This window comes from Sprattus sprattus, assembly GCF_963457725.1.
Source record: "Sprattus sprattus genome assembly, chromosome: 8".
In the NCBI taxonomy this organism is placed as follows: Eukaryota; Metazoa; Chordata; class Actinopteri; order Clupeiformes; family Clupeidae; genus Sprattus; species Sprattus sprattus.
Window position 1 is genome coordinate 1111391 of NC_137927.1, and position 68365 is coordinate 1179755.

Below are 68365 nucleotides of genomic sequence, written 5' to 3' on the forward strand. Positions count from 1 at the left end.
AAAAACACATCACACTTAAACACTCAGAGAGTGCAGGAAATATAAAATCAACGAATATTCTAGATTGTCACGATTGGAATTCCTTTTCTTTTGTTCAGTGTATTATGGTGGCGTAAGTAAACTATTTATCCCCGACTATAATTAACCTATGGCCTTTACCCATCGGTATCTCTTGAATAGGTTTTATTGACATTCTTGTGATGAGTAGCGCACAATTAAAAATGTGCTAGGGTGAATCACAAACTCTCATTATAGTTCAACTTCGTTATGAGTATGGTTTCTCAATCTTTTGTCTTGGATGCATTAGCTGTTTTCCCCCTGTATGGGCTTCATAGAACAGTGGATATTGATGGAGGAGTTGTGGAGTTGAGTACACAGTGTCTGGCTAATGCATGCCCTCCGAGCGACTCCAATCCACCCCATTCAATGAATGCCTTGGTTATGGTGCTTGAGTGCTTTTGAGGCGTGTGTGCTTTTGTTGGCTGACTGCCTTTTGTTTATGGCGATTAAGAGTGGGTTGGAATTACTAATGCTCCCTCCATCCTGTGTCTAAAACTGAGGGAGAAAAACAGCAATCCTCACCAAGCCAAAGACCTTATACCATACAGAGGAGAGGATAAGACCTGGGTCAAGTGTCCACGGTTCAAATACTTTTTTTGCCCCTCATAATCGCCTGAAACGTACCACACCTTAGTCATTTACAAGTCTGTGCAGTGTACAGAAGGCTAGTCCTCAAGTCTTACCTAAACAAATATTTGAACAAGATTTTGTCAAACTGAAACACAACTGGAGGAAAAGAGGGAGACAAAAAAAACAACACAAACAAATCAGTTACTGCCCCCAGTGCCACTTTAGACTTAATTTTATTTTTACTTTAACTCTCTTTATTTGAACTGAAATTCTGTTGTTCATGCTGAAACCCAAGTGCAGGAAACCAAAGACAAATAAATGTTTCAACTAGTGCTAATAATAATGTGAGAGAATGACTATTGTGTTACAGAACCTTGGAGAGACAAACACAGTGGAGGTGGTTGGTTACGGAGCAGGGCCCTACCGAACACACACACACACACACCTCAAGGAAAGCTTGAGAGCCACCTTTTTAGATGGTCAAACCTTAATCGGAGCTCACAGGACTTTCCGCTCCTGTTCAACATGGTCAGCTACCAAAGTACGGAAAATCACTTCACTAAAGACTGGATGCTTGTAACCTTGCTTATACTTCTTTAACATTTATTTATTTGGCAGGTACACTACAGTTATATGTATGTTATTAATCAGGTGCACTTCAGTTATAAGTATGTTATTAATCTGTGGGCCATCTGGAACTTTGGTGACTCCTGTTACAAAAGCAATTCAGTTGAATTCCCTTTAAAAGCAAGAAAAAAATACAATTCAGGACACCTGTGTAACTCTTGTCTGTTTGCGTGCAGATTTTGATCGTTGTCTTGGGCTATAGAGAATGGCATGGCTCTCCCCTCTGATCACACCCTTGCATTGTCATGGAAACCTTTTCAACATATGCCTCTCTTTTTCATCCTAAGAGGTCATGTGTCTGATGTATGTGTGCAGGCATCTTCAAAGATCCCTCCCCGTCTGTCCTCCATATATGCTGCTTGGCAGACTAATCTCTGAATGGGGCATTATATTGCTCTGGAGTAAGAGATATGAAAGTGGAACATGATGACGGTGAACAAGGAGGGCTTCAAACGGTTTCCATTCTCTGAACTGAAGACCCTGTTCCTTACCTGACCAACAGGTCTGGTTGCTTTGTGTTTTATAAGACCAAAGAATCTATGAGGGCGAGCAACATTCTAGCAACATTCTATTGAGGATGTTTAGACTATTATAGTTTTGGGGATGTACAACATATTTTATAACATATTGAGATCCCCAGTTTTTAAATTAATTATTTTATTATGGAAAACAAATCAACTGGTAAACGTTAGTAGAAAAAACAACAGATATGGATTCAGTCATTAGAATGTATGAGTTACAATGAGGCTTGCAGAATGAAACTACATGAAATGCCTGTGCCTCCAAAAACTGAGACTAAAAAGATATTCTTATAACAAACCTCTACAATACATATATGGCATCAAGAAAATACTTATATACATACATAAATTGCAAACAGTTTTGGTAATGGACATTGTAACCAGCCAAGGTTTACCACTGCAAATAAATTAGTACTATACACAAAGTAGACAAAACCTGAACTAACAGCCCTTTTACCAAGACATAAAGGCAGATAATTAAATCAACAATAAAGAATGTAATCTTAATTAGCGGTATTACACAGGGGTAAGCTGTATTACATTGAGACACACATCATAACTTCATCAGCGGTCTACAGAACTGATTATGGCCAGTCAAAGCCAATGTCTTTTCACTCTAGCCATGGAGCATTGCAATTCAGGTTCAGCCCATATTGTCCCTTAATGACATTACTGGCATATTGTACTGACTGAATATTGTGCAACAGAAGCAAGCCAAGCCTCTTGGTGGAACTGGGTCAATATTTGTTCATGCACAAAAAAGACTCTTTGTGTCTAAAGAATAATTCTAATTATATTCTGACAGTAAGCTGGAGTGTATCCATCAAACATCAAAATAGTTTCATCATATGGATTAAATGCAGTGATATATAATGTTATTACATGTTGTAACGTATTATAACAGATCTTGGGGTAGTGGTTGGCATTACATGTAAAACTGAGTTGACAGGACAATTAAGTGCTACCGTTTGCCAATGGTGAAGTTCAAGTCATTTGCGTAACTTCTTTAGTGCCTTTAATGCTAGATAAGTGCATCCTGTGAACATGCTGGAGCCTTATGCTGTCTTTGACCAGTAAGAGGAAAGGCACTGTTGGAAATATTACAAGAGCATGTATGCCCAGATGCACATCACCAGAGGGAGGGAAAGGGGTCCTATCACGCAATAAGAGCACTCAGGACCCAGGCCCTCCCTATTCACTACATACAGTACTGTGCAAAAGTTTTAGGCGTGAAAAAATGCTATGAACTAAGAATGCTTTGAAAAATGTAAACAATAAATGTTTATTTTTTATCAATTTACATGGTAAGACTGAGCACAGCAACAAGACACAACGTAGTTATACTGCATCAGCAGGGTCTCTCCGAGACAAAGATTTCAAAGCAGACAGGGGTTTCAAAATGTGCAGTTCAAGCTCTTTTGAAGAAGACGTTGAGGATCGTAGACGCAGTGGTCAGCCAAGGAAACTTAATGCAGCTGATGAAAAACACATCAAGCTTATTTACCTTCGAAATCGGAAGATTTCAAGCAGTGGCATCAGCTCAGAACTGGCAGAAACCAGTGGTACCCAGGTACAGATATTTACTGTCCGGGGAAGTCTGGCCAGAAGTGGTCTTCATGGAAGAGTTGCAGCCAAAAAGCTCTACCCCGACAAGGAAACAAGGCCAAGTGACTGAACTTAGCACGAAAACATAGAAACTGGGGTGCAGAAACATGGCAGAAGGTGCTCTGGACTGATGAGTCAAAATTAGAAATATTTGGCTGTAGAAGAAGGCAGTTTGTTCGCCGAAGGGCTGGAGAGAGGTACAATAATGAGAGTCTGCAGGCAGCAGTGAAGCATGGTAGAGGTTCCTTTCCAGTTTGGGGCTGCATTTCTGCAAGTGGAGTTTGAGATTTGGTCAGGATGAATGGTGTCCTCAATGCTGAGAAATTCAGGCAGATACTAATCCATCATGCAATACCATCAGGGAGGCGTATGATTGGCACCAAATGTATTCTGCAGCAGGAACATAACCCCAAACATACAGCCAATGTCATTAACAACTATCTTCAGCTTAAAGAAGAACAGAAAGTCCTGCAAGTGATGGTATGACCCCCACAGAGCCCTGATCTCTACATCATCGAGTCTGTCTGGGTTTACATGAAGAGACAGAAGAATTTTAGGAAGCCTACATCCACAGAAGGTCTGTGGTTAGTTCTCCAAGATGTTTGGAACAATTTACCAGCCGAGTTCCTTCAAAAACTGTGCGCAAGTGTATTTGGAAGAATTGATGCTATTTTGAAGGCAAAGGGTGGTCACACCAAATATTGATTTAATTTAGAATTTTCTTCTGTTCCTTCACTGCATTTTGTTAATTTATGAAGAATTGATGAAAATAAACTGTTAGCACTTCCATTTTTGAAAGCATTCTTAGTTTACAGCATTTTTTCACACCTGCCTAAAACTTTTGCACAGTACTGTACATACAGGATGTACATAACCTACCAAGTGATTGGCAGGAGAGACACAGAGCTGTTTATAGGAAACAAAGACATGTCAAAATGATCTGTAAGAACAAACATTTTTGCATTCACATGGGGAACAGGTAACAGGTGGCGGATGAGGAGGAGGAAGAGGATGATGAGGAGGAGGAGCAAAAAAATTGCGAGTGGCGGATAAAGAGATGGAGCATTTGTATCCTTCTCTGCCATTTTGTTTAGAATCTTTCTGAGTTAAAAACACTGACTGAATGGTTGCTATGAAGACCCCCCCCCCCCCCCCACCTCCGTCCTGCCCTCTGCCCCCTTACTTTCCTCCTTCGCCACTCTTAGTTCATCAGCGCCATGGTTCTCTCATGCTGGCCACCGCACACGCCAGAGAAGAACTCCAGCGCAAGGCGCACGTGGACGGGCACGAACACGTAGGAGGTGTAGATCACCATGGCGACCATGGTGAAGAGCACGGTGTTGAAGATGGACTTCTCCCAGGGCTCCAGCACGTAGATGCCGGTGATGAGCAGGTACTGGTAGTAGAGCCAGCCCAGGTACTCTCGCATGTTCTTCGTGTCCATCCCTGACCTGAGCCACTGAGGCAGGCACACACTCTCAGGTAGGCACTCTCAGGTACACACTCTCAGGGACTCGTGCCAAAAGGAGTAGGAGAAGGAGGAGGAGGTGGTGATGTTGGTGGGGAGGGGAACTCTGGGAGTAATGGAGGCGTTACGGGCACAGGCAACAAACACAGACACACAACAGAAACACAATGGACAAAACAAGCAAGCGAACAAACACACAAACACAACCATAGAGAGAACGAGAGACAGAACAAACATAAAGGACAAACACACAAACACAACCATAGAGAGAACGAGAGACAGAACAAACACACAAACACAACCATAGAGAGAACGAGAGACAGAACAAACACACAAACACAACCATAGAGAGAACGAGAGACGGAACAAACACACAAACACAACCATAGAGAGAACGAGAGACAGAACAAACATAAAGGACAAACCACACATAACTTATTATGTCAAGTAAAAAGGAAGCCTTAAAGCAGCTGATACTGATGACATTCACAGCATACTATTTAATCCATCTCATGACTGATTACTGTCACCTTTCTCTGCATTCTTCCCCCTTCTTAATGTTTTCATGCATCACATTCGATTGAGAGGGAACTGTCAGCATAGATTTGTTTTAAAATAAAAAAGGACACGGCTACAAGGTCAAATGTGACCCAATAGAGAGAGGAAAGAAATACAATGCTGTAAACTTTACAAAGCCAGTATAGTCTGAAAACATATTTTCTCATAACACACCTTTGAATAACAACAATGGGTGGCTACAGATGTTTAAAAGTTGGGTTAAAAAACGAGCATTCTGTTAATGACTCTGTAGCAGTGGCGGCTCCTGAAAAAATTCTCAGGGGGGGCAATTTTTTTTTTTATGATTAAGGCGACCTATTCAGTAGGTACATTAAGTTATCCGATTTACTCATGCAGCAATACCTTTTTTTCCACTATTGGCAGCAACCAACAGTAATATCTCCCCTCTTTCTACATAGCTAGAGTAGCAAGATACAAGTGGAACGCTATGGAAGAAAGTTACATTCAGGAGCCTTCATAAGCAAACATGATGTGGCTCTGTCAAGCTAAAAAGGCACCGGATGCCAAAAAGAGCCCGGGTGACGTAATGTTGACTTTCGAACGCCTCTTGAGTGACAGTTTCTATGCCAACGTTAGCATTACGTAATCCGTTCACCACGTAGGCCGGGCGCTTATTGGCTTTAAGTCTCAGAGTCGTTCGAAAGCCATCAGCTACTATTTAGTCGCTTAATATTGTGCCTTAACGGACACTACGCACCCGGACACTTTTTAGCTATCAGTCAGAGAGTCTCAAGAGTTGTTCGAAAGCCATCAGGTACTTTTTACACGCTTAATATTGGGTGCCGGTCTTTTGTAAGTAAGCACACATCAACAGGTTTCGCGCTAGCATCTATATTGCTAATAGCAATTCCTCCTTTTGTGCGACAATATTAAGCGATTAAAACGTAGCTGATGGCTTTCGAACTACTCTTGAGACTCTCTGACTGATAGCCAAAAAGTGTCGGGGTACATAGTATCCGTTTAGGCACAATATTAAGTGAATAAAAAGTTTTAGCTACACCTGCCTGCTGGTAACCTGTAAGTTAGCAATGTCCGCTAGCATGTCAAAGCTAGCAAGCCCCCGTTGTTCTTTAGTAAAATGTTGTGCAAACAATGCCCTGTTTTGTTCAAATTTAATTGTGGGTGCCGTCAGATATGTTTTAAAATCACAACACATTAAGGACTTTCTTAATTTAAGCACAACAACAGATGAATAGCTTCAAGCTAACAAGATAGCTCGTTACACTAGCACGAGCTAGCTAATGAAATGTGCTTACTTTGATACTATAACCAACTAGCTAATCAACCACTTTCCTACCAAAGTCAAACATCAAGCACATGGTTGTTTTGGTTGGTTTATTGTAGGTCAAATACAAGCAAGCTGGTCTCAGGTAGCAAAGTACAATGCAAGATGCTCTGAAGTAAATCGCGTTAGGGTGACGTATTGGCGTTGGCATAGCAACTGTCACTCAAGAGTCGTTCGAAAGTTAACATTACATCACCCGGGCTCTTTTAGGCATCCGGTGCCTTTTTAGCTTGACAGCTCCACATTAAATTATCCCACTTTTTCGTTATCCACACGTCTCAAATGTTGTATGTTGTAACATAGCTGAACAGGACACATGATATGTCCACTAACAACATAAAGAAGGGGGCAACATACGTCAAAACCAACGATATTTATTGACTGAAAGTATTGGCTTACAAAAGCAAAATAAGTCATCACATAAAAAATTATTCAAAGATAGTTCACACTGTGAAACCTATGAAAAGTGACAGTGGTAAATAGAAATACAGACCGCGTTAGCCACTTCACGACCGCGATTTTCTTTTGTTCCAATTTCCCTCCCTTTGTAGAAAACTGTTGAATGGATACTTTTGGTCTAGGAAGTCCTAATTGTTTTTTTGGTCAATTTATCTTCATTATTACGCTGACTAAAAAGAAGTTTCTGTCAAAGAGCGGATGGAATTGTTGTGCTGAACAGGTGCCATCTTGACATGCCTTTGTCGAAGCTGTGTGACGTCCTCATTGGCTTTTACCATAGCCTTTTGCGTCGCTTACTTATGACTAGACTTGGAGGGGCGAGCCCTCCCGGAAGCCATAGAGAATGCATTGAGAGCTCTGTTTTGTGAAAAAAACGCATTTAACATGGGAGTCAATGGGAGAGGTCTGGGGCGATTTTCATTTCGTCCCAGATCGCCCTGAAGGGGCGGGGCCATTTGAATCTTGACTCTAGGCTGACTGAATGACTGTTACCTGATTCGACAATGACATACAGAGGCAGATAAGACGGTCTAGTGGTAGAATCCGACAGAAAAAATATATGAAATTTACATTTACATGTAGTCGTGCAATTGAATTTATACATCAGGATTTTTTTTTTTATTATAATTTTTTTTTTTTTTTTTTCCCTTCTTCTTTTTCCCATAGGCAGTGCGTCGCCCAATCGCCCTTATGGACGAGCCGCCACTGCTCTGTAGGTGGTATTACAGATTCCAGTTAAGACAACAGGTACCGGTTGCAGGTGAAAAACACACACACAGAGACCCGCGCAGACAGACGTGCACACACACACACACACACACACAAACACACACACACACACACACACAGATGCGTACAATTAGAATTGTGTTTATAAGAGATTGGATCTCAAGGGTAATTAAGCATAAAGCTCAGCAGATCGGTGCACAAGGCAAAGGGTGCAATCAAATATCTAACATTGATGTGGGCTCCCCAGGAGGGGGGAGAAGTGCACCCTACTCCTCAGACAACACATACAAACTCAAACTCTTTCTCTCTCTCACTCACTCAAACACACACACACACACACACACACACAGAGAGATACAGTCTGAGAATCATTTCAGATGATCTAGTTTTAAACTTTCAAAGAAAACTAAAAACAAAACTCTGCCTAGTAATTGTGTATCTGCATGAAAATGATTGTATCTGCATGAAAATAATTGTACATTTGTGTATGTACAAAACAAACTCCTTGTGAGTGCATTCCGACTTTAGGTTCCACCAAAACAAATAATATATTAACAGTTTGTGTTTTAACTGCCCTTTTATGGAGACATACATGCTGCCGCACAAAAATAAAATGGCAGCTTTTGTATGAGGGGAAGCTAAAGGGAAAAATATAAGTTGGCTTATTAGTCTGGTCAGACAATGTGTTGAAGAATAACAGATCTATCTGTGTGTAACAGTAAAGATTTTGTTTCTGTCACTTGCACCCTTTATGTGCTATTTTATCATACTGATATGACCTTCAAGGGGTTCAAGTGACCTCTGGAGGATGTTGAACTCCGTTCGGAGGATTAGAGCCATGCATGAAGTGTTTCGATCCATGCTGCTGCGCTAAGGAGTCCCAACTTGTTGTCATTTGTGCCAGGCTATAGGCTAGGTGCACGAAATACTCAGTGTGGGCTGTTTGTTTCCTGTTTAGCCAGGTGTATTTGAACCTGCCGCTATTCTGAATGTAATTAGTGTCTACACGTCCTTCTTTATCGTAACGCTGATTCACTAGGTACAACACCCAACCAGGTCCGTGTAGACGTTAATTACATTCAGAATAGCGGCAGGTTCAAATACACCTGGCTAAACAGGAAACAAACAGCCCACACTGAGTATTTCGTGCACCTAGCCTATTCAAGTGACGAACTGGACCCACGTCTCTTACCCTTCTTTTGAAAGCGACACAACGCAGACGAATTCAAGGGGGTTACATAGGCAATGTCTGTTTCACTCAGAATATCTCCTCAGATTTCGTTCTAAACGCACAATAAACGGATGCATGGGCTACTTATTTTTTGCTTTCTTATGAAGCCATGGTTTCCATTTTCAAAGCTGTATTTGTTTATTCATCTTGGCTCTAGATTTGTGTTTATTGAATATAAATCAGACATCCATTCAGGCTGATATGGGGTGGATATGGACTCTTAGTTACCAAAGACCAGGTTAATCCCCTTTGACTGACGTCCAGTTCCCTTAAAACAGGTGCCATGCAAAACAAAGTCATGCTTAACAACCACGAGGGGTAACAATAGAGGGAGCGCTAGGGTTTCATATATTAGTGCATGCACATGTTCCTGTATCGGAAAAAAAAATATTCAAAAACCCCATTAATGATCCATGTGTTCTGATGCAGAGTGTCTTGATTGTTTCTAGTCACCACCCAAGGCATTTCAAAAGTTTAAATTATCCTTGAGAGTCATGTCCAGCCGATTATTTATTACAAACAAAAACAACATATTTCAGAAGTGACAGGTGTGTAGACAATGTATGAAGTCTTGTTTGACTCTCAGCAGGAACATATCTTACAGTATTTTCCCATTTGTTTTGTACAGTCGCAAAATGGCAACAAAGTTGACGACGACCTATTATCCCGCATTGATTTAAAATGCCGTTGGAAATAAAGCTCAACAAGAAAAAGAATTTACACCGAACGTCGCAAAATCAAAATTCTACTATTTGTATCAGGCTGGTTTGTACACGCAGTATTACAACAGTATCTTATACACTTCAATACTCTGTATATGTGCCATTTTTGCTACAAAGCTAATTTAAATACCCTTTTTGGGCAGGGACTTGAGTTTTCCGAAATCCGGGATCCTGGATGACACCAAAATCAATATTAAGTAACGTGTACCAGCGCTTGCGGGATAATAGGTCGGGCTACGATAAAATTATTTAGTCTTCAGTGACACCTAGGGGGAAGGGCTACAGATACCAGATGTCAGTGTGACATCTGTGAGGAGGGCTAATCCCAATGAGATGCAAATGAGCACAACTGTCTTCCCTTTGTCCCAGGTGAGGTGATTCAGACAATCTTAGGTGCTATGCACACGAAGTCTAGGGCCTCCGAATCGGATTTACTTTTCACACCAATCGAATCTTTTAATTTCGTAAATACGGAGGCTGGCAACGAGAGATTTGCGTAAACACGGAGGCAGCAGATTGTGGTGAACCGACTGTAGTACATACCTCACGCCTGTGGGTGGCGCTTTAGCGCTTTATTTACACAACTGAAAAAACGTGAAAAACCTAGAAGAAGGGACTTCACAGGACGAGGATAAACACATTACACAAGACATTCAAGCTCCAATTAACAACATTACATTATGATAGTTGATATCAGTGGTCAGACTAAAGGATATGCGAAAATGAATTCTTTTTTCTATTGATAATAAAGAGTTTGGAACAGTAACATGACATGTCTGTCATCCCATTTCCCATGATGCATTGCTCCGAGCATTGTACATACATTTATGAATAAAAAAGCAAATTAAATCGCTGGCCAATTTATATTTGTGGTCATGAAAGTTATGTTACGTCTGAATAGGAAGAATTAGATCAAGATAGGGGGCTAATTAAAAATCAGAAGACTGGGTTAATGTTAGTGAATTCGAGGCCCACCACGAGTGAGATTTTGAGGGAGAACAAGTTATATATATGTTGGTTGGAGATGGCGAAAAGATCACGTGGGGCAGTGACGTCATCAGGTTGCGTGAAACCGTGCAGACGAACACCAGCCCCCGTACCGATTCAAATCTACTCACTTTCTACCCCGGACTGCGATCGTTGCGGAAACAGGGTGCGGATAGAGAGTGTTCGTATGTATGATAGGGCTATCGGTATTATGAACAGATCGGATGCAAACAAACTAGACTTCGTGTGCACGACGCCTTAGAGGTGCCTTTTCTCAACCAAAGCTTTTCAGAGGTGTATACATTCAAATGATCACAACTTATACAAATATTACCAGATTTACATGAGTGAGACATCATTGGATAGCTTTACACTTAGCTACACTTTCAGAATCTGTGAATAACTCAAAATGTCTCAAAACGACTTGTGGCTGGTTTAGCCATGCCTGGTCACATATGTACGCATGCACAAATAATTCCTTTAATACATAAAAATGAAACACAAACCAATTTACACACACAATAAAATACATAAAAACACACAAACACACTGACAACCATGACTCATTCTGTGCCAAAACCTACTGAACAGTTCGGCGGTCATATTTTGTAACGCTTTGCGTTACGTCTAGTTTTGTTATGGATACAAATATGAAAATGTTCACTGTGACTCCTGTAAGAATTTACAGAACATTATGTTTTACTTATATTGTTATGACAAGAACAGAAGTGGAGAAATGTATTAATAAACGAAAAGTTTACTGCGAAATGGTTGAACGATACAACATTCCAAAATACACCAACCCAAATAACAACAGATATGTTGTGCACTGCAATGTGTGGTTAGAACTACAATTATGAACTTCAAGACGGCAAAGGGAGATGGTTTCAAGCTCAAATCAATTTGGAATGTGTTCCGCCCACATGTTTTCATATTGTGTTTAGTGTAAAACCAACAGTCTAGTTCTGGCGCCTACGTTCTGTGGCACGCAAACAAAGTATGGAGAAATGATTCTTAAAACCATCAAACTGTATTCGAAGCCTTGACTTGAAAGTAAAGGCTATTTTACAGGGCTCTACCAAACGTAGCCTAAAATTCGTCACGTTTCTAACAAGTCTCTTATAGATTTCTTCACAAGACGTGACATTCCTGTGTTGATTTCACTGCATTTACGCGTCTTCTGACTAATTAAACCGTGTACTAGCTGAGGTTGGCTATAGTATAAGAGGCACGGCATCAAAACCTTTTCCCACTTGTTTCATTAAAGTTAACAGAGACAGGAGAGACATTTTAAGTGAGCGATTTCACTCGACTGAAAGACCATGGAGGAGTTGGCCCGAGAGAGTATCCGAAGCATCAGCATACTGTCTAAACCTTCACGCGGGTCAGATGTCCCTCGCCTCGGCTCCTTTGGAGCCATTTTCATCATGTTAAAGTCTGCGCTAGGCGCTGGATTACTCAACTTTCCATGGGCTTTCGAGAAAGCAGGGGGAGTGAATGTTGCCATAAGCGTCGAAATGGTAAGACTGCAAAGTCCACATTGGTAATGCTTTGTCCATAGGCTACATTTTTAACGTCAGGCACCTGCCCAATATGTGATATTCAAAGTTGAATTCTAACTGCTATGCAATCTGCAGTGTAAAACTGTAATAAACTGTGATAAAACTGCTGTAAGTTACGTTAACTAAATGTAACCACTTATCTAAAAGGTTTTCACAAACTCTCCTTTGTATGTTGCTTTGGATAAAAACGTCTGCTAAATGACTAAATGTAAATATCAAAGTTGAATTCTAACTGCAATGCAATCTGCAGTGTAAAACTGTGATAAACTGTGATAAAACTGTTGTAAGTTACGTTAACTAAATGTAATCACTTATCTAAAAGGTTTTCACAAACTCTCCTTTGTATGTTGCTTTGGATAAAAAACGTCTGCTTAATGACTAAATGTAAATATAAATGTTGAATTCTAACTGCAATGCAATCTGCAGTGTAAAACTGTGATAAAACTGCTGTAAGTTACGTTAACTAAATGTAATCACTTATCTAAAAGGTTTTCACAAACTCCTTTGTATGTTGCTTTGGATAAAAACGTCTGCTAAATGACTAAATGTAAATATAAATGTTTTAATGTGACATATATTTGATCACAAACCAAAATTAGTCTCATACAAATGAGATTTCATAACTGGCTTGAACCGTAAGTCTAAATATGCCCGCCTTCGAGCTGGAGATCACCTCCACCCGGCCCGTCGTGCATGCTGCACATCAACAGCAACTGCCAGCAACACAGCGGGAGTCTGCCCAGTGCTATGTTCCGTTTCCATACCTCCATGAGTATACTTATACGCAGTACACAGTACACACTTACTAGGTACGCATATTCTCAGCAGGTGAGTGTTGTTCCAAATCTAATACTCTGTGGTGCACTTACCGGAAATTAACTACAGTCCCGGGTGGGGGGATAGCCAGCTGCTTAGCATAACTGCCATTCAGAACCAATGGTAATGCTACCAAGCTAGGCTAGCTAGGTATGCTAACTGCCCGTATACATAGTTAAAAACCACCAAAATACTCATGTCACTGGCTTTAATTTGAGAATGACATGTTAGTAGTACATTTAATATCAGTACAGTTGTTTAATTACTGCTGATATTGACATTTACGGTCTGTAGCCTTGTGGTCTTCTGACTCTGCTATCGTAGCCATCGTAGCCATTATGTCCGCCATTGATTTCGAAATAAAACGCAAAGCTCTGCCTGGCTCCGTCTCTTCCGCTACGTAGACAAGATGGCGGCCGTTGAGAATGGAAAGTGTACCCTGGTTCCACACTCAGCTTTTTGTCCGTTATGAGTACACATACGGGTCCTTTGGGTATACTTCTTTTCGCCCAATCAAAATCGGAACACCCTACATACTCAAACTAAGGATGGTAGGTACGGAGGGTATGGAAAACGGAACAGAGCCCTGGTCTCTGAGACATTGGAATTAAGGGCGTAGGTTTGCATAGGGTTGGTAGGGACTAGTCACGACCAAAGTTTGGGAAAGAAAAAAAAGTCCCTACCAATATTTTGTTAATTTGAGAAAAAAACATTTTGCACAATATATTTGCAAACTCATTCGTATTATTATCAATACAATGTTCGTCGCCCAGAAGAGTTATAAATACATTTCTAAGTTTTCCAATGCGCCCTCGAGCCTGTGAGACAAGATGCTGTCATTTAATTGGCTGAAGTGGCAGAGTCAGAAACACTCTGTGAATCCTGAAAGAGTGCTGCTAGTAGTCTGATACGGTAAGCTACTAAATACGCCAGGAAATAATAACGCTTCATATCAGTATTTCGTTAGGTCTCAGCATTGATATTTTGACACTTTTATGGTCTGTAGACCTGGGCATCTCTTTTCGAGACCTAAAAAATGCGTCCGGCCGGGATTCTGAAAACGTCCGGGATTTTGCCTTAATAACAATCTAGTCACTTTTTGGAAAGTGTATCTCCCTTCTTCCGCGAGCTCTGACTGTAGAGAACTGTCATTGGTGGACCGCTTTCCCAGTGTTGTCAGATAGGATAATCATCCTCCAAATATGATCATTTTGAGTCTCTGATAAGATACGCCATTTCCAATCTGGCAAAACTAAGTACCTTGCAGCATCCACTAGTTGCATCGTTTACAAAAGTACATGACATCCAAAAATTCCTTTGCGGGAGAGGAGTCGAAGTGTCTCTTTTTCATAAACTCATATCTGGTCACCCTATAAACTGGTAGGCCTATATGATCCCTAGGATAGTAATAAAACTATCTCCGTTCCCTGTAATGTCTCGACCAATGTCAGCATTCAACTAAGCATGGTTAGTGTCTATTGAATTGATGAATTGTTGTGCAGGAAAAACAGCAGCCTGAAGCTACAGATGTAGAGCAGGGTGATGACAAATCAGCATAAGGGGTTCAGATGAGACGTTGAATTGTCCATTTTGGTAAAGATTGTATTTAAATGCTGTTTTTTAAAGGGATGTTTAGACAATTTTACCCATGAATGTAATCAATCACACTGGCTATTTTGAGAATACATGTTAAACTTGAAGGTAGTAAAAAGGTGCAATAAATTGGGATGCCCAAATGTATGCAGCATATAATTCATGAATACATTATTTCATTGCACTGCAATCCAGATGATGTAGGCTTAGGGCAGCTCCATAAAACCTGAACCAATTACATATTACAAATGAATTTCAGAACAAACAAATGCACTGCATGTACTTCTCATTGGGTAATTTTGTTCATTAAGGCAATATTTTGAAATGCAAAGTACACAAATGTTAATATATTCTAATAAAGTTTGCCTGTTAAATATAACATCAACTATATTTTTTTATTTATGTTGGGGGTGGGGGGGTCTGCCGGGCAGTGTCCCTACCAATGCTGAGACCAAACCTACGCCCTTGATTGGAAGACTTCGATGGAGCAGCGGATGGAGCAGTCAAATAGGCGCCTATGCTTACAGTAATTAACTGAATGTAGAGTAGCCTAGTAGGCCTACCCTATACTGTATATATACAGTATAGGGTATATACAGTATAGGGTAGGCCTACTAGGCTACTCTACATTCAGTTAATTAGGCTACTGTAAGCATAGGCGCCTATTTGACTTTCCCCGTTGGATGCGTTTTACATATTAAGTGGTATCAGATTTAAACTTAGACATCCGACCAAAATAATTTTATTTCATGTATGAAGTAGCCTAGGTTTCATAGACAGGAGAATGAAGTGTGCGCTCAGCCTGCATTTACAAAAAATCCTTCTAACAGACAGGGTTTGTGCGGTGTGGCCGTGTTTATTTGTGCGATAAGCGATTTGAACAATCACACAATTAGCTTTTATTTCTCTGATTTACGGCTTTGTTCTCTGACACTTTCAATCTCAGCCCGTTTCTTACAGGGTAAGTAGGCCTACCTGTTAGGTAAAGTGTAAGGAGAAATAAGTAAGAAGGACAAGTAAAAGAGAGAAAAGTAAGACTAGATAAGTAGAAAGTAAAGGGTATGATTAGTGGGTAAATTGCAAACATTTAGCAAATAAGGAGTGTATAACTATATGATTTCAAATTCATTGTAATTCTAAACATAATTGTAACTTGTAAAAATGACTAGCAAAGGACATCCTGATAATGACATGGTCACCTGCTTTCATTATAGGCAGTGTAACAGGTAATGATTGTAGAAGTATTAGAAGTAATTTACAAACATTTTACAAATAAGTAAAGTATAGATGTTATTTTTAAAAGTAGGCCTAATTATATGTTTCTTAAAATAACTCTGGCAATTATTACAACTTAAAGTGAAATAACAGGGTAAGTAACTGTAAAGTACAGTGTAAGAAAAAACAAGTGCCGCCGTCTCGCTGTCTCCTGTCAGTTTGAACAGGACATGCGCAAATTCAGCGATTTTAAATATATAAATGCTCACAATGATTGGAATCATGCAGAAAATACATTTATAGCACAGATGAGTAGAAAAATATTAATATTTATTTTATCGTTATTTGTTTTTTATTTGCGTTGCTTTGCGTCTGGTCTGTCTGATCACAAAATTCATAGTTTACCCACCTCTAATTTTACCACAACAGCCCTGCCATAAACATAAAGTAAGCTTACACAAAAAGACAAGGTAATGTTGAAGTGTTAAACTCAGTTAGCCAGTTCATCATATTTAGGCAAGGCAAGGCAAGGCAAGGCAAATTTATTTATATAGCACATTTCGTACATTATGCAATTCAATGTGCTTTACAGAAACAAACAGTAATAGAATTTAAATTGAAACACAAAAAAATACGGAAAAAATCGGGGTTTAGACGTTATGAAAAAAAAATGAAAGGTAAAAACAAACACAGTTACTAACAATAAATCAAAATAAACCGAGTTGATTCGTAATTAACTGAATTAATGACTGATTAAGAATAAAAACATTCACAGAAGTGCGGGCCATCACACCGAGGCAGCCATACCAGGCGCCATCACCATGACAACCTTTACAGAAACAAACAGTAATAGAATTTAAATTGAAACACAGTCAAAGAAACTTAAATAAAAAAACTATAATTATGACATAAAAAGTAAAAATAATTCACGTAGGCCCATGGTGATGATGTGGCCTTCTCCGCTGCTCCATCGAAGTCTTCCAATGTCTCAGAGACCAGGGCAGACTCCCGCTGTGTTGCTGGCAGTTGCTGTTGATGTGCAGCATGCATGCCGAGCCGGGTGGAGGTGATCTCCAGCTCGAAGGCGGGCATATTTAGACTTACGGTTCAAGCCAGTTATGAAATCTCATTTGTATGTGACTCATTTTGGTTTGTGATCAAATATATGTCACATCGCAACATTTATATTTACATTTAGTCATTTAGCAGACATTTTTATCCAAAGCAACATACAAAGGAGAGTTTGTGAAAACCTTTTAGATAAGTGATTACATTTAGTTAACGTAACTTACAGCACGGTAGGCCAGCTGTTATAAGCTGATATAATGACCCCTTGAAAAAAAAAAAAAAGCAGATATCGAGATTTTCATACATATCGGTGCATTTAAAACTAGCATCAGCAGACATTTCAAACTTTCAAATCAAATGCATATTGTGACAAATTGATTTGGGTTGATGGCGAATATGTGGTGTGATTTGAAGTGTAAGCATTTACTGAGATTGCTAACAAATTCTAGCTGTGTCTGAACATTATTAACATTAACAACGAGTTTTTAATGTGATAATTTTGGTTGTAATTTAGTGTACACTTTATTATTAAAGTGATTAAGTATGTTTTAAGTCCACCGAGACTTCATAGCTACACTCAACATCCGTCTCCTTCACAAAACACAAGTGGTAATAAATAAAGCATGCCATAAATGCATGATAAAGCACACCATTCCACATGGTAGTAGTGAAGAAGGTTAAACACTGTATATCCTCATGGATAAAGCATGCCATTCCACATGGTAGTAGTGAAGAGGGGTTAACACTGTATATCCTCATGGATAAAGCATGCCATTCCACATGGTAGTAGTGAAGAGGGGTTAACACTGTATATCCTCATGGATAAAGCATGCCATTCCACATGGTAGTAGTGAAGAGGGGTTAACACTGTATATCCTCATGGATAAAGCATGCCATTCCACATGGTAGTAGTGAAGAGGGGTTAACACTGTATATCCTCATGGATAAAGCATGCCATTCCACATGGTAGTAGTGAAGAGGGGTTAACACTGTATATCCTCATGGATAAAGCATGCCATTCCACATGGTAGTAGTGAAGAGGGTCCTGAGGGAAATATTGTGGTCCTGTGGGGAATATTGTGGTCCTGTGGGGAATATAGTGGTCCTGTGGGGAATATTATGGTCCTGTGGGGAATATTTTGGTCCCGTGGGGAATTGCCTTCAAAGCTCTGCGAGTTTTTTTCCTTTGAATTGGCCTGGTGTTAAATCTAAATTCATGGGCAAGTAGGCAGTCCAGTTTACACCCCTCCATAGTTTGACCTTCCTTTGGACTAGCTTTAGCAGGCTACACAATTTGGGTCACTACAGTGAAATTCAAAAAAGTTTCATTCTGATTGGTTGAAAAGTTTAATTTTTTATGTTTTTATGTTGGTGTTACCAAATTTCCCTTAACAACAAAACAATAACATAAATTCTGATTGGCAAAGCAGTTTTCTCAGTTTTAAGTCTCATTTGATGGTGGGTTAGATATCACAGAGTAGCCTAATGTCAGCCAGGCAATAACCTGAAAGAAATTTTTACTGAATAAATACACATCTTCATCTTCTTAAATTTCAGAGTAGGCCTTGCCTCCCTTGCCTCCTCTGAAGAGCTGCCGCTGAGATACAATTTTTAAAAGAAGTTGTCTGTGCTAGTATAAGTTGCAGTTCTTAAGCTATAGTTGCCAAATTACTTCTTATGCATTTGCCCACCAAGGTGACGAGCCCTGGGGCTCAATTGTTAAAGATCATAGTCTTGATACGCTCCGACATTACTGGTTCTTTTATCTGTCCTTTTGGTTTAATTTAATATCATGATGCAGCATGGCAGACCTATCAAGAAAACTGTGCACAAGCACACTACACAGACCTTTCAGCACTGCTGAAACTGTGGAAAATGTTGAAAACCGTGGGGAATTGTGAAAATGTTAATAATAATAATAATAATAATAATAACAATTATAATAATGATAATAATAATAATAACAATAATAATAACAATAATAGTAATGATGATCAAACTCAAGAAGAACAATAGTGTTTACGCCAGCAAATTTAGCAAATGGAGGCAATTGACATTGAGCCAATTAAGAGACATTGAGTAGTTGAAAGCCATCTATTCAAATTTGTCAAAGGTGTTCCATACTCTCCTCTATCCCTAAGAAGGAGATAAGAGGAAAAAAAAAAATCTCAGGATGACTGGAAGTAAACTGAATAACATTCCTGATAAAAAATATCAGGAAAATCATACCTTTGGGCTCTCTGAGATTCCATCCACTAACTCGGAAGCCTAACTCTAACCCTAACCCTAGTTATTTAAACAGGTTATTTAGATTCAAACAAACAATCAGAAAAGATTGAATGTCTGATCTGTATTCTGGGATTGCAGATGGAAAGCACCCTTGTGAGCCTGACTGAAATTTTTTTTTAAATGAGTTGTGATGGACTCATTGAAGTGAATCTATGGTATCATTTTCAAATGCACTCTTATGACACTTTTCGTTTTTCAACCCTAGGTTTCCTTGGTGTTCTTGATTAGTGGCCTGGTGATCCTGGGATATGCCTCATCAGTAAGTAGGCAAAACACTTACCAGGATGTGGTGCGTGACGTGTGTGGTCCCAGGATTGGCCAGCTGTGCGAGGTCTGCTTCGTCTTCAACCTTTTCATGATCTCGGTGGCCTTTCTGGTGGTGGTGCAGGATCAGCTTGAGAAATGTGAGTGTTATTTTTGTCTCTACATTTTTGTATTATTATTTAATATGCTAGCCTCAATTGTCTCTGTTCAAGACATGAGTGCTATACTTTAAGGTAGTCTACTATTCTGGCAAAATATTGCAAAATATTTAAGCATAACAGCCAATCCAAATACACCACTCCCTCCCGTACTCCTGAATCAAAGTGTGGATTGGCTGGAATTGTTTAGAGATATAAGTTACATTAGTTCATATCTTAAACAGTCATGGGGAATTCCAGTGCCACACTGTGGTGTCTTAATATGGCGCGTTGAAGGGGTCAATCATGAGACCGCATGGAGCCATTCATCTAATCCAGGGGTCTCAAACCCCAGCCCACGGGCCAGATCTGACCCGCCAAGCTATTTCATCCGGCCCGTGGGCTCCTCACAATGTTTCAAAAGTTCGATTGGATTGAATGGACCACCCCAACTATACCGCTGCCATTGGCAACAGGATTTGTGCTTCATTTTCACATCTTTCATTTCATTCCGCAAGTAATTCAGTTATTTGACGTAATGGAAACATAATTGAAGTTCTATTTGCGTGAAGATCTACTTTTTCTTAGCGGAAGTCAAGTGATAGCAACAAAATAATTTAAAATAAGTATTTTGTAGCAATGTCTTCTGTCGTTTTCATAAGTAACCAAAAAGTAAGCGGGAAAATGTATCAAGCTCTGTGTCAAAGGCAAACGTTTCAGTGCGTATTCTGTGTTTCTGGACGGGAGTACTGACAAATGATAATGCGCAGCTCGTGATTTATTTTCGTGGTGTTAACAACCAGTTTGAAGTGACAGAGGACTTTGTGTAATAAAAAAAGGCACAGCTAAAATTGTATTTGAGCAACTGTGTGATGTAATTGAGAATGCTGGTTTGTCATGGAAGTCGCTCCGAGTACTTATAAAACACGGTGCACCATCAATGATCAGCATATCAGTAAACAGTATTTGTAATCACTGTAGATTAAAAGATGCTGTATTTTGGCAAACAAATTAAATTATATACTTGAAATATATATATTATAAATGGGTCAAAGACGTGACGCTAATTTTTTTGTGAACATGAGGATAAAATACATTTAAAAGTGTTAACATTTGAGAATAATCTATCAAATCACTTTAAAACACTATTTTCTTTAAGACCAAATTCTAAAAGTTCTAGTGTTATCCATTTTGGTGAGAATATTAGGAAAATAATGGTAAAATTGTCAATGTGGTGTAACCATAAAATGTAGTACCAAGTAATAGAACATGCTAAAAAAATTGTGAAACTCTCTTCAAAATAGCCTCTGATATACTTTGGCATAATCTTACACTTGCACTTTTTAAAACGTAATAATAGTTATGTAACATCATTGTTCGGAATATTTAAATTAATATGGGGAATCATGTCTGCCAATCAACCTCTTGAAATGTCAAGTGGTGTAACCGCATTTTAGGAGCCATTTTGTAAATATTGTGCCAGAAGATCATGTCACAGAGAAGACCCCTGAAGAACCCAACTGCTACATGTCAAGGTTAGTACTCTCTCTAAAATGTGACATAATTAAGCGTTTTTCAGCCATGGTCAGGTGACATGTCAAGTGGTATGACCTCAGTAAAAATATAAATAAACCATAATAATCAAAGTGATAATATTAAATGTAAAATATGTTTTTTAAATATTCACACCAATGTTAAGTGTTGACATAGTCATCCTAAATAATGCCTGCAGATATTGGTTTTAAATTGAAATGTCAAATGGTGTAACCGGTTACACCATTTGACATCTTCCTGTTTGAGGCCGATTTGATCAATTTAGGGCTAAAAGCTTTATTTGTGATCCTGATTATACAATTTCTTATAGTTGAAAAAGTGACTCCTACTGTTCAATATTAACAGCAGGTTTAAATGTGATTTTTTTTTTCCCATGAAGTTTATTGATGGATACATTTTTTTGTATGTTTAGTTGTATTTATTTATTTATTTAATGAATTATTTATTTATTTGTTCATTCATTCATACATTTAAATTTACATTTCTATAATATATTGTATGTAAGTAGACAGAATTTTGATATAGGTCTGGACATAATGTAAATGCAAACAATAAGCTTTCTATTCTCTTGTCCCCTAACAGATGCAACTTTCAACCAAAGAAAAAGTGGCTTGCCATAGGCTGGTATGCCTCATATCTGGTAGGCATTCAGTCAATGGCCTGGCCAAAAGACAGGAAAGGTAGTACAGACATGCTGAACCTGACTCTTTCACTAAATCCGTCAGCGGATGACGGCCCTCCTCAGAGTATTTAACTGATCAGTTTGGTCCTGTTTGGTCCTGTTTCTTCATTGTTTTGGTTAATGTTTTTAATGTAATATGAAAAATAACATGAGAATATATTTAAACATCTAATTCATTTTACCTTGGCGACTACTTATTTGTTTTTCTGTGTCAATTGCTTGATCTTTGGCTGTAGAAGCAGAATGGTCATTTGGTGTAACCGATTAATGTCAATTGGCGTAACCAGTATTTTTCACAAAAATCTCATATTGTACAAAAAAGTTAATATGGATGATACTTAAGTATTCCACTACACTGTTATAATGTGTTTTAAAACCATTTTTATCCAAATGGCCATGGAATATGCAGAAAACTTTAATGTTTACAACATAATGTCTTGCTCAGTACAATAAAACATCAATTTAATCTGAATTTTCTAAATAGATATAATACAAAAAATGTCATGTGATATTTGAAAATCAATTACTTGTTTTCATGACTACACGTACATAAAATCTAGGAGGATGAAATATAAAATACTTGTACTTGTGTAAAGAGTGTCTTGCATTGCCCAGGAATTGAAACTCAGGTCAGCTACCTTTATATTCAACAATACTTGTACCACTGATCACACATGGTAAATTTGCCACACTCAAAAGTGGTATCTACAGTATTGTGATAGGCAAGCCAACAGTACAGATAGGCAAGCCAACAAATCTGGCACCCCAAGGACAAGACTAGACGCTCTTTTGGACGGTAATTTGAGTTTGAGACCCCTGATCGAACCTGAGCAGATCTCATACTGCTACTGATTGGCCGGCTCAGGTATATTAACTGATAAGCTGATACATATTTTGTAAAGAAACATTTAAACTCAAAAAATCTTTGATGGGGGAGAATGGAAAATAATCTTATCAAATGTGGATCCCTCCCTGGTCTTATTTGTGGCAGTTTAGGGGTCCTTGATATACTAGAGTTTGAGCTGTGCTAAATAATATTTGAACATGGCAATTACAGTGCTATTTTTTTTAAGTGTATGCACTTAAACTGACATAAACATATAATAAAAGCTGGTTTACACAATGAAACAAATGGCACTAACACAAAAGACAGGGTCTGGAAGAGTTTCCGCCTTTGATGAAATAGACGCAAGCTCTTTTCAAGCATTGCAGGTGGCCCTGTGGTCATATTTTCGAGTCTTCAACAACAACCGGTTCTCGATTCCCATTCCTAATAAGGGCACAGGAGGAGGAACAATGGGGAGATTGGGGAGTAGCTTAGGCTTTCTTTCACGTACATATTTTATTATCCAAGTGAAATGTACGTGCAAGTAAGCCTAAGGTACTGTACAGCGAGAGACTTACAATGATAGGACTTTGAATAGCCTCAAATAAAATAACTAATTAAACAGATGATGTTTAAAACTGGAACAGACAGCACTAGGTAAATCATTCCACCACCGAAGTACCATGAACGAAAATAGTCTTGACTGATGTCTAAGAAGGCAAAAACAACTGACTCTCATCAGAGGAAGTGGTTGAATGTTTGAACAATGCTGAATTATGGATTAGAAATAAGTTGGTGCTGATCCAGTGGATGGATGAGAATTGTCTATATAAATATTCATTGGAAGTGCATACAACAGAATGTCCAGCTCATACACAAAGTGTCAAGCCAGAGTCAGGGATTGAATCCAGGCTGCTGGATTGTTGAACTAGTGTGTATCATGCTGAGCAAAGGTACGATCCAAGTGCAGATCTTTGGAAAATGTCTTGTCAAAAACACAGAAGATTCAGACGATAACAGAAGGTAGAGAATATCCCCAAAACACAGACCATCCAAAAAAGAACAAAACATATCTCTTGGACCAAACAGGGCAGATAAGCCAGGTGATTTCAAGCTCCAGCAGAATGAATGTGTGTGTGTGTGTGTGTGTGTGTGTGTGTGTGTGTGTGTGTGTGTGTGTGTGTGTGTGTGTGTGTGTGTGTGTCTAGAGGCCAAACCATGTCCTAACTCATTAAAAAAGCTACCAAGTTGTACTGGTGGGCTTTTTAATTCAAGATAACATTGGGAGACTCAAGACAACTTTAGAAGACTAGAAATCTTGAGCGTGGATAATGTGGAACTAGTAAAGCAAAAAAAATGTGATAGCAGTTTACACTAATACATCTGTGTTTGTGTTTATGTGTGTTTGTGTGTGTGTGTAATTGTACATTTCTGTTGCCAGTGTGTGTATCACTATACGAGACAATAACAGGCTTGACTGAAGCAGAGATGCCACACTATTGGTACAGTGACCATCGCTTTGTCCTCTTCATCATGTGTCTCGTCATCATCTTGCCCCTTTCCATCTCTAAAGAGATCGGCATCCAGAAGTACACCAGGTGGGCACGCTACATACATTCACTAGAATTCTGTTTTTAGAATAACATTTTAACTTACAATTTAATAATCTATGATTTTTTTTTATTTATGCATGTTTGTGGAAAGTGGTTGTGTGTAAAATATCCACGTACGCCACCCTAGAAATTTCACCCAAGGAAATATTTTGCTCAAACCAAACCAAAACCAACCTCAATAACCCAAAAAGGCATTCAGGTTGATTATACTAAGAAGCAGGAGATGTGGTTCCATCCATTAATGATATTTTATTAAGAAAAACAAACAGAAGATGTGTTGCAGACCAGCTAGGGGAAGGGAGGTACTCCACGAGAAAGAGGAAGGGAGGTACTCCCAGAGGAAGGGGAATGGAGGTACTCTAAAAGAAAGGGAGGTTCTCCAAGAGGAAGAGGAATGGAGGTACTCCAAGAGAAAGGGGAAGGGAGGTACTCCAAGAGAAAGAGGATGGGAGGTACTCCAAGAGAAAGGGGAATGGAGGTACTCCAAGAGAAAGGGGAAGGGAGGTACTCCGAGAGAAAGGGGAAGGGAGGTACTCCAAGAGGAAGGGGAAGGGAGGTACTCCGAGAGAAAGGGTAAGGGAGGTACTCCAAGAGAAAGGGGAAGGGAGGTACTCCAAGAGAAAGGGGAAGGGAGGTACTCCGAGAGAAAGGGGAAGGGAGGTACTCCAAGAGAAAGGGGAAGGGAGGTACTCCAAGAGGAAGGGGAATGGAGGTACTCCAAGAGAAAGGGGAAGGGAGGTACTCCGAGAGAAAGGGGAAGGGAGGTACTCCAAGAGAGAACTCCATGGAGAACTTTCCATGGTTGAAATGAGATCCACAAGGTTAATGCAAAAGTCCTCACTCCACATTTTACTCCACATTTTCCGCAACAGCCATGAGGTTGTGACTCACTCCTTCTTCGTGAACCTGCCTTCATTCTGCAGTTAATCGCTGTGGGCGTGATCAAACACACAGGCAGAATATGCTTAACTACAAGCACACAAAACAGGACTTAAGCGTAAATGGGAGAATATAGCTCTAAGTTATTAAGGAAGCAAGGCACTTGAAACCTGTATAGAGCAGACAGAGAGACAACACACATCCATTCTGCCACATATGTTTTGGTTTGGAGTCATGGAAATGCTATGATGCTATGGTGTTAAATCTAAATACATATATGACTGTAACAAATACATTGTATGTACTGCTATTATATATTCTTTTTAATGCGCTTGCTCACTATGTCATCACAATGTGTTGTAGTGTATTAGGGACATTAGCAGCAACATACCTCTCTGTGGCTATCATAGTGAAGTACTACATGAAGGATGAGCACACTGCGGACCTTACTCCTGAGCACAGTCAAGGGTAAATATGTGTGTATGTTTGATGCTCAAAGGAAATACAAAGGTTCCCACTTACTCTCTCTGACCCCATGTCTCTCTTTTCTTCTGTTATAAGGTTGGAATCATGGGCTTCAATGTTCAGTGTCGTTCCTACCATCTGCTTTGGTTTTCAGGTTGGTCAAACTGAATTAACAGTTTTATATGCATGTTTTTCCGAAGTTGTTCACTCACAACTGAAATGCCAACTGTGATTGTCATGCTAAATGACACATGTTCACTTATGTTTCCCTTATCAGTCTTTGCATACAACTTATTATAAAATCACGTGTACGCACATTACCACATTTTGTGTACAGAGATTTTTTGTCAGACTTAAGCACATTGTATGCCCAATTCTCTTCATAAATCTGGCCATGAGTCAGTTAAGTGTTAGGTCATGAAGTCATCACAAACGTGCTTAGCATCCACCCCCACAATGATCATTATATGGGTTGAGACACACCTTAAATCGTGGGCAGCCGTGGCACACTGGTTAAGGTTTCAGGCCGGAAACCGTAGGGTGGCCGGTTCGATCCCCGACCAGTAGGAAAAATGTGGGTGGGGAAGTGGTAGACCACTGCTCTCCCATGCACACATCCACGGCTGAAGTGCCCTTGAGCAAGGCACCTAACCCTGATCACTGCTCCCCGGGCGCTGCCAATTGTAGCTCACTGCTCCGGGTTAGTGTGTAACCTCACTTCACTGTGAGTGTGTGTCACTGGATGGGTTAAATGCAGAGGTGAATTTCAGAGTGTGTGTCTACACCACCTCTGCCATAGAGAGGACTTTCACTTTCACAAATCAGTCAGATTAGCATGTACATCTTCCAGGGAAATTACTGTGGATGAATTTTTAAATCTCTTTTGCACATCCTGCAGTTAATCAGGGGAATCAGCTGCCCCCTGTTTGTGGGCCACCTCAGTTTTGTGCAATAAGGTGAAGGAAAAATGATACATGGACACTTATTTCAGAGATCACGCACTCATCCAGGCCATTGCGACACACACAAGTCTCATTGTGGAGTCTCAATTAATCTATCTATTGATTGAATAGAAAAAAAAATGTATTATTAAAACTGATCTCTCATATAGTTGGCATGGTCGCTACGTGGACAGTTCACTTACAGTTAACAGTATTTGGTCTGCACAAGGATCACTGTTCAGTAACAGTTAATAGTATTAGGTCTGCACAATGATCAATGTTCAGTAACAGTTAACAGTATTTGGTCTGCACAAGGATCAATGCGGGCTCAAGAAATCCTGTCCACAGTTTATACAAAGACAGTTTAGCCTAATTGCTTTACTGTTAGTCCCGCTTGGTATGATCAATTGGCAAATTACAAATATTTTGCGGTCTTATCTTGAATACTTATTTATTCGTTATTATAGAATTATTTGTGAGGCTGTGGACATTTTGCAGACAACTGATAAATTATCACCCAGGTTTATTTTTTCCAACAAGCACTAAATAAAGATGCTTGAGCGGTGGGAGGAAGAGATTTTCCTTGTTTACAGCTTATTTCTCCATTTGTCATTTTTATTGCGAAAACATAGTGGTGATATCATGCCAGTACATTTACCCTCCAATAAACATTCATACATGAAGTTTGCAAATAAGGGGCCGAACACACTTGGTTTAAAAACGGGACGCTAGCAAATGCGTTGATTCTTATGGTACGGCGCGCCTTGCGTGTGCGCCTCTTCTCCGCCACGCGTTGCGTCTTTCTAGCGTTTTTTAGGTGCGCTTAAAAGTTGAACTATCCTCAACTTTCCAGCGCAAGGCAGGGAGGCGCACCGCTCATCAATGTCACACTCGGCCCAGGCAGCCAATCAGATCAAGCAACAGGCGGGCTTAACTACTTTACCACTTCTTTTCGGTTTTGATGCTGATAGATGTGGTATGACCGGTATTTAAGAAACGAAAACAGCGATGGCAAATATAGATAAAACCTTAATTTAAGCGCTATTTAACTACGAGGAACTATACAATTCGAAACCAAAAATGATCCAAACACCAATAGTTTTTGTTACGTTTCATCGCCTGGTTGCGCACGCAGCCCCGCTTCACAGGTGCACCAGGCTGTTTTGGCCGCCGCACTTTGCCAAGGCGTTTTTGAAGCGTCTTCACCTGTAGAAAGGCCCTATGACTTCCAATTTCCAAATATCTTCTCCTTGTGTCTCTGAAAACGTGTCAGTCGTTTCCCTAAAACCAAAACTGATGTTGACCATGTAAACAGAACAACTAATGAAGGGGTGGGTGTAAACAGATGTTGACCATGTAAACAGAACAACCAATGAAGGGGTGGGTGTAAACAGATGTAGACCATGTAAACAGAACAACTAATGAAGGGGTGGGTGTTTTAGCTGTCCTACTTGTCCTGTGACTGTAACAAGTGCATACCTTGTCTATAAATGCAGAGAAGCTGCATAGGCTCCCATTAAGTTTATACCTTTTCTTATTGGGGGCTAAGCACAGAGGCTGCGTTGGCAACCATTAGGTTTCTAGTTTCCTTTATTATAACGCATTCTGTTTTCTCTTTTTCTTGTGGCTAGTCTGTCTATGTCAGCACCTTATGGTACATTTTGAAATTCGGCTCATCATCTTATCAAGTTTACTTGCAACAATACAAGTCATAATTAATATACTCCTTAGCCACACGCTAGTTAGCTCATGTTAGCACATATTAGCCATGTTGTCATAGATACTACCAAACATTTACGTAGCTTTTTAAGCTACCATTAGCTAGTTAGCTTCCTAGGTTAACCAAACTATTCAATTATGAAATCTTTAGCTGAAGTAGGGATATATCCAAGATGGCGCCTCGTACGACCACCATGGTGTGTTGGTGCTCTCTTCTGTGTTTATTTTCAGAATCAGAATCAGAATCAGAATCAGCTTTTATTGGCCAAGTTAGTTTGCACAAATAAGGAATTTGTCTTGGTGCAGTGGCTCTCAGGTGTGCTTACACATATTACACAAATATACATCACAACACAAAACAATACAACAGTGCAAAACAATACAGCAGTGCAAAACAATACAATACAACAGTGCAATGGTCAACAAGTCTTAAAAAATATATACAAACAATAGTGCAAAGTGGAGAGTCCAGGAAGAGCAGGAATAAATAAAATACAATATGGTATGAGTATGACGGTTATATAGGAAGGGTGGAATAAATAGATATTTATTGTCATTGTCATTGTTGGTGATTTAAATATTCATGTTGACAACCCCTCCTGTCAGTTTGCAGCAGATTTTCTGAGTTTGCTTGAGTGTCTTGGCCTGCAGCAGCATGTTGAGATTCCTACTCACACCAAGGGGCACACTCTGGACTTGGTTATCACTGACTCTGCTCCCATTAGTAACCTACAGGTGTATGATATTGGTGTGTCCGACCACAAGGTGGTCTTAATGGCCTTGACTTTTAAGCTGCCTACTATTAGACCTAAGCGTCAAATGTCTTTCCGGAACTGGTAAAGCATTGACTCAGCCACCATGACCATAGATCTCCAGCTCATCACCTGCCCACCCTCTGCATCAGTGGATGAATTAGTAGAGCTCTATAATACATCCTTGAGCTGTGTTTTTGATCTCCATGCCCCTGTCAAGACACGTGAGGTCAATTTCTCACGCTCTGCTCCTTGGTTCACACATGAGCTGCGGAAAATAAAAACAGCTGGGCGTGTCCTGGAATGACGCTACAGACACTCTGGGCTGACTGTGCATAAACTGGCCTTCCGTGAACATCAAAGGGCCTACTCCAACTCACTTAAAGATGCTCGCTCACAGTTCTATTCCAACTTAATTAATAAAAACCCTGGCAACTCTAAACAGCTTTTTACCACCATAAATCATCTCCTGAAGCCACAACCATCCTCTTCAACTGAGGCTACAGAGGAGCAATGCAACAGCTTCATTGACTTTTTCAGATCCAAGGTCAACAACATTCGCTCTCAGATGTCAAGCTCCCCAGCTCTACTTCCCTATGACACCAACACCTCATCTGCGAGTGTGCTGTCTCCTCTACATCTTGCTGAGGTTGGGGAGAGCCATGTTGAAGAAATCCTCAGAAAAATGAGATTGTGTACCTGTGCCCTGGACCCCATTCCCACTGCTCTGCTCAAGTTTCACATCCCCCCTCTCAGTCCTTTCATCACCAAAGTCGTTAACCTTTCCCTTCAGTCTGGCTGTGTCCCACCTGCTCTCAAGGTTGCTGTCATCCGTCCCCTTCTTAAGAAGCCCACCCTGGACCCGGAGGTTCTAGCCAACTACAGGCCTATCTCAAACCTTGCCTTCCTGTCCAAGGTGTTAGAGAAGGTAGTTACTTCTCAACTTCAGGACCACCTCAAACACAACAACTTGTTTGAAAAATTTCAATCAGGATTTCGTTCAGCCCACAGCACTGAAACAGCTTTGCTCAGGGTGACAAATGACCTGCAGATGACAGCCGATGCAGGATCACCCTCACTCCTCATCCTCCTGGACCTGACTGCTGCATTTGACACAGTGGACCACACTATCCTGCTAGAGCGCCTCCACACCACCATTGGACTATCAGACTCTGCACTCAAGTGGTTTCAGTCCTACCTTTCTGGCAGAACTGAATATGTCTCACTGGGAAGTTGCAAGTCCAGACAGCTCCCTGTCTCCTGTGGTGTTCCGCAAGGGTCGGTCCTCGGCCCCATCCTCTTCATTATGTACATGCTCCCCCTCGGACGCGTCATCAGCAGACATGGGATGTCTTTCCACTGTTATGCTGATGACACACAGCTTTATATCAAAACTGCCCCAAGCCCCACTGTAGCCATGTCATCTCTCAACGCCTGTCTTGGGGAGATAAAGGAATGGATGAGCAACAACTTTCTTCAGCTTAATAGTAGCAAAACTGAAGCCCTTCTTGTTGGTACCCCACACCAGGTTCAGTCATCCTCCTTGACTCATCTCACCTTCGACAGCCAGGTCATCCCCCTCTCCTCCACAGTCACTAATCTCGGAGTTAGGTTTGACTCTCACCTGAACTTTAATGATCATATAAAACACCTGTGCAAAACCTCTTTTTATCATCTAAGAAACATCTCCAAACTCCGCCCCACTTTAACCCTATCAGATGCAGAGAAGCTTGTCCACGCCTTTATCTCCTCAAGACTGGACTATTGTAATTCACTCTTCTATGGGATCACTGGCAAGAACATCCAGAAGCTGCAATACATCCAAAACAGCGCTGCCAGGATTCTGATGAAGGTCCGGAAATATGAGCACATAACACCATTATTACACTCACTACACTGGCTCCCTGTCTCTTTCCGGATAGACTACAAAGTCCTTATAATCACCCATACATGCATTAATGGACATGCACCTCCCTACCTGCAAGAATTAATTAATCCCCAAACCTCCACCTGCACCCTCAGGTCTTCAAACAGCTCGCTCCTCCGCGTCCCCAAAACCAAGCGTCGCACCATGGGCGACCGGGCCTTTTGCTCGGCAGCGCCATATCTATGGAACAGCCTCCCTGACCACCTAAGGGCAACGCAGACGCTGGATTCCTTTAAAGCTGGACTTAAGACTTTTTTATTCAGGAAGGCATTTCTGGCCTTGTGTTGAATCTTTTCTGTTATGCTTATGTTAATATTTAAATTTGTTTTTCATTTTATTGTATTATTATAGTTATTTTCTAATATGTAGGCACTCTGAGATTCCTTTGAATGAAAAGTGCGTTAAAAATAAAATTAATTATTATTATTATTATTAGATATGGTTGCAGGGGTAATTGTACAATGAGTTATTTATTTATTTATTTCAGTGCTAGCAGGGTTAGCTGTTCAGGAGAGAGACAGCAAGAGGGAAGAAACTGTTTTTGTTTCTGGAGGTTTTGGCGAACAGAGATCTGTAGCGCCTACCAGAGGGGAGGAGTTGGAACATCTTGTGTCCAGGGTGAGAGGGGTCTGCAGTTATTTTTCCTGCGCGCTTCTTGACTCTGGATGTGAACAGGTCTTGAATGGTGGGCAGGTTGGCACCAATGATCCTTTCTGCAGTCCTGACAGTCCGTTGAAGTCTGTTCTTGTCCAGTTTGGTTGCAGATCCAAACCATACAGTGATGGATGTGCAAAGAACAGACTCAATGACCGCTGTGTAGAAAAGGATCAACAGCTCCTGAGGCAGGTTGTACTTCCTAAGCTGGCGCAGGAAGTACATCCTCTGCTGGGCCTTCTTGATGATGGTGGTGATGTTGAGTTCCCACTTCAGGTCTCGGGAGATTGTGGATCCCAGGAACTTGAAGGATTCAACAGCCAACACAGTACTGTTGAGTAAGGTGAGGGGGGGCAGTGCTGGGGGGCTCCTCCTGAAGTCCACTGTCATCTCCACAGTCTTAAGCGTGTTAAGCTCCAAATTGTTGCGACCGCACCACAGGGCCAGCTGTTCAACCTCCTGTCTATATGCAGACTCATCATCATCACGGATGAGGCCGATGACTGATGTGTCGTCTGCAAATTTGAGGAGTTTAACAGACGGGTCACCTGAGGTGCAGTCGTTGGTGTAGAGGGAGAAGAGCAGTGGGGAGAGCACGCATCCCTGAGGTGCACCAGTGCTGACTGACCGGGTGCTGGATGTTGTTTCACCCAGCTTCACTTGCTGCTTCCTGTCTATCAGGAAGTTTGTGATCCACTGACAGGTGGAGGCGGGCACAGTGAGCTGGGTGAGTTTGGTGAGGAGGACTTCTGGGATGATGGTGTTGAACGCTGAGCTGAAGTCCACAAACAGCCACAAACAGCATTCTTGCATAGGTCCCTGGGGAGTCGAGGTGTTGAAGGTTGAAGGTGTTTTCAGTCTTTAATTCTGTTTATTGCGACTCATATCAGATTATTTTCACGAGGGACGAGCTACTTAGCATCGGGGACTCAACACCATCTGATTTATGTCCAAACCTTCTCGCCTCTTCCGTGGTTTTATTAGACTTATTAATCAAAGGCGGAACCCCCTTGTCAATGCTGTGAGATGGAGCGGGGAGGAAAACACGCTGAAGCCCTGGTGCGCTTTAGGGAGAGAGGATTACGCTCGCCTCTACAGAGTATACTCTTCTCCAACGTCCGCTCACTATGCAACAAAATGGATGAACTGTGCCTTCTCATCAGGACAAATTGGGACTTCTCTTTCTTCTGTTTTGTGTTTTACGAAATCTTAGCTGACTGAATCTACGTACACCGGACTCGGCCACACAGCTGACTGGCTTTCAGCTGTTAAGTGAGGACCGCGATTCGATTCTTTCACGCAAAGCAAAAGACGGAGGGATTTGTGTCTACATAAAACATGGCTGGTGCAGCTACGTGAAAGTGATTTTACAATCCTGTTGTACTGATTTTGAATCATTTTTCATCACCTGCAGACCGTTTTACTCTCCCTGTGAATTTACTTCTCTTATATATTCTAGAGGGAGTTTACATCCCGACGCAAGCTGATGTGTGCGAGGCTCAACGTCAACTGACCAGATATTAGAAGTGGAAAAAAGGAGAGAGAATACGAACTCTCCTGTTATTGTCATTGGAGACTTAAATAAGGACAACCTAACTCAAGAACTCCCCAAATACAAAAAGTTAGTCAATTGCCTGACCAGGGAAGACAATTCATTGGACCACTGCTTCAGCACCATTAACAGGAATTATCATGCAGTTTCATGTGCTACTCTGGGTCTATCAGACCACGCTCCTATTGATCTGATCCCGGCATACAGAAAGAAACTTAAACTTTCTAATTCTGCTGTGCAGAGATCTAAAAATGGAGCAGCAGAGAAGCTGTGGAGGAACTGCTTGACAATTCTAGAACTGCTTCAAGCAGTCTGGACGAATATACAGAGGCTGTGACGTCATACATCAGCTTCTGTGAGGACAGATGTATTCCAACATGGGCCAGGGTGAGATACAACAACGACAAGCCCCTTGTTTCACAGCAAGACTCAAAAAGCTTTGTTTGGAGAAGGAGACTAAATACTGGCTAAATACTCATTTGGCGAAGCCCTGCCCTAGGCCTGCCCCTGTCCAGTCACGTGAGATACATTTTTCACGCTCCCCTCCCTGGTTCACACATGAGCTGCAGAAAATAAAAACAACTGGGTGTGTCCTGGAACGACCATGTAGCCCCTCTGGGCTCACTGTCCATTAACTGTCTTTCCCTGAGCATCAAAGGACCTACTCCAACTCCTTTAAAGATGTTGCTCACAGTTCTATTCCAGCTTAATCAATAAAAACCCTGGAAACTCTAAACAGCTTTTATCCACCATAAACCTCCTGAAGCCACAACCATCCTCTTCAACTGAGGCTACAGAGGAGTAATGCAACAGTTCGGGGTCGACCCTCTGCCCCATACTCTTCATTATTTACATGCTCCCCCTCAGTCTTGTCATCAGCAGAGAGAGGATATATAACTGTTATGCTGACAACACAAGCCCCGAGCCGCTCTGCAGCCATGCCATGCCTGACCGAATAAAACACCTGTTCAAAACCTCCTCTTATCATCTCAAAAACATCTCCAAACTCCGCCCCACTTTAACCCTGTCAGATGCAGAGAAGCTCGTTCTCCTCAAGACTGGACTACTGTAATTCACTCTTCACTGGGATCACTGGCAAGAACATACAGAAGCTGCAATATATTCAAAACAGTACTGCCAGGATCCTGATGAGGGCCCAGAAATATGTAAGGGAAGCGGAGGGGTGTTGCTTCAACCTGAAGGGGCTTATTTTCCCGATAATGACCGGCGTTCTATACATTATCCCGCTTTTTATACGGCTACTTGCCAAAACAAAAAAATAACTTAACACAGTGTGTCCTTTTTAAAATGTAAGATGTTTAATACGTAGTGTTAAAAAGCAGAGAAATAGTTCGCCAAAGACGTTGAACTTTAAAGACGTTGAACACAGCTGCTAAACCGTCCGCTGAAACTCCATTGATAAGTTACCGGAGTGCTACGAAAGATATGAATCAGAGGCAAAAAGGCCACTTTCCTTTACAGCGGTCATTATTGCATAGCAACAGTCAGTTATCAGTTAATAACTGACCGCAGAACGTTGGGAAGCCCCATTCAAGTGAATGAAGCATTCTACAGCATTAAGAAGAGCCGTGTAGTAAGAGCACATAACACCCATTCAACACTCACTACACTGGCTCCCTGTCTCATCAAGGATTGACTACAAAGGCCTACTATTCACCCATAAATGCATAAATGGACATGCACCTACACAAACGCATTACTCCACACCTCCACCCGCACCCTCAGATCTTAAAACAGCTTGCTCCTCCGGGTTCCCAACACCAAGCTCACACCATGGCCGACCGGGCCTTTTGCTCCGCTAGGCCTTTTAACTTTGTGTTAAATCACTGAACAGAAACACAAAAGAAATAGCTGACATTCACACATCATTCTATAATGCTTATATGTTAAACAAGTTTTTTTATTATAGTTTGTTTTAACTATGTACTGGCTCTGTGGCATTCAGACATTATTTTGAATGAAAAGTGGGCTACAAATAAAATGCATGATTCATCACTCCACAGAACACGTTTCCACTGCTCCACAGTCACAGGCGATGTTTTGTAAACAAGTGATCACACATACGGCAGAGTAATTGAAACTAGAACTCCATCTGTGTGGTAAGACCCAAAGCTTATCGGCACACAAGTTAGAGCTTTACAGTAGCATCCCTGTAAGCAAAATGACGTCCCCTCGATGTCCTGTAATGGTCTCTCTGAACGTTCTAAAAATGTAAATGTGTATGGTTCCCTTGACAACTCTAGGACGTTTTGCTTGACGTTCCAAGACCGTCCCGAGGACGTTGCGGAGACAATTGGGAAACGTTTTCTATAGGTCCTGGGGACGTTCTGCAGGACGTTGCAAGAACGTCCCTAGGACATTGCGGTGACGTCTGGAAAAGTGTTTCTATAGGTCCTGTGGACGTTCTGCAGGACGTTGCAAGAACGTCCTGAGGGAATTGTGGTGACTTCTGGAAAACGTGTTTTAGACGTCCTGGGGACGTTATTCAAGGACGGTAAAAGGATGCACCGCGGACGTAGCAGGCACAGTGGGGGTAACAACCGTTTTTGCTGAGCTAAATGAAAAAAATAAAATAATAATAGATCACGGGGCTGTCATTTTGCTTAAAGGGCACACACACACACACACACACACGCTTACAAACTTGATTGCGAGGCTTGGGAATTGAACGGGTAACCTTCCTATTAGTAAACCACTTCTCTACCTACTGTACTACCACTGTCGGACTATTATTTTGTCACTTTAACAGGTTTATCACAGTGTGAGACAGCCAACAAACTTAGTCATTTTTTCTGAGGGTTTGAGGAAAAGCATATTGTAGCGATCTCAGTCACTAGGCATTGAGGGTTTTCCGTAATGATTCCTTTTTAAATTAACATCCATGGCACATCACGGACGTGTGGGCAGGGAGACCGAATAACTAGCCAAACTAATAATGATGAAATAAAATAAATATTAATGCTTCTCTACTGATCTGTGCTATAAATGTAATTTCTGCATGATTCCAATACAATATACAGAGGATACATAGGACGGTCTGTGTATAATATGAAGTATCTAGCTTTAACATTGAGCTTTCCACAGGCAGTCAAAGATGCTGCAACAGAACGTAGAGTACATTTTTTGCGCAAATTCAAGCACCCTGAATACTATGATGTATCCAAGCCACACCCTTGGAAGTTCATATTCTTCTTGCTAGTTTAAAATACTTTTCTAGTTACAGTAGGCTATAACAATTCGAATATGGCACATGGCGGTGGCTGACAGAGAGCAAGGACACAGGCACAGAGACAAAACAATGAACATGAATATGGCACATCAACACATACAGGACATGAATAGGCTGAAGAAAATAAAAAACGTTTGAATTCCCTTTTCAAAAGAGAGCACTGAATGCGATGACCTTAACTCCAGAGGTAGACTATTCTAGAGGGTTGGGGCACAGTAACTAAAGGCACCGTGTGCAGCATTGGTGTTTATTCTTGGGGTCGTGAGAAGACATTTATTGGAGGACCTTAGGCAACGCAATGGATCATACAAATAAATCAAATCGGAAATATAGAGTGGGGCAAGGCCGTTTAGTGATTTATAGACAAGAAGGAGTATTTTAAACTCAATTATTTGATGTACAGGGAGCCAGTGAAGTGATTTAAGAACAGGGGTGATATGATTGCATTTTGAAGTCTTAGTGACTATTCTAGCAGCTGCATTTAGGATAAGTTGAAGATTGTTTAACATCTGTTTTGTTAGATCAGCATAGTGTGCGTTTCAGTAATCTAACCGACTTGAGATAAATGCATGGATGCAAGTCCGATTTAAGGCTCATGCGAACGTCACGCAGAGGACCACAGGTAAAGGTAACGGGGACGTTTTTATAAGGAAGTCGTGGGGACGTGTGCTGAGAGACCAAATTAGAACGTTCCCTAAAAGTCCGATTTACGACTCATGCGAACGTCACAGAAGGACCAAACGTAGACTTGCTACGAACATCAAAAACGTTCTGGTAACGTCCTCTAGCGAACGTTGTGGCGGGGACCAATTGGGGACGTTGCGAATGTCCTGTTAACGTCCTGGGGACGTCCCCTGTTTGCGGGGATATGATGGTCTATAGCAGGGGTCTCACACTCAAATGACCTGGGCGTAGATGAGCGTCAAGTCTAGTCAGTGGGGGGCCAGATTTTTTTAATCTGTTGGCTTGCCTATCACAATACTGTTGATACTACTTTTGAGTGTGACAAATTTACCATGTGTGATCGGTCGTACAATGATTGGTGTTGTTAAAAAACAAGTAGCTGATGTGGGTTTCAATTTCCTTCTGTGAAGCACACATTGTGTTACCTCCTCTGGCCTTTAGGTTTTCTGTTGTATTCCCTTTCCCTTTTGTTCATATTTTAGGACAGTAAAAAAACTGAGATTTGAGCATAGAAATCTTGAGAGTTTTAAGACCCAAGGTATATAATTGTGTTTCAGTGTCACGAAGCCTGTATTACCATCTACAGCAGCATGGAGAATAAGAAGCTCTCTCACTGGATACTCATCTCTGTGGTGTCTATGCTCTTCTGCCTTCTCATCTATACTCTGACTGGTAAGTGAAACAAGAGAGTGTTAAACGTATTCAAGATATACCTTGCGTGATGTTTTAGAAATGCGGACACATACCTTAAAATGATAAGTAACCTGCAACTTCTGTGTACTTTTGTGATCAACTTAAGCTGCATTTTACAAGTAAATGTCTCCCCCGTCAATCACTAAATTAAGATGAGAGTTAGTCCCATAGACATAAACTATATAGGTTGCTGGACTTCCCTTTGGCTTTGACCCAGTGCTGCATGAAGCTGTAACTCTGTCAACAGTCGTGGCCTCGTCAATTTCTTCATTCTAATCGGTTGACCCTCAGCAATTGCACCTTTCCCGAAACCCCCTGTATGTAACATTTACAGAGTGATAAAACTTGTTATAGAGATTATTTTGCACGTATATGAATACAGGTGTGCCTTGACATTTTGGTGTGCCTTGGGCACAAAACTTTTGAAAACCACTGGTATAGATAACACATTTTCATTCTCTCAGTCTTCCATAATTATAAGGTAACGGGTGTCGTATATTACCAATTAACTGTATAAACTCCAGGAGAGGAGCGGCAGCGTGACTTCCAAATAGAGCCCGGGTGACGTAATGCTAGCATTGGTATAGCAATTGTAACTCAATGTCCGCGAGTTCTTGAGTCTTTATTCTTCAACTGTCATCAACTGTCATGGTACATTCAACTGGTTTTCTGTTCACAGATAATTTCATAATAGGGGTCCTGATTCTATCAGTACTAAACATTAAACATGAATTTCCTCATGGCTGTTGATGTCTATTAATATTGCTAATTTTTAAGATGACGTTATTAGAGGGCAATAATAATACTTAACAGACTGGCAGACCAGCGAGGAGGTCAATACGCGGCTGGCATGACTACCCATCAGCCAATCAGAATGCTCGTTCTGTCGTTGCCATATAATAAGAACTTATACTAAAATTAAGTGAATATGAACTTGTGTTACTATGAAAAGAAAAGTACTGAGTGCAGAGACCTAGCAAGCAATCGATGAAAGGAGTGAGACATCAGACAAGATCATCAGCACCAGATCAGAAAGAATCAAAGGACCGCTACGAGTAGAATACACACTGAAGGATAGAGAACTGAAGCGAAGAGCAAGAGAAGACAGGAGTAAATGACTGGAAGAGGTTGCCTTAAATGCACAAAAATCAGCAGAGAATGGCATAACTAGAGAAGTGTATCAAGCAACAAAGAAGATCACCAACAAACATGGAAGACGAGCTACGGCTGTTAAAAATAAGAAAGGTGAATTAGTCAAAGACATGAATGCATGACTAGAAAGATGGGCTGAACACTTTAAAGAGGTACTTGTGAAAGATGCACCAACCAACCCAATTAAAGACGATCAGAGAAATCGACACAACAGAGTTAAAGGGGACAGAAGTAAGACATGCTATTAACAAGACTAAGACCGGAAAAGCTCCAGCTATGTGGATAACACACAGTTGTACACTAATTTAGTTTAAAAATATAAAAATTAGTTGAACTTGTTAGTGGGTTTAGTTTTGAATTAATGTTCCCCTCTTCCTTTTGATCACGTGCCCCCCCTACGAGCTTATCAAATTATGCTGTTATACTTTTGCAGGTGTGTTTGGCTTCCTGACATTTGGACGGGGTGTGGCCTCTGATATTCTGATGTCCTATCCAGGAAATGATGTCACAATGATCATAGCGAGGCTTTTATTTGGCCTCTCCATCATCACCATTTATCCTATTATTTTGCTTTTGGGCAGGTAAGCAAGCTCACACACTCTCTAGTAGACACTCTTTAGGCTGCTGTTGGGCAGGTAAGCAAGCTCACACACTCTTTATTAGACACTCTTGAGGCTGCTGTTGGGCAGGTAAGCAATCACACACTCTTTAGTAGACACTCTTTAAGCTGCTGTGTATGGGCTGTTGGGCAGGTAAGCAAGCTCACTAACACTTAAGTAGACACTCTTTAGGCTGCTGTTGGGCTGGTTAGCAAGCTCACAGACTCTTTAGTAGATGTAGATGTTTAAAGATAGAAAGGATGATTGCCCCAAATTTGTGACAGTACCTGCTTCAGGTGTAAATGCCTACTGGCATTGATATACAGTTCAATTGTCGCGTCTGGAGACTGCTTTGGTGAAATATGGACTTAGTATGGATAGGAACTAGACAGTGTGGTGAAAAAGATCACAGCACTAACTAAATTTGAATTTAAAAAAATGCCTTTTGACAGTGGGGTTTGAAAGTCTGAAGGTAAAGGGAAATGAGGGAGTTAGAGGAGAGTCTTGGTGGAAAAGCCATTTGGTTTCAACACACTTCTAAGTCTCAGTGTGATATTATGAGGTGCCAAGCCATGTTATCCCTGCAAAGCCACAATAAGCTTTAATGACTGTCATTCCATTGGGGTGTTCGCATGGTTTTGTCGTGTGATCCCTCTGCAGTGTACTCCTGCACCAATCATAGAATGGAGTTGAACTTAACTTTCCATTCATGTATATTTCTGCTAGGGAGAAACTATTATTAGTTCCATTACACCCCACACCATCCTATTGGAAGTTTTATTTCTATTTTGAGTTGTAAACTTCAGTGATTAACTTGACTTAAGTGAATACTTATACAGTAACAATACAGTGGGCTATGTACAACAAAATGCATTAAAATGGGGAGTTCTATTTGATTGTTTTATAAGTGAATTTCATACTCATCACATACTTAATCACGCAATGTGCGCTGGTCTGTTCCAGGTCTGTGATCTTGGCGCTTGTGATTCGCTACCGTGACCGAACCGCCATAGTGACAGACGAGTTTGAGCAGCGCAGCCGTGCCATACTGACGGTGCTGTGGGTGGCGGTCACTCTGCTTATTGCAGTTTATGTGCCGGACATGAGTGAGGTCATCAGCGTCATTGGAGGAATCAGTGCTTTTTTCATCTTCGTCTTCCCTGGTGAGAGACAATATGTACAAATGTCACAAAATCCTTAGTGTAGTTCACAGATCACAGTGAAGGCACAGCATAACAGTTTATAACATTCCCTGACAAATGCTTTAGCGGGTGTGTGCTATTTATGTCTTTGTCCTTGTGTTTCTGTGATTTTCCTTAGAAATTTGAGTTTATTCATACCACATTCTCAATGTCCTTTCAAAGCTTCTATGTTAAATTCAGCAGGATTCTATACATGCAAAACCTGTTCCCTCTGAAAATGAACAAATATTACACATATGAGGTGACACAATGTGTTTGTTGTAGTGCTGTAGTGACTTTTACAAGGGTTACAAAAGGGTCCTAAACAGTTTGGCCTAAACACAAAGACATATCATTTCATTTTAGACACAGTGCTAACTGGAATTATTGGATAATCCTAGGGGGAGATAAGAAACACAATATTTGTTGGTGAATATGCAATAATAACAAGTTAAAAAGTGTAGTGGACTAATGTCTTTGGTTGGGTGATTCATCATCGTGACAAAGTCCAGTGAAAATATGGCAACTCACTACAGATACATAGAGATATACAGCCTAATGCCACACTGCCTCCCTGAAGTCAAGAGATTCAAATTATTGGGGAGTTTTCAAGCATGTAGACATTTTGATTGTGTACCATTTTTGGTTGTTTTTGTTGAGAAGCATTGTTGATACACAGCCCCACTTCCAGTTTTGCTATACCACCATCTAGAAAGATATGTTTCATCTTTGTTCTTTTAACTGTTCTTTAACTTTCAAGTGAGTAGGATGCTCTTCGCACTGTCCTTTTTCTGTTATTTCCATTCTTTCAAGGTTCTTTTCATTGTCATATATTTAGTTAGAGAGTTACAAAGCTAGTGAAATGGCATATATTGACATTGAGTGGTTCGTTTTAAAATGAGACAACTTTACGGCTGCCAGCCGAGTAAACAGGCAACAACTTAATAGATTGGACACATCTACATTCTGCAACAGTACCTCCAACTCTGCACTGGTGAAGTTAGGTCGGCGTTTACTGGACTGGTGTTCTCTTTCTGCTTTGACATGATTTTGATAAGTCTTCAGGTGCTTTCGCGTTGCCCCTATGGATTCAGTGTCTTTTCTTAGGTCTTCTCCCTATATACCGTTTGAAAATGTATGTCGCGAGCTCATTAACCCACAGCTACATTTTGTCGGACAATGGCTCATTACAATCTCATATTTTTGCTGAATATCGGCCGACTCGGATTGCTGGCCGATTGATCGGTCCATCTTTACTCGTATAGGTTACTATTATAGGGATAGGTAGAGTAATGGAAAAGGAAACTATGTCGATTATGGGAATTATTTATATTGCAGTTAAATAAAGATCAGGTGGAGAGACTATAGCAGTATCCCACAGAGACTAGGCTAGGAGGGGAAGAAGGAGAAAAATGTATTGGGTAGAGTTCGGCTGCCAATACGCATCTATGTACTTAATGGATATGGTGATGAGAAACAATGGGCCTCATTCTCAACAGCAGTTGGGAAGACTTTCAGAAGGACTTCAGAAGGAACTCCACCTCGGTGGATTTAGGAAAACATTTGCCATTCTCCATAGTTTTCTCACCTGCGATTTCTTCTGAACTTCAGAAGACTTTCAGAATGCGAAATAGCAGTCGTAACTCTTCCGGAATCTTCTCAAATGCGATTCCACGTGGCTATCTTGTGGTTATTTGAGGAATCGCGTTGAGGAATGACATTTGAAAAAACTCTGTGTTAAAAGGGTTAACGGTTGAATTTGTGAGAACCCGTTGGTGATTGCGTTCACGTTAACTCTACAGACATCCTCGGATTAAAATAATTATAATAATAATAAATACGAGAATATTTGTGTCATAAACAATTACGTTTCACATTTATAGTCATGATTCTACGAGGTAGCATTTATTGTTACACTAGATCTCTATTGCTCGTAGCTTGACTGTTCTCTCCCTTGTACGTCACTTTGGACAAAGGCGTCTGCTAAATGACTGAATGTGAATGTAAATGTACACGAACACTTCAAATGTAAGTGAATAAATAAATAAACACTAAACCCAGTGGAAGTTCAACGTAAGAAAAGATCTCCACCTTATTAATGAACACCTGTTACGAGTTGCTTTCGTGTGGATTTGGGAGATTCCGACAGCACACTTGGCTATGGCTGCGTGCCCTAATAAGGAACTGGCGGGGCGTGTATGTATGCAAATCCACTTTAACAAGAATGCGCATCAATTTAAGAAACTAATCCGAGGAAACACAGCTGAGAAGACTTTTGCTCTTTATGAACGCATTTTCAAGCGTGCGGGAATGCAGCGGAAGCGTTTCCCTTACGTTGTTTTTACGAAGTCGCGTAAGAAACATTTCTGAAGAATTACAGAAAAGGATCGAGAATGAGGGGCAATTGTTCCACATCCATCAGCATTTGTGAGCAAAGGTCACGCTATCAGGGAGAGAAAATTCGGTTAATGAACATCAATTTGATTTATGCCAACAATTAACATAAAGTTCTATGGTTCAGTTTGGAACACCCCACAAAAAAGGCAACAATATCGCCAATCACTGTTTTCAGAAGAAAAGTATGTTTTGTGAAGCATGGTCTTAGAGGGACAGTGTGGAGTTTTTAGTGGCATCTATTAGTAGATATGGAATATAATATTAAAAATTATGTTTTCATTAGTGTATAATACCTGTGTAACTATAAATCGTAAAACTGCAGTCACCTCAGAACGCTACTGAATTGAGTGAGTCATCCCAGCGTTAATGTATGCCCGCTGCCTTTGCCGATTCACATCTTTCATGTCACTCAGCAAGTAGTCCGTTCACTTATGTAGGTGAAATTGGTACCATTCTCACATGGGAGTACCAGATTATGTAGGTACCTTACCCAGTGAGCAGGCGCCGGGTGAATGTGGGTGCAATTGTGAGTAAATTGTGATATTGTCTTCACGAGGGCCACCAAGACACACTGGTGCTGTCCTTGCAACAGCAACAATATGTTGGTAATCTCACCCGATTGGACAGGTATCAACTATTCAACACAAGGGCAGATCAATTAAGTTGAACACCTAGGGGGCGCCACACAAAGTGTAGTGTTCTCCACAGTGGTCAAAGTAATGATATTCCACAAATCATTCTCATTAAATATATCAGTCTCATAAAATATATTATACAATCAATTTGGAACTCTGATTAATAATTAAATTAATAACTACAAACAAAGTTACCTTATCAATAGTATGGTTGAAGGTCATTGGAGTTCTGAATAGAAGAGGTTGGCAACGTCCATTCTTGTGTAACATTTAATAAACCAGCGTATATAAATCAAAGTATTTATTTACACAATGATAAGAAAATAACACACAATATGTAATCTAGCTAAATGTATCAAACTAATGAATTGAAGGAGTAAATGTATGTGTAAGGGAGAGGGAGTGTGTGTGTGTGTGTGTGTGTGCAAGCTGGTAAGCTCGGAGTTGCACTGTTAGGAGCGGGCCTGAAAGAATGTGTGTGTGTGTTCCTTTGTCTGACCACCGTAGTTCCGCGTGCATGTGTGCGCATGTTCGTAAACATACATGTGGAGCGCGAATATCGAGTATTCTCTTTGCGTGTGTGGCTATGTGAAGGCCTATGTATATGTAATCGTGTGTGATTTATATGCCATGTTAGAAAAAGGAGATGGTTAGTGATGCATGCAAGTCCGTTAACCCTAAGATGGTGTGGCGAAGCCAACTACCAACTAACAATGAAAGTATATAACAGTTATGTTCGGTAAACAAAACAGATACAATACATGAACAATGGCATATGTAAACAGTCCTATGCTTAGCCAGGTTGTGAATAAGCTACGATAGCTAGCTGCCCAGTCGATGTTTACCAGTCCCTGGGAAAGAGTCGTGCTGGCGAATCCGACGCTGAGGAGGCAGAGAAGAGATGATGCTGTCCGTAGATGGAGAAATTTGTCTTTGTTTCACTGCAGTTAAGCTCGGAGGAGTTGATCGCTCGGAATGTTGCAGAATCGCGAATTCTGTTGTGCTTCGTTCCGTTGCAGTTAGTTAGCAGGTCTAATGTTAGCTGCGTTGCTAAACTTACATCGTCTAAGTTAGTAGTTTGTGTTTGGCTAACGAGAGATCTTAGAGAGAGTCTTGTCTTTGTTGAGAACAAAGAGAGGTCAAAGAGCGTTGCTCCTCGGTCGAATGCCGGGAGAGAGGTGAGCCTGGCAGCGCCAGTGTAGAGAGAGAAAAAGATGTACCATTTCACCGCAGCTTTAAAGGTGAAAGTGCGTCACGATTTTACCACCTTGTTGTCAGCCAATACTGTCTCAATGAAATGTAGATAGGAGAGTTTAGGTGATAAGGGAATTGTGGGTAATGAAGTCATTTGTGGGTCTACACCTACACTTATCATAGCTGAAATTCATTGTAACTTGAAGTCAGCCAGTAATACTAGTATCTAGTAACATTGTAACATTCATGTCTAATATGCAGATCTACCTTTGTTGACATTTGTTGACATTTGAGTGGCCTAGACATTGATTCCCCTTGCTGCTTGTGCATCCTTCCCTCTGACCTGATTTGTTTTTTCCAGGTCTGTGTCTAATCTTTACCATGCAGACAGAGTCACTGTCTTACAGAACCAGGTGGGTACAATATTCTGCTTTGGGTAGATTGGGGATCATTTTTTATATTGTTTGTTAACAATGAGAGAGTTTGGAGGAGGTGGTGTCTTGAAAATCAACAATACCAATAATAATAATAGTTATTAATATTATATTTTGACAGGGTCCTGTTCACCGTGTGGGGAGTGATTACAGTGGTTGTTGGAGTCTTCATCTTTGGTCAGAGTACAACCATTGCTGTCATGGAACTGTTGCACAAATTCTGATCCCCCTCATCTCACTACCACTGTATATCTTGAGAATTTACTGGATCCCCACATTTCCTTCACTTTTGGTCATATATATTGCGATTTGTTTGACATTAAACTGGAGTTTTTCAAGATCAGAGTTTATATTCTAATCACTGATCAGAATAATGTCTAATTTATACTTTAGTGGCAAACGGACTTTCTTTCAGCTCTTTTCAAATTATGACAAAAGTGCATTCAATAAAATCTTGCGCTCTGCACAAAAACTAGACTAAAAGCATGGAGATTCAGAATGTCATTATACATTTATTGTATAAATAAGACATTTATTTATTATATTTATTTGTTTTGTAATGTATTGCATTGTATTGTTTATTTATTTGAACCATATGTGTATAGATGTTTAATAAGGTCTTAAAACTGAATGGGGATAATAAAAACATGCTATTAGTTGATCCAATAAAAAAAAATGGAAAAAATACGGCACATTTTTCAGGATCAAACTAGAACTTGCATGTCTAGGTGTTGTGTTTTAAATGGATAGAATGAAAATGATGTCAATTGCTTTCTTTCACTTTACAGTAATTATATAGCATTGACCAGCCATTCATAAGCAAGATCCTGAAAAGTTATTCCATGCTTTTTTTTATCAAATGACCCTCTCTTCACTAGCCACCAGCAGAACTACATTTCTTACAGCCTGCTCTTTACAGGCATGACCAACTAGCCTTCCCTGGCATCTGCATGTCTGACATCTGCACAAAACAACCAGCACCAAATCTGATGAATCTAGTATAATAATCCTTGTCAATATTATTCTACAACTACGAATCAATCAATCCAATAAACACCTTTGTGTTCATAAGAATGATGTCAAGAATACTGAATAAAGGGGTTACATTTTAATTGGTTTCATGTGTTATGTTTTTGACTGCAGGTAAAGGCTTGTGTAACCGGGTGATCAGGCTATAGCCTGGATATTAGGTGGAATTAGATTAAGCCGTTTATAATATACACACTGCAAAAAATAAAATTCTTGGTAAGCTTTTTTGTCTATTTTCAAGTGAAAAAAATCTACCCGCTCTTATTATAAGGCATAATCGCCCAAAAAGCAAAACTATGTTTAGCTAGAAAGGCTTGTTTTAAGACAACACATCTTGGAATTCTTGTATAGACAAAAAATCTTGAAAAAGTCTTATTTCAAGCTTATTTCAAAATAAAACAAGTTTTTTCAATCAAGTAAGATTTGTCAAATGTGATTCATCTTGTTTCAAGAACAAGAACAAGAGCAACATATGCTTGTTTTGAGAATAGATTGACTTTACTAAAATCTTTCAGTCTTTACAAGGTAATCAGCATCTTTGCAATGCGCCATTTTTGTATAGATTTTTTTTTTTTTGCACTGATGAAGGTCTGAGGACCGAAACGTTTGCAATGCACCCCACTTGGTAGCACTTTATTTTATTTTTGTTTAAGTTGATGGATTTAACACCTTTCCTGCATCGGCAACTTGGTGTGCGAGTTCTCTTCCTCATCCAGTGTTCTGTATACAGATTCCAATATCTAACCATGTACCAAAAATTATAATGACTGATTCTGTGTAAACACACATTCAAAGGTCAAAGGTCAAAACATTCCAAGCAAAGAATCCATTTTGTATGCAGATTCCAAAATCTAACTATGTACTAAAGATTATAAAATGACTGAGTGTAACACACATTCAAAGGTCAAAGGTTCTTTCCCATTTTTAATGCATTTAATCATCCAGTTAACATTGTTATTTTTACAGTCAAAAAAGGGTGAATTATCAATATTCAGAATCAACATTATCCTAGCTCTAGGCCTTGTTTTTTCCACAGTCAAATAAAAAAATGTGCATTATCAATAAGATATTCAGAATCAACATTGCTCAACAGTTAGCTCAACAGTTCTCAAACGTTTTTGAATAAATGCCCCCTTGGCCTCATCATAAGCCTTCCAACGCCCCCTTGACCTCATCATAAGCCTCACAATGCCCCCCTAGTTTTAAAAAGTAAAATAGACTAATGCCCCCCAATGGCAAGCACTGCCCCTTATCAACTGAATCCCTCTCAACACCCGAGGCTGAACACTACCCTAGCCCAAGTCAGAGATCAAATATTCTAGTCAAGTATGTAATGTGCTAATGTATCAGAGAGATCATACTTAACTGGAATGTACTTGTTATTTTTAAATGTAAAATAATAATAAAGTGTATAATCAAGAAGGTTACCAGCATCAACGAAAACATTGCCCTGAGCTTGGTTGGGAACTTCTATTTCATAACTCAAATATGTGTCACTCCAAGAAAGAATGAGTTCTAAAATAAAAACACATAGAGTACTTAGACCAAGGATACAGGAAAAAAGACAAGTAAAACCAGTTTTGAGGCTTACCTATGATGAACTTGGAAAAGCTAGTGAGCAATCATTAACAATAGTTCATAGAGGCATCATTATAAAACTAGGTGAAAACTAGATTCTCTTTAGTTCCTAATTAGATACTCAGTTCTGATAATGAAAAGTTACTTTTATATAATAATTAAAAGGTAAAAAGTGGGTGTTTTATGTCTATGAGGACATATAGACATTCAGTAAGGGGAGGATGTAGCCCTATGGGAAATTAAGTTGGATTCTGAAATTATTATATGTTTATGGTTGTTGATTATAATGTTAAAATTGTGCATCTAATGTGTTCATGTTTAAAATTGTATTTTGTTTAAATGTTTAAGAAACCAATGAGCTTCAAGGGTGAGAGGTCAAGGGCGAGGGGATAAAGACGACGGTTGGGAGAGTTAACGAGAGTTGGAAACGAAGCTTCAAGATTGAGAGGATAATTACCATACTGACGGGATAAAGTTAATTTAATAGAGGAACGAATAGTGACTCATTATTAACATACCGACGGGATATCGTATAGAGTAATAGAGCAACGGCTAGTTACTCATTATTATACATAGATATCTTCAAGTGTTGTGCTGCGTTTGTATGACGGAACTCGGACAGATTTCTGAAAGCTGCAAAGGAAGCTACAGCAACAGCTACGGCAGCTAAAGAGTAGCACAAAGTTTGGAAGACTGTTGGAGAGACTGGCCAACCCGGGCAGTCATTCACACAACGGTTCCCGTATCGTCAGTGCCCGACTAGGCTGTGGACTGGCGCAACGGCTTCTTCACTCCCCCTCGCCAACACAGTGAGGACGACAGTTAAGAGATGATTTTGTTTGGCGCTTTGGCGAAGTAGCCATTGTGTTTAAGGCTCCTCCGCTCCCCAGCTTCAAATCAGTACTGCACCGTTCCTCTAAAAGTTGGTTGGGTACCCCTCATTACTGTGTATATTTTAGTTCGTTAACTGCCGGCTTAGATATTATAGGTTGTACAGTTTTATTGAATGTGTGTATGCTAACCGGAGGCAGGGTTTTTCCTGGGTCAAAATGGCTCTTCGGTGCTCCCCCAAAAAAATTGCGCACAGTCTGTGTTACCTATCAGCAGAAATCAATGTTCTTTTTTTTTTAACATTTCATAAATAATGGAGGCTATGCTTGAGGTTATCATTTTGCTTCCACTTTAAATTAAAATAGATAGGCTAATATATTGACAATAGTCCAAGCCCCATGGTGCTATCATGTATGGTTTAAAGATTCAAGATCAAGGTATGCAAACTACTGAAATCTATATCAATAGAATCTAGAACTAACCAGTGGTCAGAAATGGAACACACGAATTATGAAAGTCAAGTTTATCTATTATTACTATTCATGTTTATTATACAAACCTACATACCATTATTTTCACCAATGGAGGCTGCGTTGGAAATCGATAATCGAACTTTTGACAGTATTTTGAGTGGAAATTTAATGTGCATTTGTACAGGTGTATTCGTGTACGTCGGGCTGGCCCTCGCAGTGGAACGACAGTTTTCAACCGCACCAGTATTATTATATTCCAGATGCAACACAAACGAGTTGAGCTTTCAAAACCAATGCTGTTGTCTGCCTTGCGTTCTACTGGTACTCGTTAAAACGCGTAGACAAATCAAGTAATAGCCTACACCTGTGTAAGTTCTCAACATAGCAGATATTTTAATAAATTGAAAGCCATGAATATTAAAACCGCCGACTGATGAAGTCAGGATGCATCCGCAGGTTGAGTAATTAAGTGATTGGCTCTGTCCATTCGCGCACCTCACAGTTGCGTATAGATCAGACTTATCAACTTGATTACTATTGATCAAAACAGAACGAGAGTTCGGCTGTAGCCTACTTGAAACATACTATTCAGAACATATTCGCTGACGTGCATTGCATACGTGATGAATTGCTCACAAATCTGCTTAAAACAACTAGTGAAGGTGTTTTAGAATAATATTTATGCCATATACAATAAGTGACTTTATGTAAACACCACTTATTAATGTTAGCTGCCTAATTATTTAGCACAATGCTAGCATGACTCTACCGTAATTCGATTTTTAACCAAGGTAGCCTATTGTACCTATTGAGCCTGTTGATCGCGACCTGTTTACAAATCTGGTTAAAAAGATAAAGGTGAGCTGATATTTATAGATACTAAATATTTCCCAGGCATCTAATGGCTTACAGCTACCTGTAAAGCATCTACACGTACAGAGTAAGGTAGGTTGACTGCTAAATCGGCAGCCACCAGTCTTTGGATAGCTCTCATAAATCAGTTATTGTATATATGGCATTAATATTAGTCTTACCATCACACATAGGATATATAGGTTCACGCACACACTGCTTAAATAAAACTTAAAGCCTACTATCAAAGTATTGTTTTTTTTAAGATAATGTAGGCAACTGCTTGCTAGCTGCTTTATACAAAAAAAAAAAAAATTATAGTGACTAACGTCTGGCAAACTTGGAGAAGCCTCTGTTCAATTGGCTGAGGGGGTAGGAGGCGGGATCTGCTGCTGCTGCTTGAATTCAACGTGAGCGCTTAAAACACCATTAAGCTGAATTGGATGACAGTTTATTTTTTATCGCAGACTTTTTTTTTTGCCTTTAGGCGCTCGGGATTTTTCATAGGCGTTCGGGAAAACGGCTTAGGCGCGCGCCTACATTTTCTTTATGCAGGAAAAACCCTGGGAGGCTGTGTTTGGGTAGATGCTAATAGCATGCTATAATAGGTCATACTGGTGGGTGGGCTAGTAGCATGCTATGCTAAGCGCTGCAAATGTGTTGCTAAATGTTAAATGCCATCTGAGGTAAGTGACTGGACGCAGTCAAACGAAAATAAGTGTGTTATATTCTCTGTATTTGTAAAGTTATAATCTTTTCTAATTCCTATTTAAAGTAAATTGTTAAATGTATTTCATTGTGGTCTTGGTTTATCTCAGTAACTTACTGGTTGGGGAATTGATAGTAGTAGCTTACTAGCTGAGGTTTAAAAGTATTGTGCTTACAAAAGTTAACCTAAGTGGGAGTGATGGAGATAAATATGTTTGGTATTGGTCTATTTAGTGGAAGTTATAACGTGCCTAAGTATAGTAGTAGTAAATGTAATAGTGTTAGCAGGGTGCTTAACTTTAACCTAGTATTAATTATATAGTCTACAGCATCCTCTCTGTGGCCCACCAACCTGTGGTCTGTAGTTGGCTTTGTGATTAGACATGGCTGTCACCTGCCACTGTATGCGTTTGCCAGTGCAAGTGTTGCCTGTGGCAGTGTGTACTGTCGGTCAGTGCGAAGTCCTGGCATACTGTCCCTTTATCTGTGTAGTGTATTTGAACTGAAAAGGCCTAATTGTGTTGTAGCCACAATAAAAACGTTAAATTGTAACTCCTCGACTTTTGTGATTTATTGGTGTATATGTGTATTAAACTTTCTGTGTTCAATGGATTGATCCCCGATATACATCTCTCTTTCTCTGCCTTGTTAACATTGTCTGTGCCACCTAAAAAAAAATGCTTTGGTGTTCAAAATGCTTTGATGGTCAAGTTTTTATCAAGTTCAAAAGTTAACTGCTTTTGTTTTCAGAGTGAGGTCAGGAAATGGGTTGTTTACTTGGCTCTTGCTCTCTCTCGCTCTCACCCTCCCTCTGGTGTGCTGCCCAAATGCTTGGGTGTTGTGTGATGCACAACAGTCCACAATTTTTGGCTTAATTTTCAGTTTACTGCAACAGTTTTCAGAGTGAGGTCAGGAAATGCAGATGTTTAATGAATGGTGGAAAAACAAACTTGTCGGGTCTTATATCTAGAGTATTAAACTAATTGTAGGTCACAAAAGGGGAATATTTTAAGATGGCAATGCTTAATTCTAGAATTTTAGCAATCCTAATATTAGTACATTTATCTCAAATTCAGTTTATACGGCTAAGACTTCATCCTAAATTTAAGCGTAATACTCTTAAAATAAGATAAATACAATGCCTTAAAAGGCTAAATGTAAGAAGTATAATCTTGTTTTAAGAACTATTTTGATTATTTTGAGTCAATAAGAACTGTCAAAATAAGTTTCCAAGTCTTATTTTGGAATTATTTCATCTAAAAACAAGATTAAATTAGATTCGATTATTCATCTTATTTTAAGAATTCTTACCAAGACAAATTTGCCTTGTTCCATTGGCAGATTTTTTTGCCTTGATTCAAGCAAATAGCGCTTGTTTTAATCTTTTACGTCTTATTTTTGAAAGGCCATTTTTTGCAGTGCAGAATTAGCTGCAATTTATTGGGGTGATGTACAGTAATAAACCAACACAGGAGTAATCATGGACCGCATTTGACCATTTTGTTAATTTAGCCTGGAGCGACTTTACTGCAGATGTGTGACCTGGTACACTATGCCATACCCATCCATAGACAATGGGAAAGGTTCTTCTGAATGTCTAAAACCATGCTTGGGTCACTACAACATTTGACCTTACCACTATGAGTGCACTAGTCGCACTAAAGGTTTCCTCCTCCTGTCCTATTCACAAAGCTGCTGAGATCATTTTTAAGTCAAAAGAAAAACATATTCCTTAGTCAATAATTATACCTCATCCTTAATGGTAATTAACCATTAATAGTAAGCCTAATGAATAGATTTTAGTCCTTGATCACTGTGGGAATGCTGAAACCCTTGTGTGAATATATAGTTTCCTAGACCTGATGTCTCCAAGATAATAATTAGCATTCAGGCATCCACCCCCCCTTACCTTCCTAGGTTTAAAAGGAGCTGATCTCTGTAGAGACAGTTAGTGAAATCAGACTAGGTACCCCAGTAGCGAAGCCAAGTCTTGTTCTCTCTCCTCTGATGTGCATCATTGCAAGAATAAACAACCTGAGCATTGAAATACCATCACTTGGACTGAGTCTCTGATAATTGGGATAAATTATTATCCTTTTAAGTCCCGTGCACAAGCTTGCTTTCACTGACCTCAGTGATTGGTTGTTACAGGTCTGTGTCTGAGTACAAATTCATTAATAACAGAAACACAACCCACAGACCAACTATCTTTGCACGGTTCTCAAAATGAATCTTTATGATGACACATTTGTCAAGACAGAAAGTTGAATTATGACCGCTGCGCGGCGCCGCGCGCCTTTGGAGGGCCAAATTGTTCTTGTATGTTTGTGTTAAGGGGGCATGTCAACCCATACCATAACCAGTCATTACATGTATAGCGCCACCTAGTTAAAAATTTAAAAGCAAAAATGAGGTGTTTTAATCGCATATATTATTATTATATATAAGTGCTCGAAAAATTACCAAATTTGCCAGGGACATCAAGCCTGTAACCGTCCATCTTCGGTAGAGTTTTTGTCCCTGGATGGAGCTAAATGGCTCTGTAGCGCCCCCTAGAACATTGCAAAAAAAAACTGCGCATTGGGGTTATTTTGGCATAGCTTGACGGAATTCGGTACACGTCTTCATCAAGCTTGGACGCACCAAAAAGTCTCTTGATGCCATGGTGGCAGGTCCACAGGAAGTCGGCCATTTTGAGTGGAAGATGCGTTTTGACGGCGTTTGCACACCTCGCATCTGATCGAAACTCCTCCGACAGATTTAATGGTAACGCCTTAAAATGTGGTCAGGTTACTCTTCAGCCATGGGTGACTTAAAGTTATAGAAGATTTTCTCATTAGTCGGAAGGTGTGGGCATGGCAGACCCTCAAACTTTTCCAACTTGCCAGTGCTTGCCACAAAACACAAAGTCTCTTATAACTCTTGCGTACATTGTTTGATCCAGAGAAAATGTCTTAGGGTGGACGCTGGATCCGGCCCGAACGCGTACACATGCCTGACTGATATCATCTATAGCACTACCTGTTGGTGGTTGGAAACTTCACTTTGTTTCCACACCTCTTTATGTGACCTGTTTTAACAAACTACATTGCAAAAGAAAAATATACCAAAACAATCCACAAAAAAGTAGTACACAAAACATTCCATAACCAAATCATCAAAATCTATCACAAATAATTCCTTTAATACATAAAAATGAAACACAAACCAATTTACACACACAAAACACATAAAAACACACAAACACTGTCATGGCGACATAACATTTTCCCCCCTCTCCAGGGGAGATCCAACCCACATCCCTGATTGAGAGATAACACAAACAACAAATCACATCAATAAAAAAAAACCTGTAGTAGGTAACATTCAGAATACATTGTTAATGACTTCAGTCCAGCCCACAGTGTTGGGAAAGTTCACTTTCTACATGAACTAGTTCAGTTCATAGTTCACACATTTTTAAATGAACTGGTTCATAATTCAAAATGTTTAACTACGTTCACAGCTCCAAAAAATGCCAGTTCAGTTCTTTTTTTCAATATGTTGCAAGCTATATTTTTTCATAATCTCTATCTGTCTGGAATACCGCTCTCAGCCTCTACGCAGCTTCGGCGCTGTCACACTTGCCAGGCATGGACAGTATAGAAAGCACACGCAGCGATTGACTGGTTGGTCAAACCTGGATACAGGACCGTTAACGTCGTGTTTTTCAGCTTGAAGTCTCTAGAAATCTGGCACCATATTGAACGAAATTAAAATGAGTGAACGTGCCAATCACAGACACCAGAATGAACACGTTCACAGTATTGTTCATCAGGTAGTAATACAGTAGGTTCAGTTCACGTTCATCAAAATTATGAACGAGTTCATGAACTTTCGTTCAATGAACGCGTTCAGGTACAACACTGCCAGCCTGAACATATCATTCCAAGGCTATTTAAAACTTAAAGTGCCAGACTAAAGTAACTGAAACCGTCTTGATGAGGTTGAAACCTGCAAGATAAGTGCAATACATTCAATACATTCAAACATAGTAATTTAATAAATTCAGACATAGTAATTCAATAAATTCAAAACATTCGAACATAGTAATCCAATACATTCAAACATATTATCTCCCTCTGGAACGAAAAACTGTTTTCTGATTGGCTAATGGGGTGTACATTAAGTTCGTATAACCGTAGTCCCAGTAGAAAAGTTAAATCGCTGTTCCATATCAATGCTCTTGAATGGTTACCATTGACAACCAACGTAACGTTTTTTTTTCTTCAAAAAACGCACTACTTTCTCTAACGGGAGCACTAGGCTTCAAATTAAGAATTCATCAGGTTATTATGCATATTAAGTTTCCTAAAGATAAAGGAAATTCTAAATAATAATGTATCTATAAATCCAGAAATCTCTGTGTGTGTGTGTCCGTCTAGGGCGTATCTCCCTGACGGTAGTTACGTTAGTTATGAGATTTCGCATGTAGCTTACGCATGTCATGAACCTCTGCATCCTTGATTTTGAAGATTTTTGAAATCATAGTTCGCGAGATATTTGTATTTTACCGTTTCCCGTAGGCACTAATGGGTTATCGTTTCCCGTAGCAAGTCCCTGACCGATTGTGCACCGAAATGACGTCACAATCAAACATATACGCGTAGCGTTATTAAACTATCCTGCCTTCACTCAAAGTTCAGAATAGCGTTGGATACGATAAGGAGGTCCGCATTCAAATTCTTCTTGGTGAACAGATACAGACTTTTGCTCAGGTAATCTTAAGACAGTGATTGATTTTATCTATTCGTTTATTTTTAAGCTTCTTTAAATTAAGTTTCAAAGTAATGTCTAGAGTTGTAGCCTACAGTCATCTAACAGACAGGGAATAATAATCCATCAAAATATTCATATTGTTTATTAGTATAGCGTATTTTTACAGTACATTTCTGCACTTATTCATAAGCATGGTTGAAATGTAACTGTGATTAGAGCACTTATTCATGGCATATGCAAAACGCATGAATTTTACTCTATACAACTCTCTCTCTGAATTCATAGTTTGCGAGATATTTCTATTCTATCGTTTGCGTTAAGCACTATGGGTTATCGTTTGAGTATACACCGCTACAAATGGTAGATTATTGATAAGCCTCGGAGGCTTTCAGATTGTGATGTTCATGCATCTACTGACGCAATGAGAGAGGTTTTCCGATGTATTAGTGTCCCGATGTATCTGTTGTAATTCGTGTGTAGGCTACTTTGTTTTCTCATTATTGCAATATTATAAACCTCAGTCTGCATTTACCCTGGCTGGGAGAGGCTGTCATTCCGAAGATACTGTGTGTGATCGCCTTTGCTCTGTGTTCATTAAACATGTCAGAGTGTATGAATAAACGGCTGGGTGCCAATCAAAATCACAACGCAAGAGTGGAGTACTACACAGCTACAAATAGTAGCTTATATTGATAAGCCTCGGAGGCTTTCAGATTGTCCATTGCTTTCCCATCTGTTGCTATGGAGTCCACGAAATACGCGCAAATAAACATTAAAACATTTCTTAATGAAAAGGAAACATGCATCACAATAATACTTCAGTGTAACCTGTACCTATGTGGAGTGCAAATATGTCTTGCTATTACACTACCCAACAGCTACACCTACGTCTGCTAACACTACAGAATGCATAATTCCTACGGGCACTGCACTAGTAAAAATAATAATAAAAACATTTTTGGATGTTGTAAACGGGAGATAAGCGGGATAACGGCCTTCGAGCTGTCCAGTTCTACAAAGGTAATGGACTGTGCGGAGCAACTCCACCTCGCTACGCGTCGTGGAGTTCTTTGCCCCGCAGCGTCCATTACCTTTGTAGAACTGTACAGCTCGTCGGCCGTTATCCCTTACGTAATTCAATACATTAAATACATTCAGGCATAGTAATTTAATAAATTCAATACATTCAAACATAGTAGTTCAATACATTAAATACATTCAGACATAGTCCCTGAGGTAGCCCGGTTTGGCGCGGGCACGGACTGGTCGTGCTGCAGGATTGACTGGGCCTCAAGAGTCCGGATCAGGATCTCGGCAGGCCTCCAGGTCTGCCGTGGTAGGTGGGGCCACTTTGCGGAGGCGGCGTGCATGCCACCACTTTCCGTCTGAGAGGCGAAAGGTGGCAGGCCCCAGTTGCTCAGTCACCTGGAAAGGCGCTGACCAGAATGACAAAAGCTTATGGGCCTCCGGACCATGACCCAGTCCAGAATGGTGAAAGCTGTGGCATGCCCCAACAAGCAAAAAGCACCTCCAGAAAGTCAATGACTGCCTGTGTGGTGACCGACCCTGTAGAGACTGCCACAGGCCACTTAGAGTTCAGGTCATAGGCCACAATGAGGAATCGTTGGTGATGTGGGACGCCACGGAGCTCACCACAAATGTCCATTTGGATTTGCTCCCAAGGCCCAGCTGGCCACTGCAGTGGCTGAAGAGGAGGAGCTGGTGGGGGGCCGGTCTTTCCACTCACCAGGCAGGCTGTGCAGTCTCTCACCATAGCCTCCACATCTCCATCTATTCCTGGCCACCAGACCACTTCCCGGCAGCGCTGTTTGACCTTGACAATGCCGAGGTTGCCTTCATGGGCAAGGACACGTGGCTGTAAGGCGGAGGGTATGACTGCTCCTTGCAACGCAGTGGTCGTTCCAGCAAAAAAGTACCGGCGGAAAGGCACCAGACTGTCTGGGAGGCCAGAGGCTGGAGGCCACCCGGAGTGGATAAAAGTGTGGAGCTGTGAGAGCACTGGGTCCAGAGGCCTGTTGGAGCTCTTGAAGTGACAATTTTGCATTGAGAGGGGAGTGGAGGAGCTGAATGAGGTCCAGATCGCTATTGTCTGATGTCGGCTACACAGCTGAAGGTGGTGTGGAGCATGACAGTAAGTCCGCCACCACATTATCTTGTACCGGTGTGAACTGCAGTGTGAAATTGTACTGGTGAAGTCTCTCATACCAGCAGTGGATGCGCAGAGGCCTGTGCCCAGAACCAGATGTGGCAAGCAGGGCTGTAAGCGATTGGTGGTCTGTACGTAATGTAAATGAACACATACATATGCCACCGCTCACATGCCCAGACACAGGCCAGGGACTCTCTTTCCCCCACGGTGTACTTCTGCTCTGCTGAATTAAGAGCTCGGGAGGCAAAAGCAATAGGCCGCTCTGTGCCGTTGTGAAGCTGAGACAGCACAGCCCCCACTGCGTAGTTGGAGGCATCACAGGTGACAAGCGTCGGGCTGGGTGGGTTGAAGTGGGCGAGTACTGGTGGTGCGATGAGCTGGGCCTTCAGCTGCATGACCGCATCTTTGCAGGCAGGGGTCCATGCCCATTAGGCGTCTTTTTTAAGGAGCAGCCGAGAGGGGCAGTGGTGGAGGAATACTGGGGAAGAAAACGCAAGTAATAGGCGGTCATGCCCAGGAAGGAGGCAATTTGGGCAGGGCTGGAGGGCATGGGACTCCACCTCGGATGCGGAGAAAATTCATCTCTCCCCATTCAGTGTGAGGGCATGGGAGACCAGTGTGTCGAGCACCTGTGTGAGTCGTTGGTCGTGGCTGGCAGGCGTTGGTCCGTGTACCACTATGTTGTCCAGGAATATCACCACCCCTGGGATCCCAGCGAAGATGGTGGACATTATTTTCTGGAAGCAGCTAGGGGCGGAGCAAAGACCAAGCGGTACTCTGGTGTAGCGGAGTACGCCTGCGTGCGTGATGAAAGCGGTGAGGTTACGGCTGTCTGGGTGCAGAGGTACCTGCAAAGATATTGGAGCTGTAAAACTGAGTAGTCAGTTCCTCAGCTGTGGGCAGCGAGTATCTGTCGGGCACAACGGCCTTGTTAACCGCCCTCAGGTCCACACACACGCGCAAACCACCTGACTTCTTCTTCGCGATGACCAGTTTAGAGATCAAGGGTGAGGCGTTGAATGACTCAATGATGCCTAAGTCCAACAGCTTTGTCAGCTCTGCTGTGACGTCATCGCATAGTGCCAGGGGAATGCGGCGAAGAGGCTGTATGACCAGGTGTATGTCCTTGCGAAGGAGAGGTTGATGGGTGAAAGCTGAGATGCAGCCTAGGCCAGAAAAGAGTGCTGGCCATCGCTGTTCCCATGGTGAGCTGACCTGGTGAATTGTTGCTCCACAGCTGTCCATGAACGAGAAGCCCAAGCTGGTGATGAGGTCCAGCCCCATGAGGTTAACTCCATCATAGATATATATATAAAGGCTAGATATCTCGCCCGCGTTTCTGGTCGACGGAGTCGAATGACCGCACATGGCGGCCATTTTGCAACGGAATAGCACGCTCACCCTTAACATTGTGTTGGTAGTGGTACATACTTTTTAAATAACCAGAACTTGCTCAATTTTCAACCGATTTTCAAAGGGATTGGTTTGTTAAAAACGTAAGATATGTAGTTATGACACATACTTATGAAGAACTATAAACATGGGTTTTCCTATGAAAATAACATTGAACAAAACAGATAGGTGCAATAAATACACATGCACAAGCTATTTATGTAAATCAATATCTAGGCTACTAAAACTCAGCATACAGAATGGCAACAGGAGATAAATGTATACTGTTATTATCACCTTTATAAAAGCAATATTACTGATATAATAAAATAAAGGTGATCCCACGGGTTCTCGTTTCGAGGGAACGTTCAATAGAGCAGACTGCACAAAAGTCTGGCATCTTCACTGGCAATAAAGTCAGCAATTTCCTGTCGAAATCATAATGTAAGCCAACCCGATTGGAAATCATGTGCAACTTCAGTTTTATCATGTGCAACTTAAGTTATATTGAAAAGAAAGAACAATTATGCCTCGCCAATTGATGTAAAATGACTGAGTAGTAGACTAGCTGTGATACACAATTAAGCTGCACATTTCAACATGTTCAAGCATCCAGAATTATAACCACGGTAATGACGTTTGTAAATCAAGTCATTTGTAAATCCGTCAAGATTTGTGTAGTGTGTAAACGATTGTGAAGATCACTGACGTTACCGAACGTACCACTGATCCCTCCAGGAAGTTATCCTGTCGTAAAATGGCCTCCTGTGAGGACGTTCAAGACTCCACCGTGAGATATCTAGCCTTTATATATATATCTATGAGCTCCATGCCGTGCCACTCGAAAAGTGAAGATAGCCAAGGATTTGCTGCCATGGCGCACCAGACAGCTGAGGGAGGCCACTGAGTTGATCTTGGAATTTCCATATTCATGGGGAACGTGATGTGGAGCAGGAAGCGATTGACTGTGGGCCAGTTGAGGAGGGATAAAGACGCTCCAGTATTCAGCAGTGAAGGGACACAGACCCCATCTAGTATATACGTAGTTCCACTGTGCACGTCTTGAAGGACACACGTGCAGAGCTGACCGAATGTATGGGTGTTGGGGCTGATGAGCTAGCCCCAGCCTACCGTGGGCCTGTCCGTGGGCCGAGCACCGACGGTGATGAGCGCTCTGAGGCACAGAGCGACTTTGGCGAAGTGGTTGTCTCTCCCGCAGGACTGGCAGACTTTTCCCCTGGCCGGGCATGTTGGGGCTCTGCTCATGTGTGAAGAGGAGCCACAGTTGCCACAGCTGCGACGTGGCTGGCTACGTGTGCGGGATGTGTAGTTAATCCTTGGGTCCGTGTCTGATGATGCAGGGCTAGGTGAGCGCTCAGAATCTTCGACATGCTGTGTCAAGGCGGGAAGCTAGTTGTGATGTAGAGGATGGATACCCGACCAGTGCCCGTCAGAACCCGTCGGGTTGGGCTGGGTTCGGACAAATATTTAGAAATTATAAACGGGCTCGGGTCGGCCTCGGACCCACATCAGCACGATAATGCATTGACCATTCCGTATTCAAAATATCATAATAAATAGTGAAGTCTGCTTCACATGATGCAGAAGTAAGTTTTTGAGAATATAATAAATCACATTTAGGTCCTAAATTTTTAGGATAACAGCCTTCTTCCCGTGGCGGGAATTTGTTTATGTCCGTGGCAACACGATTACAGGTGGCAAAATGGCATCACAGAGAAAGTTAAAAAGAAACTGTCATCTGGAGAGTTTAAAATGATACTAAACAAAGGGAAATCTACTGTATGGAGATATTTCTGCTTAGTAGACGATGCAGATTCTAATTAGTTGGATATGTCCAATGTAAGAAGTGTGAAGTTTTAATGAAATATGATTGTATGCAACTCTCGTTCTCCACAACAACATGGATTAAACCTCGATGGTTGGATGTAGATAGTTACATAACAAACGTTGGCGTGCAAAAAGCAGTGGTGGGTAGAGTACTGAAAATTGTACAATTACCTCCTTCAAAATCGACTTGAGTAAAAGTAAATATTCCAATTGGAAAACGTACTCGAGTAAGAGTAAAAAAGTACTCTGTTTAAAAGTTACTCAAATTACAAGTTACTTTTTTGTGTTGGAGTGTTTGGATCAATGAAAAGCATAACGTGAGTAAGTCAGAAAGAAATGCACTCTTGACACATTTCTTCACAAGTTGCTTCATTGTATCATGTATGTTTTTTTTCATTACACATCTCATAGAGCTCATAGAAAATAACAGTAGGCCATTAAAAATATTTATCATGCAGGAGATCTCATTCTTTCTCATGGAGGGAAATGCCCTCTCTCTCTCTCTTTCTGACTGCAAAAGCAATGTTATTTACAAGATCATCCCGGTTAGAGAAAAAAGATGCCATGAAATTTCTGACTTATTCGTGCTAGCAATTCTGACAGTTTTACTTAGCTGCCATTTGCAAGCTAGCCAAGTAAATAAACATGATGCTGACGGTGAGTTGCAAAAAAATATTATTACATTGGAGTGGGGGCTGCCCCAGGACTGTCAGGAGGACCAGTAGTAACGCTAGCTTCGTCCATCTTCTCATCCATAGTGGCGCCGATTAAAGTTATAGTCGTAACGGTCGACCTGAAGTTGTCTCCTGCGCGGCTATGAAATGACAACAATGTTGCAACCTGTTGAGGGCGCGTCGATAACGCATAGCTAACTGACCTCTCCGTTTTTACCCTCTGGTTGCCGTGTATGCTTGTATTCCAGTAAACAAAGATATGTGTACTTTTATCACAATACTCATTTTAATGAAAGCACAATAGAAATGTAACTGAGTAAAGAGTAGAATTCTAGTTCAAATATTTACTCGAGTAAGAGTAAAAGTGCAGACTTAATAAAGGAACGCAAAAAGTACTCGTTACCCGAAAAATTTACTTTTTTACTCATTTGCGTTCCTTGTAACGCGTTACTACCCACCACTGGCAAAAAGATCTTCAATGGTAAGACTTGTCTGTTGTCTCCGCTGGAATATCATAAAACGTGAGTTTTATTAAAGCATACCGTGTTTATTGTGTAGCTATTTCATTCCGTTTGTTAACATTTCCTGCTGTCTGTCTCTGAACATATTTGGTGATTGCAGGGGAGTAAAATGCTCCACGGCCGAAGTAGATTACATGTTTTTAACTTGGGTTTATTCCCTTTCCTTTATGTCTGCTGCTGGTTAGTAAATGCAGACAGCAGGAAAGGTTAAAAAACAGAATGAAATAGCTACACATTACACACGCTATGCTTTAAAACTCACGTTACTCACATACTGGTTAACACTGTTACAGCACATAAAAGTTTGTCGCTACATCCAAACTATGCGTCACCGTCTCCCTCCTTGTACGTGCTCCTCGTAAAGGAGCCGCACCATTTTACGAAACGTTCTTGCAATGTGAATCATTCAATTTAAATATGCTTATTGGCCTTATTGTGCACGCTTGTGCGTTTAACAGCGCTTGTTTGTGTGAGAGAGCATTTAACTGTTGATGCCCCAGTTTAATAAAGCCAGGCTATTCATAAAAAACATAGGCTACGTAAATATGGCATTAGTACTATGAACAGTTGACAAATTGATTCCGTCAGGCTCGGTTTGGATTCGAAAAAAAAATATTTGAATGGCTGTCGGACTCGGTACGGGCTCGGTTACTATTCTGTTGGACCGGGCCGGGCTCGGACAGAAAATAAGGTCCAGTAGCTCGGTAGCTTTTTCGATTTGCAAGGCTATTTCCAGCGCTTTTTTAAGAGTCAAATCATCCGGTGACATAATTAGCTTTCCCCGAATTTTGGGGTGGGCTGCGTGTTCTGCAAGCTGGTCCCTTATCATCTCCTGCTCCATTTTACCAATTTACAGAAAACCGCTAAGCTGCGGAGGTCGGCTATATAGTGCTGGACTGACTCACCCGCTTTTTGTTTGCGCTGCCAGAAGATTATCCGGCGGATAATTACAATCTGTGGAGCTGCAAAGTGCGTTTCAAATAGTTTTGTAGCTTCTTTATACTTTCTAGCCGGTCCCAGGGTTCTGAATATGCGCTGAAAACTCATTCCAACTGACACACCGACCGGAAACACATCATCGGTTACATCAAAATACAGGCACGGTATCAAAATACGGGCATGCCGTAAACACTGTCATGGAGACATAACACTATCGTTAGCGATTGATTTGATAGTTATAAGAAACCCAACGTTAGTTACATACGATTGCATTTGCTAATGGGCTAGAGATAGCTTTGTGGGCGTGTCTTTCTTGCTTGTGTGTGTGAGTGTGTTTGCGCGTCAATACATCAGGATAACCTGGCAGTGATTAAAAGCCTCTGGGGTCTTATCAGTCGTCTACGATTGCAAAAGCACTAGTTACTTATAATAATATTTCTGTAACGGATGTACGTAGCGACTTACTTTAAAAACTGTCCTGCAGCGATAAAAGCGATAGTTCTATTTACTTATTTTATCAACTGTACAAACAACTCTTTACTGTTTTGGGGAATGAGATCGCTGGCTGCTATGTTGACTTTCTCTCGTCTAATCCCAAATTCTATTATTGGGTGGTGTGCAAGAGCTGAGCCACCGACGGTTGCAAAATGACGTATCGCCCATTTATTTGGAAATAATGAGTATGCCTGTAACCTGTTCCATATTGTCAACATACAGTCCTTTAATTGAGTGTATTGGGTCATCTATGGTCTAATTCGTATCTTATACAAATTCATAGTAGTGTTCACTGAGGCCCAGTTGTATACATGTCCCATACGGTGGTGTCAAAGTGCTTCAATTGAAAGTCTGAAGGAGAACACGAGACCTCACCTTCCTTTGCCCCATTGCCCATTTAAATGTGCATCAAGTCAGCGACCTTAAACTTCATGGTAGGAGTGTTTTTTTGTCATTGTTTATATAATTTACTTTGAAAACTGCAAAATATACTGTTTATACATTGATGAAGATGGATTTGTTGTGATTGAACATCCCCTGTTGGCAGCCTCTGCCCAACTCTGTCAGAGATGTGTTGAACTCTTTTTGAACTTGTCAATGCAACACATTTACAGGAAAGAAAGAAAGAAAAGATTCCTAACAATTCAAGCCGATAAATCTTAAGGGAGTAGAGAAGTAAATGATAAAGCCTTATTCAGATATAATCTTCTAATATTGCAGACTAAAGTTATGCTTTATACCTGATACTGTTTACTTTATAGTTTTGACCAGTACATTTCAATATCAGTAAATTCAACTCAGATTAAGAGAGGTGTCAGAGGTCTATATTCACTGATAGTGTGAACCCAGATGACAGAATCCAGTTTGAACCAGGAGGTCCTCTCTTGAATATGTTTCATAGGTGCACCCATAGATATAAAGATAAAGGCTAGATAACTTGCCCGTGTTTCTGGACGACGGAGTCGAATGTCCGCACATGGCGCCCATTTTGCGTCAGTATAGCTCGCTCATGCTTAACATTGTGTTGGTAGTGGTACATACTTTTTAAATAACCAGAACTTGCTCAATTTTCAGCCGATTTTCAAACGGGTTGGTTTGTTGTAAACGTAATATATTTCTTATGGCACTGCATACTTATGAAGAACTATAAACATGGGATAGGTGCAATAAATATACACATGCACAAGCTATGTAAAATCAATATCTAGGCTACTAAAACTCAGCATACAGAATGGCAACAGGAGATAAATGTATACTATTATTATCACCTTTATAAAAGCAATATTACTGATATAATAAAATAAAGGTGATCCCACAGGTTCTCGTTTCAAGGGAACGTTCAATAGAGCAGGCTGCACAAAAGTCTGGCATCTTCATTGGCTTTGGCAATAAAGTCAGCAATTTCCTGTCGAAATCATAATGTAAGATGTTTAACAAACCAACCCAATTGGAAATCATGTGCAACTTCAGTTTTATTATGTGCAACTTAAGTTATATTTAAAAGAAAGAACAAGTATGCCTCGCCAATTGATGTAAAATGACTGATACACAATAGCCGTGATACACAATTAAGCTGCACATTTCAACATGTTCAAGCATCCAGAATTATTACCAAGGTAATGACGTTTGTAAATCAAGCCATTTGTAAATCCGTCAAGATTTCTGCGAGATAAGAGTGTAAACGATTGTGAAGATCACTGACGTTACCTAACATACCACTAATCCCTCCCGGAAGCTATACTGTCTAAAAATGGCCTCCTGTGCGGTCGTTCAAGAGTCCGCCATAATACATCTAGCCTTTATATAGGATATCTATGGGTGCACCTGGATTTGATTAATAAACATCAGTCAGCAAGGATGTGAGAGTCTTTGTATTTCACAGATGGAATACCATATCACCAATGGCGACTTCTAGTGGAAGACAGGCAGGCTTCCTCAGAATTAAAATACTTGAGATGTGAAAGTCTCATATGTGAAATAAACTGTAAGCATACATTTCACGTCATTATATTTGAATTTTGATTATGCAGGCTACCTTATATTTTTACAGTGACTATGTTGACAGAATGGCTTTTCAGTCATATCATTGTAGGTCTCTCCATTTACAGATCGCTTTTCAGTCATATCATTGCAGGTCTCTCAATTGACAGACTTTGACAGCACCTACCTTTTCATGGCGTCAAAGGGAAGCCAGACTTGGTACACGCCCACTTGGTCTCCTGTCACAATTTATTTATTTATTTGTGTTACGTGGGGAGCCGTATTGTGCACATCTGTGTGCTTGTTCTCTCTACTGTCCCGCTCTCTTCCCCCCCCCCCCACAGGTGACCTGGGGGCTGATTGGGTTGCAGGTGTCGATTTGACCTTCACCTATAAAAGACGCCCATTTCACGTTTCCTGGGTCTCTCTGGCTCTCTGGTTCTTCCACCTTTCATCCAGCCACATCCCATCTACGCTTCCGTGTTTCGTTGGGCCTGCTGCACGGCCCTCCGCTGGCGCCCTGCTTTGTCCTTGTTTGTGTTGATTGTTAGTTTGGAACGCAATCTACCCGGTTGGGATTTACTGTGAAGTTAACATTTTGCTTTATGTGCATTGTAGGTTTGGTGGTGTTTGGTGGTGGGTTTTTGGCACGCTTTAAGCTTAGTTTAAGTTTAGAGTAGAAGGAAGATCCCCAGAAGACTCACCACATTCTCATGTCCTTTTGTTTGAACGCAAGCAGTTTAGATCTTTTTATTTCTACGCAGACAGTGTGAGGGTTTGCTCTCTCTTTTGTTGCACGTTATTTTCATCACCACCTTCTTCATCAGTTAACTCTTGATTTGTCAATAAAGATATTTACTTTTCACCGTCACCATTTCTCTTGGCTTCTTTATATTATGATAACCATTTCTTTAAGTTGATGGTTACGTAACCATTTGCCAGTCAGAAAAATGCCCAGTGGGTGTGTAAAATGAAGCCCACAAATGTTTGTCTCCCCATGAAAACAGTAAATTACAAGTGGGGCAGCAAGCAAATCCACAGTCAAAAGTTAAAAGGGGGTATTCCACCTGGTGTTGTCTTCACCACAGTCACACCTAGATATGAACAACTATTCAAATGAATGTCCTTCATTGAACTCAGTCAGTGAACTGCCATTGTTAATTCGCATTGATAAAATACATGAAGCCTTATGATTGGAATTGGAATAAATGAAAGGGAGGAAAATGCTTAACAAGTTTATACTAAGGCTGCGCCTCAGAAGGATAGTTAGTCAATGTACATACTGCTCAAGAGGATAACATGTGCAAGAAGGCTAGTTAGTCATGCTTCATACTGCTCAAGAGGATAACATGTGCAAGAAGGCTAGTTAGTCATGCTTCATACTGCTCAAGAGGATAACATGTGCAAGAAGGCTAGTTAGTCATGCTTCATACTGCTCAAGAGGATAACATGTGCAAGAAGGCTAGTTAGTCATGCTTCATACAGCTCAAGTGGACTTCATATGCAAGAAGGCTAGTTAGTCATGCTTCATACAGCTCAAGTGGACTTCATATACAAGAAGGCTAGTTAGTCATGCTTCATACTGCTCAAGTGGACTTCATATGCAAGAAGGCTAGTTAGTCATGCTTCATACTGCTCAAGTGGACTTCATATGCAAGAAGGCTAGTTAGTCATGCTTCATACAGCTCAAGTGGACTTCATATGCAAGAAGGCTAGTTAGTCATGCTTCATACAGCTCAAGTGGACTTCATATGCAAGAAGGCTAGTTAGTCATGCTTCATACAGCTCAAGTGGACTTCATATGCAAGAAGGCTAGTTAGTCATGCTTCATACTGCTCAAGAGGATAACATGTGCAAGAAGGCTAGTTAGTCATGCTTCATACAGCTCAAGTGGACTTCATATGCAAGAAGGCTAGTTAGTCATGCTTCATACAGCTCAAGTGGACTTCATATGCAAGAAGGCTAGTTAGTCATGCTTCACACTGCTCAAGAGGATATCATATGCAAGAAGAATAGTTAGCTACATACTGTTCAAGAGGACATCATATTAATGGAGGACAGCACATGAACCTATTTGTTGTCCAGGTCAGTTGACAAACATCAGAAAACAAAGTCCAATGGTTGATATTTAAATCAACCTGTCTTTTAATTGTGATGCTTATTTGCAAACAACCTTGTAGGCTAGGTTACAACTACAAAACATCACAGAGCACGTACATTTATTTTAAACAATGTTTGTTCCTGGATCCCCTGGTGCACAGAGTGATTGCGATGGCCATACACATCACATATGGCACTTTGGTGGTCAGTAAGACATCATTGACTAGTTGAATTTGGGATATTCTGATAACACCAATATTTATACTATTACTATTGACACTCTCATTCATCAGAGACATTTGGTGTTTAAAACAAAGTACCCTTCCTTTGTGAGTTTTGTATATTTAAAATAGATAAAGCTACAGACAATAGGTTAAACACATACAGAATGTACAACTCTGCACCAATACCACACACCCATACACACACACAAATGCCTTTCTTGCC

At 40.6% G+C, this 68365-nt stretch overlaps 2 protein-coding genes across 2 annotated transcripts; one reads left to right on the forward strand and one right to left on the reverse strand.

Moving 5' to 3' along the window:
* Positions 1–4584: 4584 nt before the first annotated feature.
* Positions 4585–4827, reverse strand: LOC308369509 (serine palmitoyltransferase small subunit B-like; the record flags this gene model as incomplete). Its single annotated transcript, XM_080843976.1, has 1 exon — positions 4585–4827. One exon carries the CDS (start codon positions 4825–4827, stop codon positions 4585–4587), a length of 243 nt encoding a protein of 80 aa, XP_080700102.1.
* Positions 4828–12165: 7338 nt separating this feature from the next.
* slc38a8b (solute carrier family 38 member 8b) lies at positions 12166–45794 on the forward strand (the record flags this gene model as incomplete). Its single annotated transcript, XM_080844172.1, has 10 exons — positions 12166–12363; positions 19592–19790; positions 24291–24447; positions 25705–25809; positions 25903–25960; positions 37843–37957; positions 39564–39711; positions 40693–40892; positions 45498–45549; positions 45692–45794. The coding sequence occupies 10 exons, from the start codon at positions 12166–12168 to the stop codon at positions 45792–45794; spliced, it is 1335 nt and encodes a 444-aa protein (XP_080700298.1).
* Positions 45795–68365: the final 22571 nt, after the last annotated feature.